This window comes from Prunus avium, chromosome 1 (genome assembly GCF_965620075.1).
Source record: "Prunus avium chromosome 1, drPruAviu1.hap1.1, whole genome shotgun sequence".
Lineage (NCBI taxonomy): Eukaryota > Viridiplantae > Streptophyta > Magnoliopsida > Rosales > Rosaceae > Prunus > Prunus avium.
Window position 1 is genome coordinate 55,964,238 of NC_142284.1, and position 59,986 is coordinate 56,024,223.

A 59,986-nucleotide genomic window follows, 5' to 3' on the forward strand; every position below is an offset into this window, starting at 1 on the left:
GGGCTCTTTTGCTTGCAGCTCGTCTACGCCTTCTTTATCTTATTTCTCGCTCTTGCCTCTCCAAGACCTCCTCCATGTCTGACATTGAGAATGGAATATGAAATATGAAATATGAAATCTAAAATCTGAGAAATGAAATTTTGAGAAGATGTAGTGTGAGAGGTTTGTGGAGCTGAGCCTTAGTTTTATAGAAAAATTTAGGTCGATAGACATGACACGTGGCGTAATTTTATAAGTTGAAAATCTTATCCGAAATTTGAAATTTAGATGAAATTTAGATGAAATTTGAAATTGAAATGAAAAGTTGAAATTGAAATGAAAAGTATCTGAAATTTATATGAAATTTAAATTTTGAAATTTATCCGAAATTTGAAACAAAAATTTATCTGAAATTTGAAACTGAAAATCTTATCTGAAAATCTTCTTCGAATATTTTATCCGAAAATATTGTCCAAATTAATTGTTTAGGTAAACAAATTTATGAAAAAAAACAAAAAATTGAATAGTACTTACCCTTTGCCCGGGCAACTGCTGGAAGTGCAACTTACTATTTGCAAGGGCAGACACTATTCACGTGAATAGTGTCAGCCTTAGCCCCCCCTTGCCATTGCAAGTGTTTGACTGCTGGAAGTGCCCTTATATATAAGGAAAAACCTTAACTGAGCTGGATTACCTTAATTGCACCGAGAGAACCCTCCTGGCACCGTGACGCACACACGCAATATTAAAGGTCACAAACGTCATTTCCCACTCACCAAGAAACGGCTGCTTTTTTTTGCGGGATCGGCGAGGGGCTTGGCTCGTCTAGAACCGGCATGGCCTGCGATTGCTGTAACCGGCGCCAGAAGTGGCGCGTTTTGAGTCTGATCCCAATGTCGTGTAGAATGTGATTGGTCGGGCCTTGGTGAGAGCAGGGAGGGGGTTGCAGAGGTGATCACGGAGTGGGGCATGGATGAACTGAATTTGTCTGGTTTGGTATTCGCTGGCTTCCATTTTTGATGCCAGGTCTGCTCCTTTCTTGTTCAGCGGCCAGCTTATAAGACACGGAGAGAGAGAGAGAGAGAGAGAGAGAGAGAGAGAGAGAGAGAGAGAGAGAGAGAGAGAGAGAGAGAGAGGCCTTGTCCGGTGTTGTATCTCTGGCTTCCATGAATTCATGTAAGTTGTAACTCTCGTGTGCAATCCTTGCGCATGTGTGACATATAAATTGTATCTCTGGTAAATTATACAATGCCTTTTAAATAAAAATAAGAAATTGCATTTTAATAAAACATACTAAAATCTAAACAAAGCAAACCTACTATTGTGTAAAATTTAGTATACAAGAAGTACAAGGTTTGAGGACAATGAGGGAGAAAAGCATGTAGAATCTGAGCAACTGTTGATTATAAAGGGAGAAAATCTTATTCACATATTTCTTTCTATTTTTTATTCTATATAGTCCAAGGGCGGAACCAGGAATTTTTCAATGGGTGGGCTAGCTAAAGTTATTAGCTTAAAATCTAAGGACCAAGTTTTGTTTGGGTACTTACTGTTTCTCTAGTTTTTCTAGAAATAAAAGTATACATTGGGATAAAATAGTAAAAGGTTGAGAGTTAAAATCATGAGTGTTTATTAAGAGATTATGTTTCCTAATTGAGCAAACAAATTAAATATAAGATGATTATAGGCCTACAAAATTGAGTGGACAATGAGTTACAAGGCTACATTTAAGTGGGCTACTAAGTTTTTATGGGATGAATAACATTAAAATACATGTTATATATTTTAATTTCATAAAAAGGCTACCTAGGCTAAAGCCCATGGTAGCCCTCTACCTAGTTCCGCCCTTGATATAGTCATATGTGACCAAAACCATTAGTTGCAATATATATGTGATTGATATTGGAAAATTAACATATGTCTTTGTTTTCCCATCATAATATTCTGTTCCCTGCAAGAGAATCAACACTTATGTAAATTTGTCCTGAAGAACAGCTGCTGCAATATACTCCTGCAAGAAACCTTTGTAAATATAGGAACCAAATGAAAAAGAAACCGCACAAATTTTGCCTTACCTTAATAATGACCAGATGATGACCTGGAAGGTTTACACCCCATGCCAATGTGCTGATTCAAACCAATACCTATAATTTAATACATATGCCTAATCATTATATAAAGTAAGAAAATTATCTTTTTTATGTTCTCTTCTCCTAATGTGTTTTACTTTATAGTAAATTATTTTCAAAACACAGCAAGCAACTTTTTAAAAAAGTGAGAGCAATGGCCCTATTCTATATGTAAGGGAGGATCTGTGAGTGTGCAATGAGCTCATGCAACAAAGTCTTCTAACAAATAGTAAGTAGGCCCCACTACTTTATTCTTCACAACACCGTGCAAATAAATACAAATAATTGTTTCCTTTTCTTTTTGTTTCTCTTTTTGTTTTGGTTTCCGAAAGCAGTTTGGACTTTGCGTGGCCCTTCATTTGGCCCTACGATCGTTCAAGGCCCAATTTTCCAGTCCTCCGACAACTAAGGTTTAGCAATCATCTTCACATTCACTATACACATAGGTTCCTCCGCGCCCGAGAGAGACAAAGCTTCCCATCTTATACTATTGCTCTGTCTCTCTTCTCTTCTTTTGCTCTCTCCGTGAAATTACAACATGGCAACCCGTTCTTACAATTCTCTATCTGTATTTTTATCTGTAAATTTGAATTCTTTTGTTTTTCTTCTTTGTGAAAATTTGGTTTTGTTTTGTTGATTGTACAGCGGTGGCAAGATCCTTTCTTCGGGTGGCAGAAACAGAAGAGGTTGCTTCCCCTCTCAGAGTTATTCAGATCGAAGGATTGGTAACTCTCCATGATTCCCGTCTTTTCTCTGTTTTGCTGCTTGTAAATTTTTGGAAAACTATGGATGCCTAAGTTGATTATAACTATAACTATGGACACAACCCGCCCAGGCCGCCTAGATCCTCCCAGGCCCCCTAGATCCTCCCAGACCGCCTAGGCGCCGCCTAGATCCTTCCAGGCCGCCTAGTGGCCGCCTAACTCCCTGGCGTCGATGTCCTCCCGCCTAGTGCCTAGGCTGATTTTTCGAATACTGCTCGAAACCTGGAACGGGCTTGCTCTGTGCCCTAGACGTTCGTAGTGAGGAGTTGGAGTCCTCTATCCGTGGCTACCATGGCGTCCAATTTACGTATGTTTCTGATTTTGCAATTTTTTTGTTTGTTTACATGGAAAAGGATTATCAGAGTTAAACCCTGGATATATTAAAGAATATTCAAATATATTTAAAGAGTATAGCCGCACGGCTATACCACGCTTTAAATATACAATTTAGTCATGTTATTTTAGGTTTTAGGGCTAAAATATCACTTTTGCTAAGTAGGATAGAGTTATTTCTTCAATTATTTTATTTATACCAGTGATATTGGTGAATGAGAATTTAAATTCTTTCCGATATACCTCCCATTCTAATGATTTCCAGCTATTAGCCTATTAGGCAAGAATAAAAAATGGATTTTATTTATAAGAAACTAGCCTCTTTACATGGAGGGTGAAAAGACAAGGTGGATGAGGAAATAGGCACTCTATATGAAATATAAATCCTTATCCTTAATTACCCCATTTATGCAAAAATAAGATATATACAATCCCCCGGATATCGCGTGGTCGTCATAATTAGTTATTAACATACTAGTTCCTATATGAAGAGTTTTAATTTGGTGGTTTGCTTGAGAATGAGGCTATACATAGGAAATTACCTAAAAAATCGGGGGACCTTCATTATGTTGTATATCTGCGCAACAAAAATACATAATATTTTGGAAAAATAGAATTACAATCTACCTATATATTGATTACTATGAGTTTGTTATGTATTTGCCTAAGAACAAACTATTTTGGTGGAATCAGAATAATGTGGCTATAATAACAAATCGGGTAGTTTAATTATAAATCTAATTATTATATATGAAGTTTTATCCAATTGGCTAAGAACAAACTATTTTGGTGGAATCAATTGCTTTTACCTCTTAACTGCATTTTGTCTGCTTTCATCAAACTTTCCTCTCTCTATCTGGTTGGATTTTTATCTTCCTGTTAATCTTAAGAAGGTTAATTAAGAAATATAACTTAACATATATATATATAGAAAAAAAAATAATTCATTTTGAATGCAAGAGGCTGGATGAGGAATTCTAATATTATTTGCATAAACAGAACCTTTAATAGGATAAAAATACAGTCCGAGTCCATGGAGGAAACAAAATCACATCATCTCGTGCAGATTTTGTAAGGGCGTAAATAAATAAATGGAGATTATGAAGACTCAATTGCCAAAATAGTGACGAGCCTGATACTTTCAGCGAAGAGCCTTAGGCGACCAACATAGTGACGAAATAATGTCGTCGCCAAATTGTTTTGGCGACGAAATTTAACCTTTTAGCGACCAAAGATGGTGACAAAGTGAATTGGTCGTATGACAACATACATGACCAAATGTCAATTTCGTGGGTAAACATATTCTACCACGCACTTTCACCGACGACCCAGGGCGACAAAGTAGTTTGGTCATGCATGGCCCATGGTGACCAAAATAGAACCATTGGCGACGAAAGGTGTTTGTCGCCAATTGTATTTTTTCTTGTAGTGTTACTATATGTATGCAACAATAGACCATAAATCAAATTCTCATTCATTTCTATAAATTAAGCCAATAATTTAGGACAATTAAGTTAAAGAAAAAAGAAAGAAACAATTGTGTCTAGTGATGCATGCACAATCCTTAGAAACAATAACAGATTAACCTATAAGGTGAGTTTGCTCATCAGTCTGAAAATTGGCTTCAAGTGGATCAAGACTAGTTCAAATACAACTATTTTCCCTCCCCTCGTACCGTCGAGATTTCAAATATGCATTGTATATAAACAAAAACAAAACAGATCAAGTCGAACAAATGTATACATAGCCTGTAGAAAGCAAAAACATTTGGCATAGATTGATATATAAAACACAATTAAGAGATTCAAATTAGTGAAATTAACAAGCTAATCACAACACAAATTAAAATGCAGATTACATGATGTGTGTAAATATGTATGAGAGAGAAAACATATATAATAATTTTGAACTTACTTTATCAATGGCACTGGTGCATTATATTTAGTACATTTTCCCTGTAGCAGAGAAAGAGGGAAGAAACAGAGAGACCAAATGAGAAGAGAGAGAGCAACCATCTATCGAGTGTTTTTGCTAAACCCTTTATATATAAGGAAAAACCTTAACTGAGCTGGATTACCTTAATTGCACCGAGAGGACCCTCCTGGCACCGTGACGCACACACGCAATATTAAAGGTCACAAACGTCATTTCCCACTCACCAAGAAACGGCTGCTTTTTTTTGCGGGATCGGCGAGGGGCTTGGCTCGTCTGGAACCGGCATGGCCTGCGATTGCTGTAACCGGCGCCAGAAGTGGCGCGTTTTGAGTCTGATCCCAGTGTCGTGTAGAATGTGATTGGTCGGGGCTTGGTGAGAGCAGGGAGGGGGTTGCACAGGTGATCACGGAGTGGGGCATGGATGAACTGAATTTGTCTGGTTTGGTATTCTCTGGCTTCCATTTTTTATGCCAGGTCTGCTCCTTTCTTGTTCAGCAGCCAGCTTATTAGACACGCAGAGAGAGAGAGAGAGAGAGAGAGAGAGAGAGACAGGCCTTGTCTGGTGTTGTATCTCTGGCTTCCATGAATTCATGTAAGTTGTAACTCTCTTGTGCAATGCTTGCGCATGTGTTACATATAAATTGTATCTCTGGTAAATTATACAATGCCATCTCATTTCATGAAAAGAACCGTTACTTTTCTAAGTCAACACTCCCTTAACAATAACCATTACAAGAAATTAGTCAAATTAGACAACATTGAGTTGTCTAAATGTGAAAGAATAAAAAGATGAGAACGATATTTTTTATGTACAATGAAAATATTCACAATAATGATCAAATTGTTAATCAGTTTTCATTTGGCTTATTTTTTAAAAGATGTTCCAAACAAGTAGTTAATGTCGAATGCCACAATTCTCACACCTTCTTTAGTGAAACACTGTAATTGTTTGAGTGTTACATATCAATTATTATGATCAAGTGATAATTATTGGTTACATAATGTGGTTTTAAAATACATTCTAGTTTGCAAAGGACTCACTAGTGCAGTAGTTTGGAGTATTTACTCTCTTTTGAAAGGTCCTGGGTTCGAATCCTAACATCTGTGTAGTGTGTGTGAGTTTAGTATGTTATCACACTTCTCAATAATAAAAAGTCCTTAAAAAAAGGTTCAATTAGCAACTCTCATATCTCTAAAAAAGAAAGAAAGCATTACTCATTAATTCTAATCCTAATCCCCTTCCATTTTTGGGCCTAATCCTAACCAGATCCTGTTACCTGATCACCCAGATGAAAAAGAAAATCGCCATATGCACATCATATTGTTTGGCTTGCACACTTTAGCGCGGGACAAAAGAGATCTCTCCGTTTTCATGTCCCCTATTTTGCAGCGTTCCTCCTGCAAAGAAAGTAAACTCTCAACCGAGACAAAGTCTTGCATCTTGCTTTTGGTTTTCTTGTCTTTTCATTCTAGTGTTTTTAAGTTTCAAATTAAGACAAAAAAGAAGAAGTTAATACAAGCGAAAGAAATCCATTAGAAAAAAGGAAAAGCCCAAATACAATTAATACAAATCATATGAGTCCCTTACACAGAAACCCTACAAAGAAGATTGTGTAAATTGCAAAGGCAATACCTGTATAATAGGGGTTTTGCAAGGGAGAATTTAGGTCTCTTCTTTTGCATTTGATGGCTGAATGAGTTTTGTTTCATCAATTAGAGTTTCTTTCTCTTTTTCTCGCATCGAGTAGTTGAGCAAATTATGTCAGAGTAAAATGGGGATCTTCTTTCTCTCTTTCTTTCGCATTGAGTAGTTGAGAAAATAAGGTTAAAGCCAAATGGGGATCGATTTTAAATCTCAGTCGTTGCGTCCACAAAGTGGCACATGCTTCACACGTGTAAGTAATGTACACAAAGGATTCGTGTACTACATAATCATTATCAATGTCATTGAGGGTATTCTGGTCACTGGATTTCCAATCGCTAGCAAATTTCAAAACAATATTATATCGCGATAGGCTGATCTTTCCTATTGTTTTTAAATTTCTTTTAAATTTGAAAAACAATTAAAAATAGCAAGGCCAACTATCTCCAGTTGCGACAATACTTGAGCGCAACCATCACACCGTTACACATCCCTTATCCCACGTGTTAATATGGATGGGTGACATGATTGATACTTTCTCAATCTAGTGTATATTACTAATGAGCATATCGTATCATGAGTGGACTGTAACAACACGTGATAATGTAACGATCACACCAAAAAATTACTCAATTAAACATAGTGCCACACACCAATTGCCAAATTTGGGCCTAAAACAACAACCAAATTCTCCGAGCCAAATTTGTACGTAGAGAAACAAAAATGACGATAGAAAGTATGTATATGAGAGACGTGTTTACTAATAATCATTTATAAGTGAGGGTATTCTAGTCAATGGATTACAAATCTCAATCTTTCTTTATTTTTTGCAAGAAAAAATCTCTATATTTCAGACTATATATCCATTCTAATTTTTGTCGGCGTCGGCATGTCTTCACTTATCTTTTTAAATTTGTTTTGGAATATTTAGTTGGCATCAATTCGCGCTAATAATGTCACGGAAGGTGGGAATTGAAAAAATCGGGGGACCTTCATTATGTTGTATATCTGCGCAACAAAAATACACAATATTTTGGAAAAATAGAATTACAATCTACTTATATATTGATTACTATGATTATGTTATGTATTTGCCTATATATTCATAGCATTGATCATACATTAATATTCTTCTGAGAAATCTTGATCATATATATCCTTGCTTATATTGTTGTGTACTTAAAAAAAAAAAAAAAAAGATGACAGCGTAGTATTCAAATATATATGTCATGAGTTTGATACTTAGTTGTGACTTGTCCCAATGCGTTACGTAAATATTATCTTTGTTATGAATGCATTGGCCTGTGGTAAAGTATATCTTTAAATATTCTATAATTTGAAAAAAAAAAAAAAAAAAAAGAACAAACAAATAGCAAAAGATGCTACGCTTTTAATTTTAAGTTTAATTTTGGAAGGAAAGCTTTGCACGAAAGTTTTCCTCTACTTGGGTTACATACATAGCATCATATATAATTGAAAGTTTTCATAGCTACTGTTTACTAATGTGCTCTCTGTGACTACAGATACTGCTAACTCCAGGCACCTATTATTGCTTACAACACCAAAAGCTTACATGAGAGGGGTCATTGGACGAAGAGGAGCGGAAGCAGGGTGGCCTAAGCAACTCTGCAGGTGCTCATGGATATTTTGAGCAACATCACAAAATGAAGTTGAACCAAACTCCACCATATTGTTCTCACCTGCATTCTTCATATGTGATTGAGGCACCGAATTATAACCCGATATCACATCCATTGCTTTCTTCTCTACATCATGGTGAGTCTCATTCACCTTGTTTTGATCACATTCATCTTCGTCATCCTCCTTATCATCTCCGTTTTCTTCATCGACGGATTGGAGGTCTTCGTCCATTTCAAGCTCTTCTTCATTTTCTTCATCACAACATGTTAGGGCACTGTCAAAACATGCTAGGGCATTGTCTAGAGGTACAAGGTTCAAAATAAGGCGACCGTCCTCCCGTTGGACTTCGAAGTACTCATGGTGCTTCACTCTCTCTCCTTTAAGGACAAGCCTTCCATTAGAGTGATCATAATGCTTGGTCAAAATCCAGGGCATACGACCTCGCAAGTTCCCAGTCTGTGCAAGCAATGGTATTGTTGGTGGATATCCTCTCTTGATCCTTTCACTCCTTTGATTAGTAGTACTCCGGGTGCTCTTAGCTTCATTCCTACGACTCATGTTAAATTCTACTGTATTTTTCAAAAATCCTAATTTCTCCTCGGTCAGCATGATTGGTAACCTGGTTGCCCAAAGGAAAATCCCAAAAAGTGAGGAAATTATGGATTTAGCTCTACCAAAATAGCTTGGATCACTACTCAAAGAATCCACAGTTCCACAGTCAAGATAACAAAAGGGGCTAGCTAGTTTAATGGCCAGCTTATGCAGGGGTACTTGTGGTTTTGTAGAAATTAACCTACCAACCCTTTGAAAAAAAAAAAAAAAAAAACCCCAACCAACCCAGTGCAGGGTACTTGTGGTTTTGTAGAAATTAACCTACCAACCCTTTGAGAAAAAAAAAAAAAAAAAAAAACCTACCAACCTAGTCATTACCCTGCAAGTAATTGAAGAAGAAGATATTAGAATAATGTGGCTATAATAACAAATCGGTTATTTTAATTATAAATTTAATTATTATTATGAAGTTTCCAATTTGATAAGAACAAACTCTTTTGGTGGAATCAATTGCTTTTACCTCTTAACTGCATTTTGTCTGATTTCATCAAACGTTCCTCTCTCTATCTGGTTGGATTTTTCTCTTCCTGTTAATCTTAAGAAGGTTAATTAAGAAATATAACTTAAAATATATATAGAAAAAAAAAATTCATTTTGAATGCAAGAGGCTGGATGAGGAATTCTAATATTATTTGCATAAACAAAAACTTTAATAGAATAAAAATACAGTCCGAGTCCATGGAGGAAACAAAATCACATCATCTTGTGCAAAGATTTTGTAAGGGCATAAATAAATAAATAGAGATTATGAAGATTCAATTGCCAAAAATATATGCCGTTTACTATGTATGCAACAATAGACCATAAATCAAATTCTCATTCATTTCTATAAATTAAGCCAATATAATTTAGGACAATTAAGTTAAAGAAAAAAGAAAGAAACAATTGTGTCTAGTGATGCATGCACAATCCTTAGAAACAATAACAGATTAACCTATAAGGTGAGTGTGCTCATCAGTCTGAAAATTTGTCTTCAAGTGGATTAAGACTAGGTCAAATACAACTATTTTCCCTTCCCTTGTACCGTCGAGATTTCAAATATATATATTGTAGGGCTGGGCACGATTCGGTTTGGACCGGTTTTTGCCTCAAATTAGAACCGATCTGGTACCTACAACATACAGGTTTATTAGTTACTTTTGAAGTGGAATCGAAAAATGGTTACATAACAGTGTAAAAAGGATTGAAGAATAGTGTCTAACAGGTTATATACCTACAGGTTATTTAGTGTACCTACAAGTGGTTTTTACTCATCACACTCATTCATAAACATGGGTTTGTACTTTTGGGAATCTGGTTATGTAGTTTTGCTCCTTTTGTGAAATTATTTTGTGATTTGTGCCATACTGATCACACTCTTAGTTTGTTAGGTTTTGGCGCACACTACATGTTCGATGAAAGTCCCAAGTGGTTTTGTTTATGTATCATTTTTTGAGATACTCTTGTATACTGATGGCAGTTGTGTTTATTTTCTTTCACTTAGTTAGGTAAATTATTCCCATCATTATTAATTTACCTACACGAAATTCTGGTGTTGATTTTTATTTTAGTTCTTAGTTGAGAATTCAAAATAATATTATATCGCGATAGGCTGATCTTTCCTATTATTTTTAAATTTCTTTTAAATTTGAAAAACAATTAAAAATAGCAAGGCCAACTCTCTCCAGTTGCTACAATACTTGAGCACAACCATCACACCGTCACATAGTATTATTATCCCTTATCCCATGTGTTAATATGGATGGGTGACATGATTGATACTTTCTCAATCCAACGTACGTTACTAATGAGCATATTGTATCATGAGTGGACTGTAACACCACGTGACGATGTAATGATCACAACAAAAAATTACTCAATTGAACATGGTGCCACACACCAATTGCCAAATTTGGCCCTAAAACAACCAAATTCTTGGAGCCAAATTTGTAGAGAAACAAAAATGACGATAAAAATTTAAAGTACGTACATGAGAGACGTGTTTACTAATAATCATTTATAAGTGAGGGTATTCTGGTCAATGGATTACAAATCTCAATCTTTCTTTATTTTTTGCAAGAAAAAATCTCTATATTTCAGACTATATATCCATTCTAATTTCTGTCGGCGTCGGCATGTCTTCACTAATCTTTTTAAATTTGTTTTGGAATATTTAGTTGGCATCAATTCCCGCTAATAATGTGACGGAAGGTGGGAATTGAAATTGTACGGGTAATTTGGTCTTTTGTCATTCTGAAAGGGACTTGGATCATTGAATTGAATTGAATATCAAATACAAATAAAAGTTTACTACTCTAGTTCTTGCTATCTACTAGCTGCTGCTGCTGCTTCCTCTGCCATGGATGGATGGGCATGCTGCTACTGCTGCTGCGCTAGTCTAGGAACTGGCATCGGCCACCACTATCCACTTGCACTATCCCAGGGCCGTCTCTGGGTGGAAAGATAGGATTGTATTTTTTCAAATTTACATGGAGGGTGAAAAGATAAGGTGGATGAGGAAATAGACACTCTATATGAAATATAAATCCTTATCCTTAATTACACCATTTATGCAAAAATAAGATATATACAATTCCCCGGCTATCGTGGTCGTCATAATTAGTTATACTAGTGCCTATATCAAGAGTTTTAATTTGGTGGTTTGCTTGAGAATGAGGCTAGGAAATTACCTAAAAAATCGGGAGACCTTCATTATGTTGTATATCTACGCAACAAAAATACATAATATTTTGTAAAAATAGAATTACAATCTACCTATATATTGATTACTATGAGTATGTTATGTATTTACCTATATATTCATAGCATTGATCATACATTAATATTCTTATGAGAAATCTTGATCGTATATATCCTCGCTTATATTGTTGTGTCCTTAAATAAATAAAAAAAAAAAAAGATGACGGCGTGGTATTCAAATATATATATTTGTCATGAGTTTGATACTTAGTTGTGACTTGTTCCAATGCGTTACGTAAATATTATCTTTGTTATGAATGCATTGGCCCGTGGTAAAGTATATCTTTAAATATTTTATAATTTGATAAAAAAGAAAAAGAAAAGAACAAACAAATAGCAAAAGAAGCTATAATTATAAGTTTAATTTTGGAAGGAAAGCTTTGCACGAAAGTTTTCCTCTACTTGGGTTACAGACATAGCATCATATATAATTGAAAGTTTTCCTCTACTGGGTACTAATGTGCTCTTTGTGACTACATATACTTCTAACTCCAGGCACCTATTATTGCTTGCAACACCCAAAGCTTACATGAGAGGGGTCATTGGACGAAGAGGAGCTGAAGCAGGGTGGCCTAGGCAACTCTGCGGGTGCTCATGGATATTTTGAGGAACATCACAAAATGAAGTTGAACCAAACTCCACCATATCATTCACCTTGTTCTGATCACATTCATCATCTCCGTAGATGAAGTCTTCATCGACGGATTGGAGGTCTTTGTCCATTTCAAGCTCTTCTTCATTTTCTTCATCACAACATGTTAGGGCACTGTCAAAACATGCTAGGGCATTGTCCAGAGGTACAAGGTTCAAAATAAGGCGACCGTCCTCCCGGTTGACTTCGAAGTACTCATGGTGCTTCACTCTCTCTCCTTTAAGGACAAGCCTTCCATTAGAGTGATCATAATCCTTGGTCAAAATCCAGGGCATACGACCTCGCAAGTTCCCAGTCTGTGCAAGCAATGGTATTGTTGGTGGATATTCTCTCTTGATCCTTTCACTCCTTTGAGTAGTAGTACTCCGAGTGCTCTTAGCTTCATTCCTACGACTCATGCTAAATTCTACAGTCAAGATAACAAAAGGGGCTAGCTAGTTTAATGGCTAGCTTATGCAGGGTACTTGTGGTTTTGTAGAAATTAACCTACCAACCCTTTGAAAAAAAGAAAAAAAAACCCTACCAACCCAGTGCAAGGGACTTGTGGTTTTGTAGAAATTAACCTACCAACCCTTTGAAAAAAAAAAAAAAAAAAAAAACCCTACCAACCTAGTCATTACCATGCAAGTAATTAAAGAAGAAGATATCAGAATAATGTGGCTATAATAACAAATCGGGTATTTTAATTATAAATTAAATTATTATTATGAAGTTTCCAATTTGATAAGAACAAACTCTTTTGGTGGAATCAATTGCTTTTACCTCTTAACTGCATTTTGTCTGCTTTCATCAAACGTTCCTCTCTCTATCTGGTTGGATTTTTCTCTTCCTATTAATCTTAAGAAGGTTAATTAAGAAATATAACTTAAAATATATATAGAAAAAAAAAATCATTTTGAATGCAAGAGGCTGGATGAGGAATTCTAATATTATTTGCATAAACAAAAACTTTAATAGAATAAAAATACAGTCCGAGTCCATGGAGGAAACAAAATCACACCATCTCGTGCAGAGATTTTGTAAGGGTGTAGAATGTGATTGGTCGGGCCTTGGTGAGAGCAAGGATAGGGTTGCACAGGTGATCACGGAGTGGGGCATGGATGAACTGAATTTGTCTGGTTTGGTATTCTCTGGCTTCCATTTTTTATGCCAGGTCTGCTCCTTTCTTGTTCAGCGGCCAGCTTATTAGACACGTAGAGAGAGAGAGAGAGAGAGAGAGAGAGAGAGAGAGAGGCCTTGTCCGGTGTTGTATCTCTGGCTTCCATGAATTCATGTGAGTTGTAACTCTCGTGTGCAATGCTTGCGCATGTGTGACATATAAATTGTATCTCTGGTAAATTATACAATGCCATCTCATTTCATGAAAAGAACCGTTACTTTTCTAAGTCAACACTCCCATAACAATAACCATTACAAGAAATTAGTCAAATTAGACAACATTGAGTTGTCTAAATGTGATAGAATAAAAAGATGAAAACGATATTTTTTATGTATAACGAAAATATTCACTATAATGATCAAATTGTTTATCAGTTTTCATTTGGCTTATTTTGAAAGAGATGTTCCAAACAAGTAGTTAATGTCGAATGCCACAGTTTTCTCACCTTCTTTAGTGAAACACTGTAATTGTTTGTGTGTGATCAAGTGATAATTGTTGGTTACATAATGTGGTTTTAAAATACAATTTATTTTGCAAAAGACTCACTAGTGCAGTAGTTTGGAGTATTTACTCCCCTTTGAAAGGTCCTAGGTTTGAGTCGTAGCATCAATGTAGTGTGTGTGAGTTTAGTATGTTATCACATTTCTCAATAATAAAAAGTCCTAAAAAAAAGGTTCATTTAGCAACTTTCATATCTCTAAAAAAGAAAGAAAGCATTACTCATTAATTCTAATCTAATCCCCTTCCATTTTTGGGCCCGATCCTAACCCGATCTTGTTACCTGATCACCCGGATGAAAAAGAAAATCGCCATATGCACATCAAATTCTTTGGCTTGCGCACTTTAGCACGGGACAAAAGAGATCTCTCCCTTTTCATGTCCCCCACTTTGCAACGTTCCTCCTGCAAAGAAAGTAAACTCTCAACCGAGACCAAGTCTTGCATCTTGCTTTTGGTTTTCTTGTCTTTTCATTCTAGTGTTTTTAAGTTTCAAATTAAGACAAAAAAAAAAAAAAGTTAATACAAGCGAAAGAAATCCACTAGAAAAAAGGAAAACCTGAAATACAATTTATACAAATCATATGAGTCTCTTACACAAAAACCCTACAAAGAAGATTGTGTAAATTGCAAAGGCAATACCTGTATAGTAGGGGTTTTGCAAGGGAGAATTTAGGGCTCTTCTTTTGCATTTGATGGCTGAATGAGTTTTGTTTCATCAATTAAAGTTTTTTTCTCTTTCTCGCATCGAGCAGTTGAGCAAATTATGTCAGGGCAAAGTGGGGATCTTCTTTCTCTCTTTCTTTCGCATCGAGTAGTTGAGAAAATAAGGTCAAAGCCAAATGGGGATCGATTTTAAATCTCAGTCGTTGCGTCCACAAAGTGGCACATGCTTCACACGTGTAAGTAATGTACACAAAGGATTCGTGTACTACATAATCATTATCAATGTCATTGAGGGTATTCGGGTCATTGGATTTCCAATCACTAGCAAATTTCAAAATAATATTATATCGCAATAGGCTGATCTTTCCTATTGTTTTTAAATTTCTTATAAATTTGAAAAACAATTAAAAATAGCAAGGCCAACTATCTCCAGTTGTGACAATACTTGAGCGCAACCATCACATTGTTACACATCCCTTATCCCACGTGTTAATATGGATGGGTAACATGATTGATACTTTCTCAATCCAGCGTATATTACTAATGAGCATATCGTATCATGAATGGACTGTAACAACACGTGATAATGTAACGATCACACCAAAAAATTACTCAATTAAACATGGTGCCACACACCAATTGCCAAATTTGGGCCTAAAACAACAACCAAATTCTCCGAGCCAAATTTGTACGTAGAGAAACAAAAATGACGATAGAAAGTATGTACATGAGAGACGTGTTTACTAATAATCATTTATAAGTGAGGGTATTCTAGTCAATGGATTACAAATCTCAATCTTTCTTTATTTTCCTTTGTTCATTTTTTGCAAGAAAAATCTCTATTAAATTTCAGACTATATATCCATTCTAATTTCTGTCGGCGTCAGCATGTCTTCATTTATCTTTTTAAATTTGTTTTGGAATACTTAGTTGGCATCAATTCCCGCTAATAATGTGACGGAAGGTGGGAATTGAAATTGTATGGGTAATTTGGTCTTTTTTCATTCTGAAAGGGGACTTGGATCATTGAATTGAATATCAAATACAAATAAAAGTTTACTACTCTTGTTCTTGCTATCTACTAGCTGCTGCTGCTTCTTCTGCTGCTGCTGCTGCTGCACTAGTCTAGGAACTGGCGTCGGCCGCCACGGGAGCACAACTGTGTAATAGTAACGATCTATATGATTTACATTATAATTTTTGTGATAAAAAAACAATTAAAGAGATGACATACTATCTAACTGTTTAAAGAGATGACATATTAACAACATAAATATTTAATTTTCCTTTTCATCATAAAATTATTTAAATTTAACAACTCTTTAATTCTTTAAACAAAAAAACATAAATAAATATAAAAAATCCACTTGCACTATCCCAGGGCCGTCTCTGGGTGGAAAGATAGGATTGTATTTTTTCAAATTTACGTGGAGGGTGAAAAGATAAGGTGGATGAGGAAATAGACACTCTATATGAAATATAAATCCTTATCCTTAATTACACCATTTATGCAAAAATAAGATATATACAATTCCCCGGCTATCGTGGTCGTCATAATTAGTTATACTAGTGCCTATATCAAGAGTTTTAATTTGGTGGTTTGCTTGAGAATGAGGCTAGGAAATTACCTAAAAAATCGGGAGACCTTCATTATGTTGTATATCTACGCAACAAAAATACATAATATTTTGGAAAAATAGAATTACAATCTACCTATATATTGATTACTATGAGTATGTTATGTATTTACCTATATATTCATAGCATTGATCATACATTAATATTCTTCTGAGAAATTTTTATCGTATATATCCTCGCTTATATTGTTGTGTCCTTAAAAAAAAAAAAAAAAAAAGATGACAGTGTGGTATTCAAATATATATATTTGTCATGAGTTTGATACTTGGTTGTGACTTGTTCCAATGCGTTACGTAAATATTATCTTTGTTATGAATGCATTGGCCCGTGGTAAAGTATATCTTTAAATATTCTATAATTTGATAATTAAAAAAAAAAAAAAAAAAGAACAAACAAATAGCAAAAGAAGCTACGCTTTTAATTTTAAGTTTAATTTTGGAAGGAAAGCTTTGCACGAAAGTTTTCCTCTACTTGGGTTACATACATAGCATCATATATAATTGAAAGTTTTCATAGCTACTGCGTACTAATGTGCTCTTTGTGACTACATATACTTCTAACTCCAGGCACCTATTATTGCTTGCAACACCCAAAGCTTACATGAGAGGGGTCATTGGACGAAGAGGAGCTGAAGCAGGGTGGCCTAGGCAACTCTGCGGGTGCTCATGGATATTTTGAGGAACATCACAAAATGAAGTTGAACCAAACTCCACCATATCATTCACCTTGTTCTGATCGCATTCATCATCTCCGTTTTCTTCATCGACGGATTGGAGGTCTTTGTCCATTTCAAGCTCTTCTTCATTTTCTTCATCACAACATGTTAGGGCACTGTCAAAACATGCTAGGGCATTGTCCAGAGGTACAAGGTTCAAAATAAGGCGACCGTCCTCCCGGTTGACTTCGAAGTACTCATGGTGCTTCACTCTCTCTCCTTCAAGGACAAGCCTTCCATTAGAGTGATCATAATGCTTGGTCAAAATCCAGGGCATACGACCTTTCAAGTTCCCAGTCTGTGCAAGCAATGGTATTGTTGGTGGATATTCTCTCTTGATCCTTTCACTCCTTTGAGTAATAGTACTCCGAGTGCTCTTAGCTTCATTCCTACGACTCATGCTAAATTCTACAGTCAAGATAACAAAAGGGGCTAGCTAGTTTAATGGCTAGCTTATGCAGGGTACTTGTGGTTTTGTAGAAATTAACCTACCAACCTAGTGCAAGGTACTTGTGGTTTTGTAGAAATTAACCTACCAACCCTTTTGAAAAAAAAAAAAAAAAAAACACTACCAACCCAGTGCAGGGTACTTGTGGTTTTGTAGAAATTAACCTACCAACCCTTTGAAAAAAAAAAAAAAAAACCCTACCAACCTAGTCATTACCATGCAAGTAATTAAAGAAGAAGATATCAGAATAATGTGGCTATAAGAACAAATCGGGTATTTTAATTATAAATTTAATTATTATTATGAATTTTCCAATTTGATAAGAACAAACTCTTTTGGTGGAATCAATTGCTTTTACCTCTTAACTGCATTTTGTCTACTTTCATCAAACGTTCCTCTCTCTATCTGGTTGGATTTTTCTCTTCCTGTTAATGTTAAGAAGGTTAATTAAGAAATATAACTTCAAATATATATAGAAAAAAAAATTCATTTTGAATGCAAGAAGCTGGATGAGGAATTCTAATATTATTTGCATAAACAAAAACTTTAATAGAAAAAAAAATTCATTTTGAATGCAAGAAGCTGGAGAGTGAAGTTTACTGAGTTCTATCTGCGATTCCTCTATATGCCTATGCTGCATCCCCTTCTTTGTCACCACCAAATAATTTTAGTTTATTTATTTATTTTTTTAACCTTCTTGAAGCCTCCCTCCCATGATCCCGAGCCTTTGCATTTACAGTTTACGTATTTACCGGCAGTTCGCAAAATCTTAACCATTCTAATAATATATAACCGTTTAAAGAGATGACATATTAACAACGTAAATATTTAATTTTCCTTTTGCATCAGAAAATTATTTAAATTTAAAAACTCTTTAATTCTTTAAACAAAAAAACATAAATAAATATAAAAAATCCACTCCGCCCTTTCCAGGGAAGGTGAGGGGGAGGGAGGGATATAGGTTTCTTGAAAGGTGATGGGTAATTAAGGGGGGCCTGCAAGGAATACCGAGAGAGATTATCAAAAAGGGAAGGGGGTTGCGAGCAATACAGAGAGAGAGAGAGATGGTGAATGGTAACGGCTTGGGTGGTGTTGTGTTGGGGTATGTGTGGAGAGAGATGGTGGATGTTATGTTTGTTTGGGTGTGTTGGGGTTGGTAGGGGCGGCGGGGATAGGGGTGGGGAGGGGAGTTGCATCTCTGGTTTTTAATTTTTAGGTTATGTGATTTTTTTAATCTTATTTCTTTAGTTTTAAATTAAAATTTTAAATATTTGAAGTTAATAGATTTTTTAAATAAATATTTTTAAGGTTTGATGATGTGTCTTGTTTTAAACGGTTAGATTATTAGGATGGTAAAGATTTTGCGAAATGTAGGTAAATGCGTAAACTCTGAATGTAGAAACTCAGAATCCCCTCCGAGAATATAGTTTCTCGGTGGCATAGAAATGTTAGCCCAGATATAACAACTTTATTGCAGCAACTTGTATTAATGTCTTGAGACATTCAGTCAGTCAAAACCAAATGTTTTGAGACATTTCAGACATAGCTAAAACAGAACAATGGAAAATAATAAAGGCAACAGCCTAGTAGCAAATTACACAAAGCTCTAATTGGACTTCATTAACTTCATTAATATGGACAACCCAACCCAATTACTGCAAGCAGCAGATAATTAGCATGAGCTTGAGCAGGGTCAAACTTCATGGTCCAAAGTCCTAACTTCTGACGTTTGAGCTGAACAAGTCCCCTGACTGAGCATTTCTTGGATGCACTTTCTTCTTCAAGTACATCCAGAAGAAACAACTAGTACTCAAGCCAACCGTTTCACCTTTAACTGTGCCCAGCTTGCCTCTTTCTTCTTCTTCCATATTCATTTTCTTCTTGTGGAGGCATCTCAGCACATGTGCTTCAGCAAGACTATAACCAGCAGTGGACATGGCCGCCTTTTTTTTTTGTTTAAAAAAAAATAAGCAATTGATTTTTTTGGTGTTCAATTTTAAAGAAGAAATGGGGTAATGTAATTGATGGGGGCACTGAGAGGGCGATGAGTAGTTTCTTATAACATTTGTGCTGGCTTGGGAAGAAGGCATGCATACTTGCATTGCACACAAAGATGATGTGGCAATGTTGACAGAAAAGGTTCACTTTTTAGTTGAATGTTGACTGTTAGATTGTGTGCAGGTGGCTGGTGCTTCTGGTTGGAAGGTTTCGTCTATGCGTAAGCTTGCTTGGTTACCAAGGAAAAGGGAAACGAAAGTAAGATACTCTTTTCATGTTTGACAATGAAGTCAACTATAGTTACATACACTTTATCAGACTGCATATATATATATATTTTTTTGAAGATCATCTCAGTTGAAAAATCAGTATTGTGTTCCAATGCACTGGAAGTTATAGAATTTGTAAGTTTTGTAAATCTAGAGAGAGAGAGAGAGAGAGAGAGAGAGAGCAGGAAACTATAACAAGAAAGAAATTAGATGTTATGAACAACGCAATACAAATAATCAACAGATAAAAGTTAGTACTTTAATTCTTGCTATCAACTAGCTGCGCTAGTCTAGGAACTGGCGTCGGCCACCATGGGAGCACAACCGTGTAATAGTAACGATGTGTTGCACAGTTTTTAACTATCTTTGACCACTTTCCTGTGCGAATGTTGCACTTGATAATATCTGCATACACACGCAGATACAAAATATCCTCATTGTTTGGGTCAAAAGCATGCAGTACACAACACGATTGACGGTTCCCAAACATTTCAGGGTCCAATGAATAAACCCAGCTTTTACTCAAACACAACTTTTTGCCAGCAGCTGCATCTTGTGATTCTTTCAACTCATACACATACAGACTTCCGGTCGTCATGCACAAGTTGCACATTCGCACGTATCCGCCGCACACACCTAAGTACTGAACACTAAAACCTCTGTCTAGAGGCTCCTCAAATATAGTGAAACCTAGTTTATGGTCACCATTATTGCTGCTGCTGCTGCTACTAGTTCTATCATTGTCGTAGAATGGACCCAATCCAATAACAGTAAGGCCCAAGTCTGTTAGCCAATATAACATTGCATTGTATGCAAAGGAGAACTCATTGAGGCAATCAATATCGAAGTCGCGTGGGGATGAGACAATTGATTCTCTCCACTCACCAGTATCAGAAGACAAGACCTCCACGTTTAATTTGAAGCTATCACATTTCTTCTCACCATTTGTAAATTCGGCAGGAGGAAGAATTCTCACAACCGTCCACCTACACTCAGCATTATTAAGCTGGATGTTATTTTCTTTCCAGTCGTCTTCCTTACATTTATAGTCGGAAAAATTGCAGATGAATCCCACTCGCACACTCTTGTGACATCGACTCGGGGTGGGAGGAAGAGCAACACATTCCTTTGTGTATGCATTCCAGACGTAGTAATGGCGTTGATAATTCTCGCTTGTGCAGCACAAAATTAAGTCATTATATGTTGCTACCACAACTGGATTTCCTAGCATAAAGGGAAAAGTACACATCAATCCCTTGAGCGCCTGAGTTAGTAGATTGGGAGGTGACAATAATGACACTTTCGGAGGGAATTCCACCGCTCTTTTGTTTATCAAAGTGCGCATCTTTGGAGTTCTCTTATAACTTTGGATACTTACAAAGCGGCCAATAAAATAAGGATCTGCAATGAGAGTGCACCAACGCTTGGACACAGACTTGCATTGAAAAACAAATTTATTGCATGGAAGTCGGCAAAGGATTTCAACCAATACAACGTCAGGTAGATCATCAATTGATGGTTTTCTTTCTTCTGAGGATGATATCTTTGATCTTTTTAGCTTTCTAGAGGTCGGCAATCCTAGAGACAATTGGGTTCTCTTCCTTACTTTGGTAGCAGTATGGCATCCCATCCACCTGCGCCATGAAATATATTATACACATACTGTACGGCCTCTAAGAAAAATGTTTCGTGGAATCGACATATGGTTCGTTAACTAAAACGTACGAATTTGGACAGACACAACCTCTCAATTAAACTACATAATACATATCATATATGTTATGGCAAGCCAATATGGTTTGTGGTTGATCACAGTGAAACTCTAAGTTGTATGGAAAAACTAAGACTTAGGAACCTAATTTGGCTGAAAGAAAGGCCTTTTCCACCGCATTGTTTGCTTGAGAAAGGAAAAAAGAGGTAAAACTTGTTTATCTTGTTTCTGGATGGTAATACTGTTACATTATCAAGAGCCAACTACCATGGGGTATAGGAGAATACGTACACTGATTAACATGGTTTTCCGGGTCACTAAAATACTTTTTTCGTTTTTGAAAAGTTTTAGGAAAATAAGGCATAAGATCATAGAAATGTTACAATAAATATTTATCCCTAGAAGCCATAGACAACTGAGAATTCTAATATGTTTTCAAACCTAGGAATAGAAATTGTGTAATTAGAAAGAAACCTGCATAGAGTAGTGTCCGCAATTCTGTTCCGATTGAAGCTTTTACAAGCATTAAGGGTTGGTTTCAAGCATTGGTCGGCGTTGGTGGCCGGCACAGGAGGGGGGGCGGGGCCCTTGAAGCAAAGGCGGGGCAAGCGTGACTGTGCGGTGGTGGCGCCAGTGTCGGCAGCACAGAATTCATTGAGGAGGAGGTTTTCCGATTCAGCCATAAGAGAAGAACTACCGAGAGATATTAAGTTTGGAAAAAACTAATAAATAAATTAGGGTATCAGAACAATAGTCGATGAACTGCGGCTGTTTTTTTTAGGTGTATTAGTATTGCTATGTCTCTTGGACGCGAGAGGCTTTTTTTTTTTTTAAATTTAAATTTATTTTAGAATTAAAAAAAGATAATGGGTAGTTGTGTTCCAAAGAAAGAGGATCCATTATCTGATTTTTCTTTTAATTTTAACTTTTTAATATGAAAAAGTGTGAATTTACCATATTATCCTCATTTAATTAATAATTTCAATTCTTAATGTTTGCATTAACCAAGGGCATTTTCTGGTATTTTGAATGTTTCATCATTCTCTGCCTTTTGCTTTACTAGCCTCTCTGCACCCGCTTCAGCGCATGCGAGAGGCTTTTTTTAGAAAATTTTAAATTTATTTTAGAATTAAAAAAGATAATGGGAAATTGTGTTCCATAAAAATAGGATCTATTATTTGATTTTTCTTTTAATTTTAATTTTTTAATATAAAAAAGTGTGAACTTACCATATTATCCTCATTTAATTAATAATTTCAATTCTTAATGTTTGTATTAACCAATGGCATTTTTTGGTATTTTAAATGTTTCACCATTCTTTGTCTTTTGCTTTATATATATAGATATATATAGATGCAAGGATAAGCTTTCTTGGGGAAGGGACGAAACTCTCTATCTACAAACCAAGTCTGTGATTTTGTTTTACTATCGTTCTTTTTCGAATTTGTTGTATCATTACTTCTTTTTTTTGGGTTTAAAAAGTGTAAATTACATTAATTTTTGCGTTCAATAAATCTCATGCAAAATACTTCTCTCTTTCCTTTATAAGTAGGAACTCCTACATTTCTGACAATGACATTTTACATGTGTATAAAAGTTTTTTTTGTGTGTTTTTGATAAATTATTTTTGCAAATGTGTCAAACCGTGATTTATAGGTTGAAGAAGTATCCAAATCTTATTACCTACTGATTTTTCCTAACAAAGGCCACGGGTCCTATATATGCTGAGCACCAAATAATTTCAGTTAAAAAAGAATTTTTAACCTTCTTGAAGCTTCATCCAATATAGAAATGTTAGCACAACTTGTACAACTTGTATCAATGTCTTCAGACATTTCAGACCGCTAAAACAGAACAATGGAAAATAATAAAAGCAACAGCTGATAATTAGCATGAGCTTGAGCAGGGTCAAACTTTATGGTCCAAAGTCTCAACTTCTGAAGTTTGAGCTGAACAAGTCCCCTGACTCTGAGCATTTCTTGAATGCACATTCTTCTTCAAGTACATCCAGAAGAAACAACTAGTACTTGAGCGGACCATTTCGCCTTTAGCTGTGCCCAACTTGCCTCTTTCTTCTTCTTCTTCCATCATCATCTTCTTCTTGTGGAGGTCTCTCAGCACATGTGCTTCAGCAAGACTATAACCAGCAGTGGACATGACCTCTTTTTTTTTGGTTGGGGTTAAAAACAAAAAAAGCAAAATGATTATTTTTGGTGTTCAATTTTAAAGAAGAAATGGGGTATTGTAATTGATGGGGCATTGAGAGGGCGATGAGTAGTTTCTTATAATAACATTTGTGCTGGCTTGGGAAGCAAGCATGCATACTTGCAGCGCGCACAAAGATGATGTGGCAATGTTGACAAAATAACTTCTCTTGGACTTTTGAAGTTCGCAGGCAAATAAAAAAATTGGTGGCTGCCCGCTGCTTCTGGTTGGAAGGGTTTGGTCTATGTGTATGCTTGCTTGGTCACCAAGGAAAAAGGAAAGGAAAGTAAGATACTCTTTTCATGCTTGAAAATGAAGTCAACTATAGTTACAATTTATCAGAGTACATATATATATTTTTTAGGAGATTCACTATTGTATCCAATATAGGAGTCCAAATTTTTTTTTTTTTTAAAAAAAAACCCCACATGAAATGGACTTTAGAAACACACCCAAAATTCATTTACAACATAACAAAGAGGCTTTGAACTTCATATAAATTACAAAACTGCCATTAATTTCTTAAAGTAAGTCCAAATTCAAAACCTCATAAAAAAAACTCAAAACACTCAATAGGGTATCAAAGTAATTTAATAATCAAAATTAAATTCAATATGACAAGCTGTCATTTTTTGGTTTTGTTTATATAGAAATTAAATAGTATAAGATTTATCTATATCACTAGTGCTAAGAATGCGTATATAACTAAATATCTCTTCTTCTTTTTCCTTTTTCTTTTTAAATTTAAATGAAGATGCATATTCGCACATATCCTTCCCTCACACACCTACGTAGTCAATCATAAGATGTAGTAATCACGTTGATAATCCTTGCTTGTGCAGCACAAAACTAAGTCATTATATGTTGCTACCATAATTGACTTTCCCATCAAACTATGAAATGTGAATCTTTTGAGCATCGGAGTTAAACTCGATTATTTATTAGGGTATTTTTATGTAGATCAAGCTCATGAGTCTCAAGAATTTTTGTGAAAATTTCTGCTTTAAGTAGTAAAGGGGGCGTATACAGAACGACTTAATTCACAGTCCTGTATATATTGTCACAACAAAAATAAGATGGAAAAAAATAGTTGAACACAAAACATAACATATTAGGGGTATGGAACATGAAAACTTCAATTACGGGGTATCCAAAGGATAAATGTACCAGAAGAGGACATAGGGCAGTGAGGCCAATAAGGGTCACGTGCTGAGTACAATTTGTGAAGGATAACCAAGATATGAAGTAATGATGTGACATGATTTGGATTGTGTATCTTTTTATTATATTTTCTAGAGTGTGTAAAATGACATTGCTTGACTGACATATTACATAATCTACTCACTGAGCGGTGGTTTGCTCTTTCCTCACCAATTTTGTTTTTTTAAATCAATTAGTGGGCTAGATAAAGACAAAATCAAAGAAGTTTGATTAGTTTAGAATGATAAAGTTTTATTTATATCTTGTACACTTGTAAGATGACTTTTTATTTATTTATAAGGGTAATGTATTTTAACCAATTTTTTAGTATTTTTATTTTATTTTGTTCAATTCACGCACCCCGATTTAGGAATATTCTTAATTTTCTGATTGGGGTATGACAGTCTTAAATCCGATTCCTACAAGGCCAAGTTGTTTGTCAATCGAGTAAGCTTGGTGAAAAACGGGGCATATTCAAGGAAATGTCGGATGAAACTATCGTGTTGTGTTGGATGATCTCTTTTACTTCAGTTTTACATTTCACTTTAGACTGTTCAAAAGAAAATTTCTATCTTGGTTTTCTTTAGGGTGGTTACTAGGGTGGTTGATATCTGAGCTAGTCATTCACAAATAACAAGTATATATACGAGTATGGGATTAGCTGAGATGAACGACAAATTTTCTTATACAAGTACAAAACATGTTCATCATTACAATCTTTTTTTCAAAGACAATATCCTCAAAGACCATGAAATTTAAGCGAAGGCAATTATCGTTAAACGCGTTTGATCTCCTTCAGGAAATCAGGATGCACATGCACGAATTTCCCAAAAATGTGTATGTAAATGTTACCACCAGCCATTGGCGGACCTAGAAATTTTTTAACGGAGGTTACTAGGGTAGTTGATATCTGAGCTAGTCATTCACAAATAACAAGTATATATACGAGTATGAGATTAGCTGAGATGAACGACAAATTTCTTATACAAGTACAAAACATGTTCATCATTACAATCTTTTTTTCAAAAACAATATCCTCAAAAACCATGAAATTTAAGCGAAGGCAATTATCGTTAAGCGCGTTTGATCTCCTTCGGGAAATCAGGATGCACACGCACGAATTTCCCAAAAATGTGCGTGTAAATGTTACCACCAGCCATTGGCGGACCTAGAAAATTTTTAATCGAGGTTACTAGGGTAGTTGATATCTAAGCTAGTCATTCACAAATAACAAGTATATATACGAGTATGAGATTAGCTGAGATGAACGACAAATTTTCTTATACAATACAAGTACAAAACATGTTCATCATTACAATCTTTTTTTTCAAAAACCATGAAATTTAAGCGAAGACAATTATCGTTAAGCGCATTTGATCTCCTTCAGGAAATCAGGATGCACACGCACGAATTTCCCGAAAACGTGTGTAAATGTTATCACCAGTCATTGGCGGACCTAGAAATTTTTTAACGGAGGTTACTAGGGTAGTTGATATCTGAGCTAGTCATTCACAAATAACAAGTATATATACGAGTATGAGATTAGCTGAGATGAACGACAAATTTTCTTATACAAGTACAAAACATGTTCATCATTACAATCTTTTTTTCAAAGATAATATCCTCAAAAACCATGAAATTTAAGCGAAGGCAATTATCGTTAAGCGCGTTTGATCTCCTTCGGGAAATCAGGATGCACACGCACGAATTTCCCGAAAATATGTGTAAATGTTATCACCGGCCATTGGCGGACCTAGAAACTTTTTAACGGAGGTTACTAGGGTAGTTGATATCTGAGCTAGTTATTCACAAATAACAAGTATATATACGAGTATGGGATTAGCTGAGATGAACGACAAATTTTCTTATACAAGTACAAAACATGTTCAGCATTACAATCTTTTTTTCAAAGACAATATCCTCAAAAACCATGAAATTTAAGCGAAGGTAATTATCGTTAAGCACATTTGATCTCCTTCGGGAAATCAGGATGCACACGCACGAATTTTCCGAAAACGTGTGTAAATGTTATCACCAGTCATTGGCGGACCTAGAAATTTTTTAACGGAGGTTACTAGGGTAGTTGATATCTGAGCTAGTCATTCACAAATAACAAGTATATATACGAGTATGGGATTAGCTGAGATGAACGACAAATTTTCTTATACAAGTACAAAACATGTTCATCATTACAATCTTTTTTTCAAAGACAATATCCTCAAAAACCATGAAATTTAAGAGAAGGTAATTATCGTTAAGCACATTTGATCTCCTTCGGGAAATCAGGATGCACACGCACGAATTTCCCAAAAATGTGTGTAAATGTTACCACCAGCCATTGGCAGATCTAGAAATTTTTTAACGGAGGTTACTAGGGTAGTTGATATCTGAGTTAGTCATTCACAAATAACAAGTATATATACGAGTATGGGATTAGCTGAGATGAACAACAAATTTTCTTATACAAGTACAAAACATGTTCATCATTACAATTTTTTTTTTTCAAAGACAATATCCTCAAAAATCATGAAATTTAAGCGAAGGCAATTATCGTTAAGCGCGTTTGATCTCCTTTGGGAAATCAGGATGCACACGCACTAATTTCCCAAAAATGTGTGTGTAAATGTTATCACTAGCCATTGGCGGATCTAGAAATTTTTTAATGGAGGTGCAATTTTAGTTAGGATGACTAAAGAGTTTAGAAGCTCAACAGACTAAATTAATGTTTCAATGGTAAAAGCCCACAACCAGTGGCAGAAACATATGTAAGGTAGGTCAACTATATAATCAAATTTGAAAAAAACCATATATAATCTAAAATGAAAAAAAGAACTTTGATTAAGTCGAGTTTATTTCATCTTTCCTATCATTTTCAACAGATGCCTTTGTGGAAGACCCAATTTCAAAGCCTTAATTGATTATTTATTTGATTATAAGTTGGAAATTCAAAGGGTCTTTGAAAGACCCGTGTTTTCTTTCCGATTCCTCTTTACAACACTTCAAACCCAATTTCAAAGCCTCCATTGCTCTCTCCCTCCATCTCTCTTTCTCTCCATTCATCTCTCTTCAATAGCCTACACTTGCCTTTAAGTGGCGTAGCACAACAAGCCTTGGTTTCGGTTGAGGCAAATCGTCGAATAGGTTGAGTGCACCAACCAACCTCACTAGAGGGGCAAGATACAACGCCTATAGAGGCTTTTCCGGCTAGAGGAGGTGCATTTGCCTCCTTGCACCTTAATAGGTTTGCCAGTGCCAGCAATAGTGAAACCTAACAAAAAAAAAATTGAACAAATATTAGAACTCTACATAAATCCAAATAATGTTTCAATTGAAACAGATACCCACACAAACTAACAGGTTGTTCTTGAATTCTTGCAAGCTCCATATATTGCCAAAATAACCATCTTTGATAAACTCATTCAAAGTATTTTCATTGTTACTCACAAAGCTGCCAACATTGTTCCAGAAGATGACCTGAGTGATATCAAACTCCACCACTCTATAAAAACAAATAGGTAAACAATTTTTTACCGCAAGAAATTAACGTCTGGCAACCTTGTGCAGATGTAACAGCTCGATTATCGCTTTGTTAATATGGATGACAACGGCTTCGGCATATTCTATTGCATTAGCTATAGTTACAACGGCAGATTCTTGTTTTATGATTACTTCGTTTGGCTTAATAGCAGCCATAAACGGTTGTGCCGCTTAAATAAGCTCACTTGCTGATCGATTATCTTGGTCAGAGGCTGCATTGTTATTCTCCTCTACCTCAATCCAGTCATTGAAGCCCTTTATAGACGGAGGCCAATCAAGCACAACAACGTATTTGCGAAGCCTATGGCGGAGGAGAAGATCCAACTTGAGTTCAAACTAGAGTCTGTGCCGGAGCCTATGGCAAAGCCGAAGATCCAACTAGAGCTTGTGGTAAATTTGAAGATAGCGTTGAAGCCCGTGGAAGAAACCAAGATCCAACTAGGGTCAGTGACAAAGCTCAAGATCGCACCTGAGTCCATGGCGGTGGCAGAGCAGAAGACTGCATCGGGGCCTATGCCTGAGTCGAAGATTGCGACGGAGCCTTAGGCTGAGATCAAGATCCAACTTGTGTCTATGGTGGAGCTGACAATTGTGGAGGCTGTGGCGAAGTTAAAGATTGCACCAAAAACGGTGTTGGAGCCCAAGATACAACTGGAGTTGATGGTGAAGCCCAAGATTACTCAATAGTTGAAGATCGCGCCAGAGCCCGTAACTAAGCCAAAGATCCAACTGGTGGAACCGAAGATAGCACTAGAGCCGATGACGCAACCGAAGATCCAACTTGAGTCTGTGGCAGAATCGAAGATTGTGGAGGTTGTGGCAGAGCAGACGATAGTGAAGGCGGAGGCGGAGGTGAAGATGGCACCACAGGCGGCGTTGGAGCCCAAGATTGCATTGCTGGCCATGGTGTATCCGAATATGGCACTGGACGCTGTGCTAAATGCTTCGGATTAAGCCATGAAAATTGACGCTTAGGCCAAGGAAGTGGGAGCGGGGGAATGACACCCTTACAACAATAGGATTGGCTCTCGCCTTCAGTCAAGTTTCAAATTCTTCTATATTGTTAGAAAAAATGATACATGAGGCTTCGGAGAAGGAGACAACGACACTAGAGGTTGGGGACGCTCTGCTTAAGTGAAATATCGCGGATTAAAACATGCAAAGGGAAGTTTCGGCTGAGGAGGTGGGAGTGAGGGAAGGGAACCCTTGCAGCAATAGGATCAGCTTCTGCCTTTAATCAAGCTTTAAATCATTCTATATTATTATTAGAGAATGATGATATGAGAGGCTTTGGTGGAGGAGATGACTACACAAGAGGTTAGGGATTCCTATCATTCTCTACCATCTTGAAAATGGGTTTTGACTTGTAAATCTTGATCGATTTCTATATAAAAGAGATTTTGTATTGCTTGGTGTATTTGTCAAAGAGATTGATTTTTCTTGTAGCCTTGGTACATATGAATATGGGTCAATTTGTTTTCAATGTGAGATAATATATTGTAACTCAATTCAATTGGGCAGGAAATAAGGTCACATTTAAAATAAAAAGCTTAGTTTGGACTTTTGTGCCTTATTTTAATTTTTCTTAGGGAATAGGAGACATGCAATACTAACAATTTTAGTTATATAATTATTACTTAGCATTTTTATCAAATCATTCTATATTATTATGGAAAGATGATACGGGAGGTTTCGGTGGAGGTGATGAAGACACTGGAGATTGGGGACGCTGTGCTAGAGTCAAATGTTGCATATTGAGACATGTTAAGGAAGGCTTGGGCTGAGGAGGTGGGAGTGGGGGAATGGGCACCCTTGCAACAATAGAATTGGCTCATACCTGTAGTCAAGCTTCAAATCCTTTTATATTCATAGGGAAAGATGATACAGGAGGCTTCGGCAGAGGAGACGACGTCATTGGAGGTTGGGGACGCTGTGCTAGAGTCAAATATCGAGAATTGAGCCATGTAAAGGGAGACTTGGGCTGAGAATGTGGGAGTGGGGGAAAATGCACCATTGCAGCAATAAGATCGGCTCTTGTCTTCTCCTAAGCTTCAAATTCTTCTATGTTGTTAAGGAAAGATGATGCGGGACGCTTCGGTGGAAGAGATGAGGCACTAGGGGTTGGGGACGCTTTGCTAGAGTCAATTGTCGCAGATTGAGCCTTATAAAAGGAAGCTTGAGCTGAGGATGTTTAAGTGGGGGAAGAGGCACATTTGTAGCAATATGATCGACTCCTACCTTCAGCTAAGCTTCAAATCCTTATATATTGTTAGCAAAAAATGATACGGGAGGCTTCGGCGGAGGAGACGACGTCACTGGAGGTTAGAGATGCTGTGCTAGAGTCAAACGTCGCGGATTGAACCATGTAAAGGGAGGCTTGGCCTGAAAAGATGAGAGTGGGTGAAAGGGCACCCTTGCAACAATAAGATTGGCTCCTACCTTCACCCAAGCTTCAAATTCTTCTATATTGTTAAAGAAAGATGATACGGGAGGCTTCGGCGGAGGAGATGACGGCATTGGAGGTTGATAACGCTGTGCTAGAGCCAAATGTCGCAGATTAAGCCTTGTAAAATGAGGCTTAGGCTGAGGATGTGTGAGTGAGGGAAGAGGCACACTTGAAACAATAGGATTTGCTGTTACCTTCACCCAAGCTTCAAATCCTTCTATATTGTTAGTAAAAAATGATATGGGAGGCTTCGGAGGAGGAGACAACGACACTAGAGGTTGGGGACGCTTTGCTAGAGTTAAATGTCACGGATTGAGCCATGTAAAGGGAGGCTTTGGTTGAGGAGGTGGGAGAAGGGGAATGGACACTCTTGCATAAATAGAATCACCTACCATGAATCAAAGAAATTCTGAAAATAATTAATACCATTTATCATTATTTTCCCATTCAAAGCCGCTTATCACGCCCTTCAACTTGCCTACAAAATCATCCATCTTCCCATTAATTTGATTAATCTTCTCTTTAATAACACCAACCTTTTCCTGCAGTGCTTTGTTATCTGGTTCTTGATTCTTTTGTTGAACAATTGTTTCCAGCAGACCTGTACGACCCCTTTGGAAACGATCGTGTCCGTATTCATGCTTAGAAAGCTTCCCAAACCCCTATTAAGAAATTAGGTTAGAAAATATTTTGCAAAATTAAGTAAAGTTTCTAAAATTTTCAACTCTTGCAACTAAAAAAGTTACAAAGTCCTTCAACTCTCTCTTAAAAATTATATTTTGCAAAATTAAGTAAAATTTCTTAAAATTTCAAATTTTGAAGCTAAAAAACTTACGAAGTGCTCCAACTCTCTTTTAAAATTATGGGGTTTTAAAGTCCCAAAGTGTCCAGCTTTGAAAAGCTTTCATAGTTCTGATTTTCTCCCTATTACGAAAGATCGATCTATCTTCCAATGAATGCCTAAAAGATTCACATTATTCACAGCTGCATACAGGCTATTCATGGAGCCACGACCATGGGTGAATTTTCTCTACCTCGCGACTAAAATTTTAGCCTTTTCCTCTAGGTCGATCAGACGATAGACCACATTGGCAAGCATAGGATGCTGAGAAAGAGTTGGTAAGCTTGAGCCGGTAGGCATGTTCTGTGACTGCGAGTTTTGCATCAAACACTTTTACAACGTCGGAATCTGCAGCGTCGGCTGTTGCGGTATCAATTTCAATGGCAGCTGTTGTTGCAGCATGAATTTCGATGGCGGCGGCGGTTGTTGCTGTATCAATTTCAACGGCCGCAGGCGAAGAAGGTCCAGATCGATCACGCCGTTCACGTTGCTTTGCCTGAAACTCATTCAATTCATTGAGGGGGTCAGCCATTATCAGAAGAATCTGTTGGTCGATTAGGATTGGGTGTGTTTGGACGATCGAATTTTGAATTGGGTGTTTTGGCGATTGGTTAGGAGGTTTCGGTGGAGGAGACGACAACACTGGAGATTGGGGACACTGTGCTATAGTCAAATGTTGCGAATTAAGCCATGTTAAGGAAGGCTTGGGCTGTGTAGGGGCTTATTTCTTCCGGCAGCTACAAATGGGCTGGACTGCTATAAAGAGCAAATTGGATGAAATTTCCCCCTTGTGTCTGAGTTCAAAGATCAGACCACAAAATGTTTCGAAAGAGTTGTAAAGCTTTAGGAAACACCTTGGTTACCTTCACCAACGAAAATAATAGTTGCTCACAGATAAATTCTTGGCTTGGCATGAGAAGATTATGGCATGGGAGCAAAATCGACCTGAGTTTAGCACCGAAGAGAAAATTATGCTTACTTGGGGGAAAATGGGAGTGTTAAGGTAAGAAAGGGAAGGTTTGCAAGAAGATTTGGCTGAGAAAGGAGGGAGAGAAAGGGATGGGTGGCTTGATTGTTTCTTCCGGCAGCTTGACAGAGGCTCTGTCAAGTGTTGGAACAATCTACCAGAAGAAGAAAAATGGGGGAGATGGGCAAGCAAAGCACGAAATTACTGAGTTTTGCAGGTGAGAGAGGAAGTTTGCTCTACATATGTGTGTTGTCATGATGGGTAGGAAATACCTCCTTTTTTAGATGCTGGAAGCTACCATTTTCCAAGAAACCATAATGGCTTCTATCCAATTTGGCCAAGTCTTTCCCTTCCTTTCTCCCCTCATCCCTTCAATCATCCTATTTTGGTGAAATCCACTCTGCCCAATCCCACAAAATCAGGGATTTTTGGGAGCTCAAGGCTCTTTCCCGCAACTGCCTCATAACTCCCATTTTCAGATATCTCCTTTTCTCCATTTCTTTTCCTCCTTCATGGTCAGATCTGATGAAGGAAAGAGCTTGGTATACATGTTGGTTCGAAGGGTGGCTCCTTGCGTGCCAATATCTTTTGGTTCCTTGGATGTTTTTCTTGAAAGCTTGTTCCTTCCCTCCCAGTAGCTTTGTATAATGGACCTTCAGACTTCCCCTTCGTGGCTTCTGTTTTTTCAGCAAGGGGCTGAGGCTTTTGATGCTTCTTATTTATAATTGTATAGGCCTTCTAAGATAATGGGTTGGTTTGTCAAAATAAATGGGCTAACCTCAACAAGTGTTGGCTTATTTTTTGTTGAGGTGTTGGGCTAATTTGGTTAAGCTAATGGGCTATTTCGGTTGGGCTTTTTGGTTGGGATATTTTCTCTTTGTGCTTACCCACATGTTTGGGCCTAAGAAATGGGCTTGAGTTCCGAGGCTCCCAAGCAACCCGGGACTTCCATTTTTCGACCCATCAATGGGCCTCATGTCGATTTATTACCATCCATACCACAACCCACTCAAGCAAGCCCCGGGCATTTGAGTGGCTTGGGCCCACTTAAGCTTGTTGCGTGGCATGTTGCTTATTTGCTTGGCGTGGCATGTGTGTAAGTGCATATGATGAATTTTCGCATGCCCAAATCGGGTTTCTTCTCGGTAAGGTATCGCATTGGGCCGAGAATTTATTTGGGCCGAACCGTGGATTTTTTGGGCCTCAACAAGCTGAGGAGGTGGGAATGGGGGAATGGGCACCCTTGCAGCAATAGGATTGGTTCCTGCCTTCAGCCAAGCTTCAAATCGTTCTATATTGTTAGGGAAAGATGATACGTAAGGCTTCGGAGGAAGAGATGACAGCACTGGAGGTTGGGGATGCTTTGATAGAGTTAAATGTCACGGATTAAGCCATGTAAAGGGAGGCTTCGGTTGAGGAGGTGGGAGTAGGGGAATGGGCACCCTTGCATAAATAGGATCGCCTTCTGCCATCAGCCAAGCTTTAAATCCTTTTATATTGTTACGGAAATAAGATACGGGAGGTTTCGACAAAGGAGACAACGGCATTGGAGGTTGAGAACGCTATATCATAGTCAAAATATCGTGGATTGAGTCATGTAAAGGGAGGCTTAGGTTGAGGAGGTGGTAGCGGGGGAAGGGGAACCCTTACAGCAATATGATTTACTCGTCTTCAGCCAAGCTTCAAATTGTTCTATATTGTTAGAGAAAGATAATACGGGAGGCTTTAGCGGAGGAGACAACGACACTGGAGGTTGGAGACGATGTGCTAGAGTTAAATGTCGTGGATTGAGCCATGTAAAGGGAGGCTTAGGCAGAGGATGTGGGAGCAGGGGGAGGGGCACCCTTGTAGCAATACAATCGGCTCATGCCTTCTGCCAAGCTTCAAATCTTTCTATATTGTTAGGGAAAGATAATACGGGAGGTTTCAAGAGAAGGGATAATGTCACTAGAGGTTAGGGACGTTGTGCTAGAGTCAAATGTCGCGGATTGAGCTATGTAAAGGGAGGTTTTGGCTGAGGAGGTGGGTGAGGGGGAAAGGGCACCCTTGCAACAATTAAATCAGCTCATGCCTTCAACCAAGCTTCAAATCCTTCTATATTGTTAGGGAATGATGATACAGGAGGCGTTGGCGAATGAGACGATGACACTAGAGGTTAGGGATTCCTATCATTTTTTGCCATCTTGAAAATGGGTTTTAACTTTTGAATCTTGATTGTTTGAATTCTGAATCTTGATCGATTTCCCTCTAAAAGATTTTCTATCGCTTAGTGTATTTCTCGAATAGATTGATTTTTCTTGTAGCCTTGGTACATTTGAAGATGGATCAGTTTGTTTTAAATGTGAGATAATATATTTATAACCCAATTTAATTGGGTAGGGAACACGGTCACATTTAAAATAAAAAGCCCAGTTTGGACTTTGAGCCCTCTTTTGTACAAAATTAAAAATAAATAAATAAATCTTTGAAGAGATTGATTTTTCTTGGGAAATAGAAGACATGCACTACTAACATATTTAGTGATATAACTATTACTTAGCATTTATATCCACAAATGATATTCACTTAGCGGTTGGATCACTTAGTATCATCAAATTTGTTGGGTGCTTGCAATTGTTCTCATTCTTGTTCAATAATATGAATATCTTTAACAATTCCGAGATATAATTTGTATTGAGTGAACTTTGTCAAATTCTTATGTCGTTATGTGTGATTGATTTATTTTTGTGTTCTTCATGGTCACGTTTATATCATTATGCGCTTATTTGTTTCACATAAATCAAGGACATGATTTCTTAACATTATAAATAGCACATATTGTAAAAAAAAAAAAACATTTCCCATTTAGCACCTCTGGGGATGGGGATGTAAATGTGGTTTTTGCTTCAAATAAAGTGGATGTAATCCGAAGATATAAATTTAATTTTCTTGTATGAGTTTGTTTTTGTGTTATGTTTATTTGGCTTTCCAAACAAATTGACCCAAATTTTTAAAAATTTCAAGAATGCATGATTTTATCCAATTTGAACCGTTAGATTATAAAGGAAAATGGTGAATTTATGAATATTTAGATGTGTTTTCGAATTTTTTGGACCATTCGATGATTTGTGTGTGTGTGTTTTAAATATAATTTGTTTTGGGCCTTTTGGGTTAATGCAGGCTTTGGCTTGTGGGAGCTGATCTGGCCGTCCGATTTGAAAAGGAAAAGCGGAAAGAAATCTGGGCATTTGGTTAATGTAGCCGTTACAAGTGGAAGCCAGATTGAATGAAATCTGGGCCTTCAAATTAAGTTTTTTTTTTTATAGAGAGAGATGAGCACCGTTGATGAAGGAGTTTTTTGGCTAAAAAGAAACCGTTGCAGCTGTAGAATTAGTGGGCTGACGTCACGATTCCTCTCAGCCAACGAGGAGCCCGCCTATCACAACTATCCGGCGGCTGTCGCGCGTGGTGCGCGAGTGAGTTCGCTCTAGTTTCTCTAATTTTCCATCTTTTTATCCTTCTCCGGCAGCTACTGTATATTATATTCGCATTCCTTTTTATTTTATTTTATATATATACAAATGATATTATATTTTAATTTGATCTAAATTACAGGAAGGAAAATTCAAATTTAGATGCAGAATAGAGAGCACATTTGTTCTAACCAGTTTGGCTAAGTTCATGTCTATTATATTTGCATTTCTTTACATCTAAACACTGAAGCAATTTCCGGTCACAAAAAATGTAAATATAACATAAACATGATTTTACACCTGAGCAGTGGAGATGCTCTCACTAACTAAAATGTATCATAGAGGTTTATATGTTATATATAGAAGCATAGTTAGTAAATGTTCATGGGTTTGAAACAATTGGATTATTTTGACAAAAAATATATTCAATCCAATCCAACGTTGGTTAAGTAACATCAACATCAATAAAATAGGATCCAATTCAACGTCGATCAAACAGGATTATATAAACTCAACAACTGGTTATTGGTTTTTTATGATGAAGGAAAATAATATTTTTCATTAAATTTGGATCATCAAATCGTCCAAAAGGAGATAGCACTGTTTTGCAATCTCCGCCGTTTCACATAAGTTTTTCTAGTGGAAATGAGGGTGACAGCCAACCATAGGCATAGGTTATAATAGAGGCATTGATAAACGCAGCAGCGGGGTGACAGAAATTAGTGTGAGTTCTGAATAATTTAGTAAGTGGGGAAGTGCAAGCCATGAAGGACAGACCAATGATGATGTCTGACAATTATTCAATACTTATAGTTGTGAATTGTCATATATTGGGAGGTAGCTGTACTCACTTCACTCTATAATATCTATCTAGACCGTTTTGTGACTGTGAATTTGTGATATTGCATTCAATTCAATCATTTGGCTTCCCCAATAACAACAACAACAACAACATATCAAGTATCCATAAAATATGAATATGAATATGGCCCTTCTCGTAAATTGAACCATCTCAGCTTGTTATGCAGTGCAGTGCAGTAAATATATATGCACCCCCACCACCTGGATATTTATCGAGTAACGTTAACTTCTGGGCACAGAGAGAGTGATCAGTGAATGCATGATTTTACCCTACGCTGGCTTGCTCTTCCAGACTCTGATCCACCGGAATTGTATGAACAGAGAAGAAGAAGAAACCTCTGATTGATGAGAAGCTTGTAAAGTTGTAATCTCAATCTCAAAAGAGCCAAACCCTAATTAAATAAGGTCATCTTCTCTAGTTTGTTGACCCTTGAGCTGTCATCCTTTACATTAGTGTTTGGGTTTTTGAAAATGAAGGTTGGAAAATGGGTATGAGAATCTATTCTCGTATTTGGTGTGTGGGCAGTTTACAGTTTTGAAATGTGCCACCTTTTACATGAGAATGAAATGCAATAAGGGAAAAATGAAACAAAAGAGAAAGAATAGATTTTGATTCCTATTACTATATATATAGGAACCCAAACTTTAGAATATAATTTAAGTTATGTAGTTCTTGAATACCATTCTTAGCATTTTTAAACATTGAAATGAGAATTATTTACTCTCATAAAAACTTCCATACACCGGAATCATGTATCTGTTATGTACAATACACATCGCGTGAGGCACAACTGATACATCAACCTGTTATAAATAAGTTCTTTAGAATGACATTTTCAAAAAAGAAAAAAAAATCGTGAAACAATGTATATATTGTCCAAAAAGACCTGATTTTTCAGTCAAATAGAAAACTGATGCATTCTAGCCAATTTGATTGTGCGAAGGACAATTGGGATTTCTCCTTCCCAAGTAATAGACAAGCTAAAATGAACATTTGCAAGGGCAACCATATCAGGTCATTCCTATTCAGTTTGAAAGCATTGATGTATAATATATAATAGTGAAAAGGGTAATGCTATTCTAGCATGATATATGAGGCTCCATAAAAGAATCAAATATTGATTAGCAACACCCATCTGGTTTTATGGACAATGGAAAACTTACCCAATCCCAATCTAACAGCAATGAAACATGAATGAAAAAAATCCTCATCACAATCTCCAGACAAGAATTGCTAATAAACCAATTTGAAAAAATGAAAAAATAAAATAAAGTTTCCTGCACAGTGCTGCAAAACCTACAAAAGACATCTTAATCCTCATGAATAACCCACATGGAATTTGAAGGGACACAACTAACAAATCTATTAACATAGAAGAACAAGAAGAAGCATGGACAGATGAGCCACATGACCTACAAAATAAAATTTTCAAGTGATGGATTGGAATTTGACATATATTTTGTGTAGCATTCTCCATCAAACAAATTTTAACTGTGAACCTGCCTGATGGCCGGCACTGGCACTCCAAAGATGCAAGGTGATCCTGTTCCCACACTGTTGAAATTGAAGCACTTCCCTGCTGCTGATCCCCCAATATTCCCACTTATTGATTGATCTTCAATCACAAGATCATCATCATCATCATCATCATCATCATCACCATCAATATCCTCATCATGATCACCACGATCATCACATTGTGGGTCCTGATCATCATACTCATTCTCATTCCCATCTTTATTTCCCTCATCATATTCTTCATCATCATGATCACCATGATCATCGCATTGTGGGTCCTGATCATCATACTCATTATGATTCCCATTCCCATCTTTATTTCCCTCATCAGAAGCAACTGGGGCAATCAAAACTTCATCATCCAAAGGCACAAGCTGCAAAGTGAGCCTGCCATTAGACCTATGAGCCCTGAAGTACTCATGGTGCCTAACCTTCTCCTCAGTCAAAATCAACCTCCCATCACTTGTATAATGCCTTTTCAACACCCAAGGCATATGAGAAGGCAAGTTCTCAGTGCGAGCCAACAAAGGTATAGGAGGAGGAAACTCCTTGTTCCTCATTGCCCATTTTTGCTCCCTCCTACCCATCAGCCTCTGCCTGAAATTACCACTTTGACCCTCCTCCTCCTCATTATCATCATTTGCCACCACCTGGTCCTCCTCACAGTCTTTCTGCACATCCACGGAGCTCTCCATTCCAATATAGTCTCCAGACAAGAGAGATGAAGAAGTTGGAGAGAGAAGATCAGACAGCATCATGGAGCAGTTTTTGTGAGGAGTGTTTTTTTGGGGTTCAAGATTTAAGGCCTTGAGACCAAATTCTAGAGGGGTTTGAGCTTGGCATGGGTGAGGCTCATTGGGGAGATGCATAGAGTTATATAGCTGCATAGTGTGACAGTGGCCTCTCTCTGGCTTGGTGTGTTTCAATGAAGGTTTGGAAATCACAGAGTTGAGTGTGTTGGGTAGAGAGAAAGATAAGCAGAGCCAGCTAAGATTTGTGATGTCAATATATTTGGGTTAATTCAGGAGGCAGAAACCTCGTAAATATTGCTGTACAGCACTGTGACTTGCCTGGAAAATTTCAAAACAAGAAACCAAATCAAAATGTGTTAGGCCTATGAATATTTGGTATATATTGCTAATAGCTCAAATAAGGAAAAAAAAACAACTAGAATGATAACATCAAATTAATTGGCTATCAAAATAACCTTGAACTGTGAATTTGAACCACACATTTAAATTTCGCTATTATAGACTATAGTTCACATTATTTAAACATTCCGTACATGACATCAGATTGTCAATTTACACCACACATTAAAATTTATATCAACAATTTAGGATCTCACAATATAAACCCTGGCTTTAGGCTTACACGTGGGTTGGTAGATGACACCACGTGTTGTTTTCATGTCATGCATGTATATATGTATATATGTATCCATACTGTTGCTTGTATGGAGACCCCAAAAAAATTGAATGTTGTACACCGTTGAGATGATGGGATTACTTAATATCATCATGATCAACGGTCCAAATGCATTACTGTTTGCTATCCGACGATAAGAATATGATAATATGTAAATAAAAACAAGAAAAAAAAAAAAGAAGCAAAAATTGGAAAAGTACAAAAGGAAACGTATCAGCATGCAAACATGGAAACCAGAATTTCAACCCTATTTTTCTGTTTCTTAATTTCATCCTTTGCTTCAATCATAATAATTTGCATATAACTAAACAAAATCATTAAACATATAAATCAATTAAATATCATGTTAATGTCAGACCCCGAATTTAAGACGGAGATGAAGACTCATGGGAGCCATGAATCTTTGACAATTGTAATTTTTTTTTCTTTTGGTAGTGCTAAGCTGAAAGAGATGGTAATAATATTAAAATAATGTGACCTTTAAGCATTGAGTTGTGATCTTTATTAAAAGAGAAAAAGGAGAAACTAAATCCACAAAAAAAAAAACACTGAATTCAGGCAATGTGAGAGAAGTAAGAATAACCCAGAAAGGAAATTAATATTCAAAAGATTACGATAACAAAGAAATGAATTAGTGAGCAACTATTCAATGATTTGACAAACAAAGCGCAACCCACTAAAGAATAAAGCATAAAACATGTAAACCAAAAGAACAAAACTTTTCGGAATTAGGATAGGTTGAGAGTTCGATCTCATATAATTTATCGAAAATAAGAACGAACACGAATCGTTAATTCCATTTAACGAAACAAACACTTGAAACTTACAGGAGGAAAAGGAACAAAGGTGGAGATGATGATCAGTGGGTTTGTTGTCACAAAAGGGATGATATACAAGGTGGAGAAGAAGAGGGTACGAAGCACACTACTCATAACGATCAAGGGAGAGAGATAGAGGCACCGTCACCAAAAGAGATTGTATTGTTTTTTTTGTTTTAATACAAAGACTTCATAAAATTTGGGAGCTAAAGTGTCGTCGTTTTGGGGTTTTATTTGATTTTTTTATTATTATTTATTTTACACGTACTATTAGTGTTTGATTGCTAGTTTGTTTGCTAGTTTGTTTGAATTTGTTTGTTAGCCTGGTCTATCTTCTCTGTCTAATGACAAGGATGTGTGATGTGTTCTAAAAATAGGCAGCGTTTTAGGGATTACCGTGATAACCGAATACGACTCGGCATTTTATTATTTTTCCCACTCAAATTTAGATGGTTTTTTTTTAATAATATAATTCTTTTATTTTGGTCAACTTTAGAAGTTATTATCTTCACAAATTTTTTTTTTCAAGCGATAATCTACTTCAATCTAATCTTAACTACAAGAAGGGAAATTCAAACTCAAGTGTAAGGTGAGAAGCACATCTACTCTAATCAAACTTGTCTAAGTCCAAATCTACCTTCACATACAAGTTTCCAGAAATTAAAATGGTTCCTAAAACTCAACTGGCAAATGCCACATTTGGGCACACATGACATGACACATAAAAGATTATTACGATGACCTCAATATTCTGCTAATTTAGACCCTTTTTTTTCAATGTCAAGGATTAAATTACATATTTTTTAATAGTAAAGGATTAAATTTCTACTTAAATACTACCGATTGGCATTTATGGTGTTTAGATTAAAGTTTTTATATATGTTGCTTGGCACGCTACGAATTTTGCAAGCTGTTTATGGCTGACGTCTTTTTGAGAAGTTCGATAAAATTGAAACAATATCGAGGGGATTGGCATGCATGGTTGTTATTCTCCTAGATAACGATACAAAATTAAATCCATAACCAAAAAAATAAACGAAAGCCAGAATTCATTTTTTCTGAAAATAATTAAAATATTTTATAATATGCATGAATTTATCCAATGGTTTTAATTGTCATTTATAATTTTCTAATGTCTTCTCTGGTCTATAATGTGTTATCTTGGATGAGAATGGAATTTAATGTGGAATTATGGTTTCGGTAGTGATCAAAGTTTGGTTTCGGTCATTAGAAAGATGACGGGTTAGGATTCATTGCCATAAAACGAGTCAACTCATGCAAAACAACAAAGGCCCAAACGGCCAACCCACAAAGTAGACCAAGACTCATGCAAAATCCAAAAATTGCACCGTCGGATCAAGAGGCCTAAACCAACCTTGTTAGATAAGTTACAGGCTTAGAGTAAAGCACAAATGAGATCATGAGCATTGTGCCTTTTGAGGGCATAACTTAGCCTGTGAAGTGGGCAGCCATTGTTGCAACAAGTCAGGGAGAGTTAAGCCCAAATAGGCTCATGAGCACTGTGCCTTTTGAGGGCTTAAGTTAGCCTGAGAAGTGTAGGGCAGTCATTGTTGCAACAAGTCATTATAACCATATAGAATCTCACACACAAAATCCTACCGTAAATTGAAATCCATTACATGGGTTTTGAGTTTCATACTGAATGTGTGATGACAATTTAATGGAGGAGATGATTGAGCAATCTGCATCCATTTCAGTAAAGGTTTGGAGACGATGAATAATAATACGAAAAAACCGAAGGAAACCCCCAAAATGTGAATTCTCTAGTACAACAAAAATTAACTTTAAATGATTCTCAAAACACCATGCATCATGTCACTACAAAGATAACAAAGACAGCATCGTCATATAGAATATAAAAGAGTACTTCATTGGTGGTGAAAAGAGAGGAAAATCTTAGAAAAACAATACTACTTTCGATTTAGAGGGGATAAACTACAGTCGCTCACTGACCACCAGGCAGCGTCTTGATAATATCCGAATCACCTGCACATTATCAAAACAAGTGACAAGTCAGTTTCTCATATCAATTAGGACGTAAACAAATCGCTTGGAATGATAACAGAACTATGGGAGTACCTGCATCAATGATGCTAAGGCATGAAACTCGGAAATACTTTCCACATGCTGTACCCAGATCAACATTGTCTGAAAACAGAAAAAATGGTCAACCAAATGAAAAGGTACAAGTATAGTAAAGATAAATATTTCCTTTGCTGACAAATTTTATCAGCGGTACATGAATATAAGTACGGTAGTACCCAGCGTCCTTCCCCGCACATAAGTCCTAAATAAAAGATGTGAAAATGGCATTCCTCTTCCGCTTAAAATAGGGAAGAACAATGACAAATTTCATGCATGTGCCGAACATTGAGAATCCTAATATGGATGCATCATTCAATATGAAAAATACAACCGGCAAGATCACGCAAAGAGCAGGATCAACAATACAAAGTATGTTAGCAAATGATTAAGAACTAAGACCAAGGCAATCTTGCACGATGGTTTAACCTACACGCTGAGACAAGTTCACACATCTAAGAGCCAATAAATATCCCATTAACTAGCACTTCCTAAACAACAGCCATTTTAATCAAAGCTTCCATTAAACTTCAGCTGAACACTTCCCATCCAAGATTACAATAAAAATTAAAATTTTTTTTTTCAATCATGTTACTACATACAAAAACTAACTCATCCCATTGCACAAACAGGTAAAATCTAAAAAGCATTTCAAACTTTCATACTAAATACATAACAATCTGATCTGAACCCAAATAATATGGCAATAGAGCACTTACTTCCATTGTAGTGGTGAACTCCAACCTTGGCAAGCATAGCGTAGTATTCGATTTCAGACTTTCGCAGAGGAGGGCAGTTGTTAGAAATTATAATCAACTTCCCTGCAAATTTTTTCCCCCAAAACAAAACAAATCCATATTCAAAAATCAGAAACTAACCCAATAAAAAGAAACCAAATCATAGTAAAATGGATACAAAAGAAAGATTTGAAAATCCCAAAAGATATTAAATCGTACCTTTGGAGTTACGAAGAGAGTCGATGACTGTCTTGTACCCCAGAGTGTACTTGCCACTCTTCATCACCAGAGCGAGCCTGGTGTTGATGCTCTCATGGGTCTTCTTCGTCTTCTTCGGCACCACCATTTTTGAAGCTTCTGAGATTCTTCGCTTTTAGCCCTCGAAATGATTTCTCGCTCTGCGGCTGAAAAACCAAAACTGAAGGAGATGAAGACCCGTTTGCTGCTAGGGTTTTACTATTTTATGCCGCTGAGAGATGGTCTCGCACGTGCCACTCACGTGATTGACTTAGGTTTTCTTTTTCGTGGGCCAGAAGTTAAATGGGCCTGGACGATAAAGCCCACTAGCGGCAAACGTGTTTTTTTTAATTTTTTTTATTTATAATAATAAATTTTTAATTTTTAACCTTTTATTTTCAGTAACAATTCACGGGAATTTTACTGAAGCTAGTGCGTACTGTGCACCATCGTGCACTTTAGCAAACCTCTCTGCTTTCGTCTCGGAGCAGTTCACTACTCTCTCAACTCCGAAAGCCTCAAACTTTCTTCCATCTCCTTCTTCTTCCTCCAATTACTTTCTACATTTCAAACCCTAGGGTTTCCCCTGCGGCTTCTCATGGCTGTTCGCGCCATTCTATTCCTTCTGTGGGCTTGCCTCTTCGTAAACGGTTCTCGTTCGCTCACATTATCGTCGAAGCTCGTGCACCGCTTCTCTGAGGAGGCCATGGCGGTATGGGAGTCGAGAAGTGGCGATAACGCGTCCTTGAAGCCATGGCCGAAGAGGAACAGCTTGAATTACTTCCAGCTTCTTCTGCGAAGCGATCTGAAGCGTCAGAGGCTGAAGCTCGGCTCCAAGTACGAGCATCTATTTCCATCCGAAGGAAGCCAGACCTTGTTCTTCGGGAATGAGCTTGATTGGTGAGTGGACTTCAGCCCTGTTTGGTTCCTCAGAAAACGAAGGAAAAGAAAAAAGTGGAGGAAACAAAATAAAATTGTATTTTTCCTGAAAATTAATTAATTTTTATGGCGGCCGCTGATTATGGTAATTTCGTTTTTTATTTTTTATTTTTCAGGTTACATTATACGTGGATTGACATAGGTACACCGAATGTTTCGTTTATGGTTGCATTGGATGCTGGGAGCGATTTGCTTTGGGTCCCATGTGATTGCATACAATGTGCTCCTTTGTCTGCCTCTTATTATGATACTTTGGTACCTTTACCTTCTCTAATTTTTTGGGTCCCATTATAACTGTATCTATTTTTTGTCCACTAATTACATTCTAATTTCCTACTTGGCATTTTCAATTTTGATTTCTTTATTAAATTCCACCAATTAACTGCATCGTTCTTCTTGATTATTATTTGGTCTATGAAATAGCTGGTTTCTTCTTCTCTGTTTAAGTCTGGTAAGAAACAATGGAATAGCTAAAATCTAGACCTGTAGTAGCGTTTTGACTGCTTAGCTACCCCAAATTCATAGATTTTGATTTGAACCTGTATAATTAAATTGTTATGGAAATCCCATATCACATAAAGACAGAAAAGATAGAAATGGGATTATAGGAAACAATGTAATAGCTAAAATATTGTGGAATGAAATTGTAGACATTACATCTAGGAATGGTAACGGGTTTAGCAGTTAATTCCAATGATTGATTGGCAGGTGCTCCCCCATTTTCGGAGCATCTATGGTGCAGGATAGGGACCTAAATGAGTATAGCCCGTCTTTATCAAGGACCGGCAAACAACTAAGTTGCAGTCACCAGTTATGCAAGTCGACCACCAATTGTAAAGGTCCAGAGGAGCCTTGCCCTTACATTGTTCAGTACAAGTCAGATGACACTGCAAGTTCTGGGTTTCTGATTGCGGATGTTTTACATTTGACATCAGCCAGCAAAAATTCAACACCAAGTTCTGTGCAGGCTTCGGTCGTTTTTGGGTGTGTTTTCGTTTTGCTGCTCTGCTTGTAAATCTTGGGAGTTGGGGATCTGATACGCAGGAATATCATAAATCATGCTGTTGTTACTAATATTTCATGTTTATTTTCTCTGTTTTCTGAACAATGCAGCTGTGGTAGGAAGCAGAGTGGTGGCTATTTGGAAGGAGCTGCTCCTGATGGTGTCATGGGTTTGGGACCTGGGGAGATTTCAGTTCCGAGTGTACTTGCAAAAGCAGGAATGATTCAGAATTCATTTTCTCTTTGTTTTGATGACAATGGTTCCGGGAGAATTCTCTTTGGTGACCAAGGGAATCTTGCCCAACACTCTACTCCTTTCTTGCCTACAGCGGGAAAATAGTATGTGAACCTTCAATTGCTGTTGGTTGTATGAGCTAAGTAACCCTAGAGCTGCTCTTGCTTCGTTGGTACTTTTCTTTTATAAATAATTTTCCTGTTAATTGTTTCAGTGTTAATTATTCTGTTGGAGTAGAGCGCTTTTGTGTTGGGAGTTCCTGTCTCAAGCAAACTGGATTCCAAGCTCTGGTCGACAGTGGCTCATCTTTTACATATGTTCCAACTGAAGTTTATAAAAAAATTGTATTTGAGGTGCTGTTTAATTATTTTTCAATTTTATAAATATAAGCTTTATTATTCAGTGGCCTAAAAAATGAATGTTTGATGATTACAGTTTGACAAACAAGTGAATGCTACTAGAATTAACCTCCAACAGTCCTCTTGGAAGTACTGCTACAATGTCAGGTACATATTTGACCCGAGGAGAAATTCTTAAAGCTTTTTTTCCAATCCTGCCAAACTGAATGCCTGTTGTTTTCTTGTGATGCAAAGTTCATGGGAGTTGCTTAGCATTCCTACCATCAAACTCATGTTCCCTTTGAACCAAAGCTTTCTAGTCCATAAGCCAGTATTTTCTGAGTCTCTCAATCAGGCAAGTAATTCTACTTGAGCCCATAAAATTTTCAAGGCATTTCGTTCAGTTGATGACGAACACTAAATGTTAATATGTAGAACTTGGTTTAGATAAGAACTGGTCAGATTTTGTAAATTTTGTTTTCTAGGCTTTATTCTGTGCAAAGATCGCTTATAATCTAGGATGTGCTTATAATAAATATATTGGAATTTTTGGTGCAGAAGTACACAATATTCTGTTTAACTTTACTGCGGACAGATGATGACTATGGTGTCATTGGACGTGAGTAGATCTCTATGCCTGTTCCTGTATACCGGAACCACTCTTCTCTATCTCTCTCTCTGATACACACATTATATTGTGATGACCTGAATTACATTTATGTTGCAGAGAACTTCATGGTGGGTTACCGCATGGTTTTTGACAGGGAAAATCTGAAGCTGGGTTGGTCCATTGCCAATTGTAAGTACATAAAGTTTACTGCTGTGCTCACTGGAAGTTTTAATTCCTTAAGCTACACACTTTGCTTCTCATCTACATCAACTGGTGTTTTCAACATGCAGAATCTGCAGATTCATTTAAAGAACTCTTTGGATATGATAATACACAGAATTTAACTTAATCTAAAGTAGCAAATTGACAGAATTTTGTGGATGATCCTCAAATTGTGGAACAGCTTAATATTATATGTGTTAAGCTGCTCATGAAAATTGATGTCGATGGAAAATATCTCTGGCCTGGCTTTCTTAGTGCAAGTTTAGGCAGGATTTTCCCTCATTTTCTGTTCAAAACCTGTCAGTGGTCAGATGCCAATGACATTTCTGTTATCTAATATGGTCCACCAATCTGATTTCGCTTCATTATGTTAACTTGATTTCCATATAACCTCTGATTGAAGCTTTTGCGCTCCGTTATTATTTGAAATCAACCCTTGGATTGGACCTTTCATGTTTAGATCACCTTCTTTAAGACATATTAAACCTAGCACTACCAATCAACTCTTTTGCTCCCTCTCATGGGGAAGTCTTGTCTATTTGGTGTGTTTTTAATCAGTTGATGCTAGAAAAATTTCCACCAAGGTTCTTAATATCAACTGTGATCAAACCCCCTCTTTTATGACCTGCATTAACATTGTAGTCACTCTTTGATTCTGCAGGTGAAGATAACAGTAATGGTAAAGGAGTTAATCCCACACCATCAAATAACGGGTCAACAAGCCAACTGCCAACCAGTGAGCAACAGAGCATCCCTAACACTCATGCCGTTGCACCTGCCACGGCAAGGAACGCACCCTCCAAATCCTCTGTAGCAGCATCCAGGCAAATCCCTCTCCTGCTCTGTTTGACAAGTTCATTACTATTGCTAATGCGTCTATTAATCTTATCTTGTTGAACCTCTGGAACATGTAAATAAAATTCTTTATAGTTTTGGTGTATCTACTTTCAGTTCATAGATATCTTGTTTCTGTACTGTGTGCCTTTTTTGTAATGTTGCTAAATGGACCACGTAATTGTTTATGAATTATGATCTCCTTAGATTTGATTCTGTCTTTGTTTATTTTCAAATTATTGTCATGTTGTTGACAAATTTTCCAACGGACTGATTAGATCCAGCAAATATTTAGGAGATTCAAAGACCTAATTTCCAATGAAAAAGATATCCAGATTGGAAAATTGACAGAGACATCATAGTTTTTAATATATTTTTTTATTATACAATAGACATTATAAAAATCTTGAAAATCAGGGTTTCAGGATCTGATTGCTTAAAATATGAAAGTAATTTACACTACTAGATTGAGCTATGTCGGAATTCAATCCCATGGCATGGTGGAAGGTGGATGCTGCTTTTAATATAGGTTGTTTGAGGATAAGGCATATTATGATGATCACACGTGTCCCTCTCGGAAAGGAGAAAGGTCTTCATCAGGAGGGCTCATTGTCATTGATAAGGTAAATTGATAATTTCTGCCCATGGAAAAAGATGATCCGATGGATGAGGCCTGCTATTCTAGTCCATTTCACAAAATGCCTTTGCTAGCAGTCGTTAGACACGAACTGGGGATTGTGGCACGTTGATTGGTAGATCTCACATTGTGAATCTCTGTTTGATTTATGACACGTAGATCTCACGACTATCGGCATGATTAAGACACATTAATTTTTAGATATGATATTGTGGAAAGAATCTTATCTACAATCGAATGTATAATTCTTTGAGTCTACAACACTTACGGGACCTAGTCACTTGATGGGTGTTGTAGACACAAGAGGGATACTCTCAATGACCCGGCAGATTCTATATATCACGAAACTCGCCTCAATTAACGGCTTTGTAAGCAGATGTGTGTGTTTAGATTTTCACAAAACTTTGGTTTTTGGCTAAGGCAGGTAGGTTGCACCTAGAAAGAAGCCTAGCCTGTTTCTTGTGCTAAAGAATTATTGAAGTTCCTACACACTGTTCATACTATATATAATTGGTGCGTCGTTGTTGAGTGGGGGCCTAGCCACTTTCAGATTGTGCTTCTTCCACAGGGCCTAAAAAGCCATGCTCCACGATCAACTTTGTTAAAGAGGCAATAAAAATATACTCTCTTTGGAGGCATATCACCATGACTCGTGTCAGGCTGATTTGACTACATTTTTGTGAATCTTAAGCCATGCATGCATGCAATCCAATCCAAGCACCAATTATGAACCCAACAAAAACAAAAATTAAAAGTAGTTTGAAAAGTAGGGCGGATTCCTTTGCATTTATACCATAAAGATGAGCTTCTCTATAGTAAGAACTCTGATATATATATATACATAGTTTTTCTTTAATTTGGACATCTGTACATTATTATTGTGCGAATGTCATTGTAAATAGAGAGGAAAACAAGAAGGGGTAGTAGAAAATACATGGCGTCAACACGGTAATAACGTTCAGACATCCACATAGAATAAGTTCTATATGGATGTATATATGCATAAAGATGACCTAAAAATTGAAGGCATAATAAATTTGTGGCAATGAGGCAATCTTGAATATTTTGAACAAAACCATACCACCTGAAGTAGTTCTTTCTGTTTGGGTTTTTTGGAAAAACTGGAAACTCATAATTGGTTGATAAAATTTGGTGAGGAGGACAGGAATATGTGGTGGGCATCACAAGAGGCCATTTGAGACACATTTTCATTAGGGATTAGGGTTATGGATAGTACTATTTGGTACTTTAATTGGCAGGGGCCCCATGTTTGTAGCCCTCTGTCGCCATAGGATATGGACACTTCAACCTTTAAAACCCTAGTGATTTTTCTTAAAAAGGAACTCAAATTTTTTCAATATATGTTAAGTTGTTTTAGGAGATAATTAAAAGCAATGTAAAAATTCAACATTTTAACAGAATTTCTCTTATAGTATAATTATGGTTAAAAAAAAATACACTAATAGCATGTTTACTGTCACGCTCCGGACCCGGGGGTCAATGGAAACCCTGCGCCTGTTGCGTGAGAAAGTAAAATAAAATAAAAAGAAGCCGAAACATAGTTTAAAATAAACTTCTTTTATAAAAATAGCTCAAAAATCTTACAACTTTACAATTAATAAATAAAGCTCTAACACTATCATCTAATTCATTTTCAATTGGTTTAGTCATTTTCTTGCCCACTAATTCATCTGAAAAATTAAACGGGGTGAGGGGTGAGCAACCACCACTCAATAGGGACATGAGACCTTACCACAGTAGATTGATATAACTAAATTAAGTAACATGCAATCACACAGCCAAATATCACATTATTAATAATAATGCATGAATGCTCTTCATCTAATCCCGTTAATTCATATAACTGGACAAGCAGACCTGCACATCCCATACCATGCTTATACCACTTGGTCCCGAATGCCCATTTATATGAACTAACACTCATTTCAACCATCTCATAATTCCCCTTTTGTTAGTCATCTTGTCTAACTCCCTTTCGTCAGTCCCGAATCACCCAATAAAAACCATGTGCACTGTGGAATTCCTGAGACCTGGTACCTGCCAAGATTTAGACTCAACTACACAAAAGACTATTTCCATTACCCTCTTTTCCATCAGTATTTTATCCACCCAACATCTTCAACTAATTTCCATAACATGATATAATTATGCATTTCACATATATATCCATATATCCCACAACAATGTAGCTATTTAAAATATCACCAATGCATATATAATTATGCCAACATTGTTCAAATAGTTAAGAGTACGTAAACACACCCGATACAAGGAATGTCAACCGAACTGTACCATGCATAATATAATGCTCACGAAATTTAATTAAAACAATCTCTGTAAAAGGTCCCCAAGAAACCTCTACCTTAACACCAAAGCTTTTGCTAGAATTGTAAGACGACTCCCTAATTTCCACCGCATCCACACTCAAATTCTCTCTCTAGTATTTCACTTCCTTTCTCTCTTTCTCGTTTCTTTTTGTTATTGATGACATAGGGGAGAGGCCTTATTTATACTCTTACAAAACTTGGGCTTGAAGTAAGAATAGATATATGGATAAGCTTGATGAATAAGGATAAATATGAATATAGGATGATAAAATCAAGATATTTACTAACTAACTAATTTATTACAAGAGCTGTCAAAACACACAAGCTTTGAGCTTTAAAGCAATGACACATATATCGGTGATAAGGATGAAATATGCATGTGCCTAATCACACGTCCACTTTACCTTAAGATGATTAAAACTAATATATATAAAAAGATTACCATGTCAATCCTTTTGTCCAAGTTAACTTGCTCAGAAAGATAAAAAGAGATTTTTTAGCTATTTAATACACAAGATGTGAATAACACAATTCTAATAAAAGAATATTATTATAAATATATACAATTATATAAGTTAAATACCCAAGAAATATCTAAGGGTACCCATTTAGAGAAAAACAAATAATAAATATATTTTATAGTTATTCAAATGAACATATATATATACTAAGTATGAATAATTATTAAAATAGTATTGTAAACGTAAAACATTACATATATATAAACGTTTAATCTTCTTTAAAAACTTTTAAGAATATGAATTCTCACATTTACTAATTCGTAATCGGAATTAAAATAAGAAGTTAGCAGAAAAGTTAGATTATTCAACCCATCCCATCTCATTAATTCTCCCATAAAAACACCGTAGACTATTGGTAATTTTTTTTTTTCATTTTAGTAGAAAGAAATCTTAAAATATATCTCTAACATTAGTCTTTCATTTGAAATAAGTCCATACACATCCTGTACATATGCCTAATACCTTTGTTTATTGATTTCATAACCAAATTTGACTTCCATTGAATGAGGATGAGAGACATGGACCATGCAATATTTTACCTTATCTCCCCAAAAGAATTTTCTTTTTCCCTGTATTTTCAAAATGGCTAGACTTCTGAGAGCCACCGACCAATTTAATTTAATCCGAGGGCATGTATCTAATCCCAATATGTTGGCTTGATTTGTGAGCAAACTCCTAAATAATTAAGTATCAAACCAATCTCTTTTGATTTTCTCTCGGTCAAAGATAAAAAAAAGAAAAGAAAGCAAAGCCTTCGTTTTCATGGAGATGGAGCGAGCTAAGAAACCCTAAATTTAATCCCGAGAAGATGCATGGTGCTTTCTGGTCATGGACTCACAGTCCAGCTTACATGCCACATGGCAAAGCAGTGGGACCCATTGTGGCTTTAAATATTTGTTTTATATTTCTTTATCTAACACCCTTTTTTTTCAACAGTCGCACCGCCCAAACATACCCCATTAATCACCCAATACAAATTCACAAGTGGACAATTGCTTGTGAACAAGTAGAGGAAAAACCACCGGCTCCATTTGACGGTGACTCTGTCACGTGGCTTCTTATCAGCCATTGATGCCTAGGTTGACCACATTTCATGCACATCTTATGAAACGTGGCAACTGCAGATGCGATTAGTTGTCGTGCATTTATTTATAAACTCATGCATGTTGTGGAGGAGAGAGAGAGAGAGAGATTCAAAGTTTTGACAAGCGTTACTCTCAGTCTTTACTACGTTGTTTACTTTTCTCCTGCCGTGTACCTTAAGTATTGAACTCTCTCTCCCTCTTTTTCCAAGCATCTGGGCAATTTCCAGGCAGAACTAGGTTTACTTAATTAAAAGTATGCACCAAATTTAACCAAAGGTACACATAAAGTATCTTGGTCTTTTGTTCTTTTTTTAAAGAGGGCCACTACCTTTTCATTTGGACATAATAAAATGCCCACATAAGAAGAGAGGTCTGGTATCCGGAACGTACAAAAATTTCTCCAAATAAAGACAGGAGCTAAAGTGCCTCACCAATTATACTGGCATCTTTAGAACCATTTTCTTTTGAGTTCTCGTGCTCTTTCAGATCAGTTTCAAAGGGGAATCCACAGGGGTTTGATTTGAGGGTCAGCTTCTTACAGTTTCTAGAACAAAGCTAGCTAGCTAGGCCACCCTTTTTTTTTTTTTTTTTTTTTTAATATATATATTTATATTAAATAATTTCGTTTATTTTATTAATTTATCTTGGATAGCGATGATCTTTTTGATTTCTCACACTATAAAATCCGTAGATTAGAAGCCAGCAAGACCAAGACCAAAACTGTGTATAATTTCCTCTCTAGTCACTCACTCATTCTCCTTATTTCCTCAACAGCTCTCTTCATGCACTTCCTTTCGTGTATTCATTTGGAACAAATTAATCAACAACTTGTATATTCAACCCCATCTCTGGCTTTTCTCTAGAAATTAGCTAGCTCTTGGAACCTCAAGCTTACACCTTCAAGCCTTCCTCATTTTGATTTGTTTAAGCTTGTCCAAGGGCGCAATAACAATTGATCACTCTTTCTAGCTAGCTAGAGCCTTTGGAAGAAACTGAAAATGGGAGTTGAAGGCACTTTGGAGTACTTGTCAAGTCTACTAAGCAGAGCCAGAAGAGGCAAGAAGAAAAGGAAGCAAATTCAAACTGTAGCCGTCAAGATCAGGATGGACTGTGAGGGTTGTGCCCGCAAGGTCAAGAAGGTCCTCTCCGGCGTAAAAGGTAATTTCCATATTTTGTATGCAAAGTGTACTCAATCACGTCTATACATATAATCACGTTTCGACAAGAATCAACCTGATGAAAGATCCAGATATATACCGTGTTGTAATATAATTTGTTTCGGTCGGAATTAACTTAATTTGATGATGATCCCTAGGGGCAAAATCTGTGGACGTCGACTTGAAGCAGCAGAAGGCAACTGTGACTGGATATAACGTAGAGGCAAAGAAGGTGTTGAAGGCAGCTCAGTCGACTAAGAAGAAGTGTGAGTTGTGGCCTTATGTTCCATACACTCTGGTGGCCCATCCATATGTTTCTGGGGCCTATGACAAGAAGGCACCTCCTAATATGGTTAGGAAAGTTCCCGACACTGCAACCATCAATGAGACTGGTGTGGACGAGGGCTACACTGTCATGTTCAGCGATGACAACCCAAATGCCTGCTCTATCATGTAGTAAATTTTTATTTGTGTTATATATATATTGGAATTAATTAATGAATTAGTGTGGTATGCGGGGTTGATATATACATGGCTTTTGTTCATGGAGTTTGATCATGCAAGATCTGTGAATCTGGTCCTTTAATTATGTTGATTCTTGTCTAGATTTTTGACCCGGGTTCACAGTTTTGCAACATAAATATACAAAAAAGGAACATGTCAAATGTTGTTTACTTTTGTGCATACATAGTGGAATTGGTGAATTAATTGTGTGGTGTATGGGATATGGGTTTTCGTAGATAGAGTTTTGACCATGGAGAAAATCATTCTCTGTTTTTTAAGATAAGCGATTGAAAAATGGAGGTTTACAAATATTATTTAGTGTGTAGGGCTTTTAATAGTTACAAAGAGTAATGCTAGCGAAATCAATGCAAAAGCAAATATCAAAACGTTTAAATCTCAAATGATGTGACGATGTTTTATTTATTTTTATATTTTTATTAAAAGCGATAGAAATTTTATTGATAACACAGAAACAAGTACACAGTAACCGCAATGCCAAATATGAGTACAACATCTCCCGTGACCAAACCCAAAAATAAATTGGTTTGATTTGGAGAGAATTACACATGCCAAAAAAACCTAAAACCTCCAATTCGACAAACAAAAGCACATGTACTCAGACCTACAATATAAATCCACTGCGCAACAGCAGTAACGGCAAATCTGCATCGAAAAGTCGATCACTAAATACAAACATCAGCAAACTCCTATATTGAGTTTCTAAGAATTATTAGACTAAAATAAACACAGAAATAAGGACATTGCACCACATCCTCTCCAGCAAACCAAAGAGACTCGTAGCACCAACATGGCTAAACCTCTTATTTTGCACAGGTAAAATCTGATCCCACACAAACCGGCAACTATCACTTTTTCAACTCCAAACACTGGACTGGAGCAAAATCTATGTGAGTGGACCAAAAGCTGCAACAAAATCATGGCGACTACGGTGGATTGTAGTACTTGCTTAAAAAACACAACGAAAATCAAAGAAAAAAGTTGGGTTGACAACACCACATCGCAGCCATCCCAGCGACAACAAGACGCATCCAAGAACAACAAAAGTCACCAAGGACCTACAATAAAAAACACACAAACAAACAAACAAAAGACAAGATCCATATAAATCTGGCAAGAGGACCCAAAATCCAAATGAATCTGGGGAGAGAGGAGGAGACGGTAAGAAGATGAGGAAGTCACCTAGTCCAAAGGGGGGAGGCGACTGCAGTGCAAACTCACAATTTCACCTTTAAAGAGAGTTTTTTTTATTTGTATTTTAAACACAATTCAAACCTCATTAAAAAAAACATATCACACTGTTTGGTGACCAAATTGAAGAATAAATTGCATGACACTCCAATGCCAATAGATGAGTTATTGTGGAATTGAGATCCAATGGTGTTAATGTGAGTTGTTATGAGACAGCTACTCATATCTAAAATCTAACCTGAATTTATTGTATGTTGGTACGTGACGTGGGGCTTTTCTTAAGTGTTCCTACTTTGGCACTGGCAGGAGATTGAATATCTCTGTTAATCAATCTGAAGGGTAATAAATAATTAAAGTTTACGTGGAAGAAAGAAATTATTGATCAATAAATCTCAATAATTAATCCTCGGGAGATCTATGAAAGTTTGGTAATTTACATATTTTAATTTGAAATAATATATTATGGAGAACGCATTATAATGTTAGGAGCCGTCGTCTGTCTATGACTCTATGAATTGATAGGTACATAGCTCATGAAATGAAAGCGATTTTGCCTTTTCTTGAAGGGAGGCAGGATGAGAGAAAAACAGAAATTGAGATTCCAAAGTATATATGGTACCACCTTGGTTCACAACTTTCCTAACAACCAAACTTAATTAATTATGCACTATAAATAAATAAATAATTTCCGAACCTACTCCATTTTTGGTTTGTTTTGAAACCTACTCTTGACTATGTCGTCATTACAAAGACAGTATCTATATATATACTATCACCAGCTGACATGGTGATAATGTATTGCTATATAATTTCTTATTGGTTATTATAGTCTTTGTACATTGACTATGTTTTCTGTGTGAATTAATGTGTATATATCATACCTAAGTGATAAATATGATTTTTTAAAGAATTTTTTGGGCAATGGAAACAAAAACGGAATTAGGAATTTTTCGACAAGTGGGTTAGCTAAAGTGTTTAGGGTAAAATGTAACGAACTTTTTTTTTTTTCTGGGGTATTTTTTTATAGCCTTTTTAGAAACAAAAGTATATATTAAATCATATAAACCACACTAATTCATACCTCCATTGACTAATTTTGAATAAATTTTAACATAAAACAAATACATATTAAATGCAACAAGAAAACATATATTATCAAAATAAAAATGTATTCAACAACAAAATTAAAAGTATACCTATTTGACTATGTATTTTTATTATTTCTATGCAACTAAATTCATAGAAAATTGGTATTTTTTGGACTTTAATAGATTAATACATACTAGGTTATATTTAAAACAAGTCAAATATAGGTATGATTTTTTTTCCACAAAAAAAAAAAAAAAATAGGATCCCTGGGCTACATCCCAGGTTAGCCTTTAACTTGGTTTCGCCATTGAATGGAAACTTTCATGAAGCCCAAAGGCAAAGGAAAACAGCACAAGACAACCCACTTAGAAAATAAAAAGGCAAAAAGCCCATGGGGCGAAACAGAACAATGAAAAGACAAAATCCACTAAGAAGAAAGAAGGTCACAAAAAAGTCGACCAAAGCTCAAAAGTCGAATTGAAATAGTCTGGCAGCCACATTAACTGACAAATTAAGCCCAATTTAGTTTAGATTTCTTTATTATTTATCTAAAATTGATATGGACCACACCAAAAGTGTGGTTGAGTGGCGATTTATGGGTGGAACTAGGGTAAATCAAACTCTGCTCACCCTAGTATGTTGGTAAGCACTACTAATGCATCCAACCTACTAAATCTCCCTACATAGGAAGTCGATGGATGTATTGAGCTTGGTTCTTTCCTCCTTGTTGATGATACCCATCGCTAAGGCAGTTAGGATCCAATGATCGAAAGTTATAATCTAGCTTGATCGAAAGCAATCTGGTTCTATTTCTGCCAGTTCCAGGAGCGTTGTTGTTGTCGGATTCAGCTGCGCCAAAATTGATTTAGCTATATCCTCAACTTGTGATACTCACAAGTGCACGAGCCATTCGGTAGTATAGCATATGTAAGTGCGAGAAAAGAACTAACTCAAGTAAATAAGTTAACAAGTTCAATTCAGATTCTCAGATTGATTCTAGCTAAAGTATGATTAAGCCATAGTGTCTAGTCCCAACCTTGTATTCATAATTCCCTAATTAGATCCTTGTTGTCGAACCTAAATTAAGCATAAAAAATCCATTAAGCATAGAAGAATATTTTAAACAACCAAACATGTATCTAATCCCTATTGTCGAATGTCCATACATACTCTTCCTATTCATAGTTCAATTCGAATTAAAGCATATGGTGTCTACTCTTAATTCCAAACAAGATAGCTAACATACAAGTTTTAATGGTGATCAATCATTCAAACAAGCATATTAACTTATAATCATAATGAATAAGAACAAGAACCGTAATTGAAACTTGAAAACTGATCAAACTTAAAAACTTAAAATAAGAAATTACATGATAATGAAAAAGAAAGTATATGAAAAACATATAAAGGAAAATTTAACCAAAGAGTTTTGTTACAACAAATTGAGAACTTAAAAGAAAAACTAAGAGAATTTGAGGGAGAGAAGGGAGAAGAGCTCTAGATAGGTGTTTGAGAGCTCCCCCCCTTGGGGTGTGTTTGGGAATTTAGAGAATTTAAGGAAGAGAAGGGAGAGAAGCTCTAGAGAGGTGTTTAAGAGCTCTCCCACTTGGTGATCGGTGCATAATTACATATCATTTTGTACCATTCTAACTTATGATTTGGTTATGTTTTTGAGTTAAACTTGTGCTTTTAATATTTTTTTGTGTTTGTTTCAGTGTTATAAGCTTTGAGACTCATTAAATGCATTTTGGAGACAAGTTAGCTCATTCGTGAACAACAAATCTGTCAACTTCACGGATTGGACTGTACTTGCTCAGGATGAACCAGATGATGAGCCCTATATCATTGGAAAGATGCAGAAGTCTAGTTTCTGGAGCATTTTACGACTCATGATTCCGAGTCTCCTAGAGGAAGTTATGCAAGTTTTGGCAGCTTAAGGTCAAATTCGGCAGCATCTGCGTTACTGGGCCAAAAATGACATTTGAAAGTCTTTCCGATTTTTTCTTCAGTTAGGCTGCATATGCTTGGAAAGATAATTCAAAAGGTTTGAAGATCCAGATTTTTCCAGATTTTGTAGGAGGAAAAATCAAGCCCAAAACAAGCCCACAAGCTAACTGCAATGCATTGTCATGCATGACATAAGCATGAGCTAATTATTTCTGGTGGGATTAGTTGGTACATGCTGGAGCTATTAAAGAGAAAGAATGTGCATGCATGTGAAGCAAAAAGAAAGGAAAGAAAAGAAATGAAGTCAATTCCAGTCTATTTTCGGCAGTCAACTTGCAAGGCCCAAAACATACACTTGTACTGCTCATATGGAAATACATTCTTCATAAAAGTTGTTCCAATTGGTGTCTATTATGACATATCCAAATTTGAGCACCATTAGATACATATTGAAACCTCAGGCCTTCCTAAACCAAGTCTGGTTCAGAAGAATCATTTTTTTTCAGCAACCAAAAGAAAACCACATGGGTTGGCAGCAAAGGCAGCCACAATTGAACACCTTTGAAAACCCATGTGAAGAAAGCTTGAGGTGCAGCAACAAAAGAAGTATGGGATGAAATTGATTCCAACCACACTAACATAGATAAGATGAAGTGGGAGTTATGGATTGTATTAAAAGAGGAATGGTGGTGTTGGAGTTCATCATGATGTTCCTGGCCCTATAAATAGAAAAGTCTTCAAGCTTCAAAATACACCCCAAAGGGGGGGGGGGGGGGGGGGGGGGCTCTCAAACACTTCTCTAGAGCTCCCCTCCCTTCTCTCCCTCAAATTCTCTTAGTTTCTGATCGGTTCATAATTGTATATCATTTTGTACCCTTCTAGCTTATGATTTGGTTATGTTTTTGAGTTAAACTTGTGCTTTTAATCCTTTTTGTGTTTATCTTTCAGCTTTAGGTAACAATGATGGCTTTGGATAGGAAATGATGCAATCCATGCATGTTAAAGCCTGATTTGGATAAAGGGAAGAAGTGCTTAAAGACAAACTCATTTTGGCTACAGCCCCCTGCCAGCCCAGTTTCGTAGGTCATATTGCAAGCTTTGTTTCAGCAACCTACATAGCTCGGATGAGGCCACATTCTTCATGAAAGTTATTCCAATGGGTGTGTAATATAACATATCCAAAATTCAGCCCCATTGGATAAATATGGAGCCTGTTACCTAGCAAACACAGAGCCATGCTCAGGATGGATTTTATCAGTGCACAAAATGAGTTAGCAATTTGTTTTGGCCTTAACTTCCTCCTCCGACCTTGGATTGGCCCAAATGATATATGGCTGGAAAGAAGACATTCTGAACTTCAAGTTTGAGTGCTTAAAGTCTTAATTTGCTTAAGGGAAGCCCAATTCGTAAGCCCTTGAAGTTGCTGGTCAT

At 36.6% G+C, this 59,986-nt stretch overlaps 7 protein-coding genes across 8 annotated transcripts; 2 read left to right on the forward strand and 5 right to left on the reverse strand.

Annotated features, from left to right (window-relative positions):
• Nucleotides 1-8,351: 8,351 nt before the first annotated feature.
• LOC148298051 (uncharacterized) lies at nucleotides 8,352-8,981 on the reverse strand. The gene has a single exon (XM_088249574.1). It carries the CDS (start codon nucleotides 8,979-8,981, stop codon nucleotides 8,352-8,354), a length of 630 nt encoding a protein of 209 aa, XP_088105700.1.
• Nucleotides 8,982-12,299: 3,318 nt separating this feature from the next.
• On the reverse strand, nucleotides 12,300-12,824 carry LOC148298052 (uncharacterized). Its single transcript, XM_088249578.1, has one exon. The coding sequence runs from the start codon at nucleotides 12,822-12,824 to the stop codon at nucleotides 12,300-12,302; it is 525 nt and encodes a 174-aa protein (XP_088105704.1).
• Nucleotides 12,825-20,075: 7,251 nt separating this feature from the next.
• LOC148298053 (uncharacterized) lies at nucleotides 20,076-23,684 on the reverse strand. Its single transcript, XM_088249584.1, has 3 exons — nucleotides 23,442-23,684; nucleotides 23,292-23,371; nucleotides 20,076-21,450 (listed from the first exon to the last, which is right to left on the reverse strand). Exons 1-3 carry the CDS (start codon nucleotides 23,682-23,684, stop codon nucleotides 20,076-20,078), a joined length of 1,698 nt encoding a protein of 565 aa, XP_088105710.1.
• A 14,556-nt stretch (nucleotides 23,685-38,240) lies between these two features.
• LOC110753954 (uncharacterized) lies at nucleotides 38,241-40,934 on the reverse strand. Its single transcript, XM_021954953.2, has 2 exons — nucleotides 40,811-40,934; nucleotides 38,241-39,625 (listed from the first exon to the last, which is right to left on the reverse strand). Exon 2 carries the CDS (start codon nucleotides 39,440-39,442, stop codon nucleotides 38,525-38,527), a length of 918 nt encoding a protein of 305 aa, XP_021810645.1. The 5' UTR covers nucleotides 39,443-39,625; nucleotides 40,811-40,934; the 3' UTR covers nucleotides 38,241-38,524.
• Nucleotides 40,935-42,589: 1,655 nt separating this feature from the next.
• LOC110753407 (large ribosomal subunit protein eL30) lies at nucleotides 42,590-44,081 on the reverse strand. The gene is made up of 4 exons (XM_021954317.2): nucleotides 43,861-44,081; nucleotides 43,624-43,725; nucleotides 42,902-42,970; nucleotides 42,590-42,808 (listed from the first exon to the last, which is right to left on the reverse strand). The coding sequence occupies exons 1-4, from the start codon at nucleotides 43,985-43,987 to the stop codon at nucleotides 42,768-42,770; spliced, it is 339 nt and encodes a 112-aa protein (XP_021810009.1). The 5' UTR covers nucleotides 43,988-44,081; the 3' UTR covers nucleotides 42,590-42,767.
• Nucleotides 44,082-44,314: 233 nt separating this feature from the next.
• LOC110753397 (aspartic proteinase-like protein 1) lies at nucleotides 44,315-48,269 on the forward strand. 2 transcript variants are annotated; one of them, XM_021954306.2, is made up of 10 exons: nucleotides 44,315-44,778; nucleotides 44,934-45,072; nucleotides 45,560-45,801; nucleotides 45,931-46,158; nucleotides 46,269-46,407; nucleotides 46,490-46,560; nucleotides 46,648-46,747; nucleotides 46,951-47,011; nucleotides 47,120-47,191; nucleotides 47,886-48,269. In XM_021954306.2, the coding sequence occupies exons 1-10, from the start codon at nucleotides 44,477-44,479 to the stop codon at nucleotides 48,119-48,121; spliced, it is 1,590 nt and encodes a 529-aa protein (XP_021809998.1). In that variant the 5' UTR covers nucleotides 44,315-44,476; the 3' UTR covers nucleotides 48,122-48,269. The 2 variants fall into 2 exon arrangements, with proteins under 2 accessions (XP_021809998.1, XP_088103046.1); XM_088246920.1 differs by lacking the exon at nucleotides 44,315-44,778 and having other exon boundaries at nucleotides 44,945-45,072; nucleotides 45,526-45,801.
• Nucleotides 48,270-52,972: 4,703 nt separating this feature from the next.
• LOC110753615 (Heavy metal transport/detoxification superfamily protein) lies at nucleotides 52,973-54,422 on the forward strand. Its single transcript, XM_021954554.2, has 2 exons — nucleotides 52,973-53,807; nucleotides 53,965-54,422. The coding sequence occupies exons 1-2, from the start codon at nucleotides 53,648-53,650 to the stop codon at nucleotides 54,261-54,263; spliced, it is 459 nt and encodes a 152-aa protein (XP_021810246.1). The 5' UTR covers nucleotides 52,973-53,647; the 3' UTR covers nucleotides 54,264-54,422.
• The last annotated feature ends 5,564 nt before the right edge of the window (nucleotides 54,423-59,986 follow it).

Excerpts from the sequence above, each read along its gene's own strand:
- LOC148298051 (XM_088249574.1), bottom strand. The coding sequence starts at position 8,981 with ATGAGTCGTAGGAATGAAGCTAAGAGCACCCGGAGTACTACTAATCAA.
- LOC148298052 (XM_088249578.1), bottom strand. The coding sequence starts at position 12,824 with ATGAGTCGTAGGAATGAAGCTAAGAGCACTCGGAGTACTACTACTCAA.
- LOC148298053 (XM_088249584.1), bottom strand. The coding sequence starts at position 23,684 with ATGTCCACTGCTGGTTATAGTCTTGCTGAAGCACATGTGCTGAGAGAC. Across the intron at positions 23,372-23,441 it reads TTGAGACTTTGGACCATAAA|CGGTCTGAAATGTCTGAAGA; the intron begins GTTTGACCCTGC and ends GTTCTGTTTTAG. Across the intron at positions 21,451-23,291 it reads TTGGATGAAGCTTCAAGAAG|GTGGATGGGATGCCATACTG; the intron begins GTTAAAAATTCT and ends TTCATGGCGCAG.
- LOC110753954 (XM_021954953.2), bottom strand. The coding sequence starts at position 39,442 with ATGCAGCTATATAACTCTATGCATCTCCCCAATGAGCCTCACCCATGC.
- LOC110753407 (XM_021954317.2), bottom strand. The coding sequence starts at position 43,987 with ATGGTGGTGCCGAAGAAGACGAAGAAGACCCATGAGAGCATCAACACC. Across the intron at positions 42,971-43,623 it reads AGTTCACCACTACAATGGAA|ACAATGTTGATCTGGGTACA; the intron begins GTAAGTGCTCTA and ends TTCTGTTTTCAG. Across the intron at positions 42,809-42,901 it reads CCTTAGCATCATTGATGCAG|GTGATTCGGATATTATCAAG; the intron begins GTACTCCCATAG and ends GATAATGTGCAG.
- LOC110753397 (XM_021954306.2), top strand. The coding sequence starts at position 44,477 with ATGGCTGTTCGCGCCATTCTATTCCTTCTGTGGGCTTGCCTCTTCGTA. Across the intron at positions 46,408-46,489 it reads ATAAAAAAATTGTATTTGAG|TTTGACAAACAAGTGAATGC; the intron begins GTGCTGTTTAAT and ends TGATGATTACAG. Across the intron at positions 47,192-47,885 it reads GGGTTGGTCCATTGCCAATT|GTGAAGATAACAGTAATGGT; the intron begins GTAAGTACATAA and ends TTGATTCTGCAG.
- LOC110753615 (XM_021954554.2), top strand. The coding sequence starts at position 53,648 with ATGGGAGTTGAAGGCACTTTGGAGTACTTGTCAAGTCTACTAAGCAGA. Across the intron at positions 53,808-53,964 it reads GGTCCTCTCCGGCGTAAAAG|GGGCAAAATCTGTGGACGTC; the intron begins GTAATTTCCATA and ends GATGATCCCTAG.